The following is a 60,948-nucleotide window of genomic DNA, read 5'->3' on the forward strand; positions in this document are numbered from 1 at the left end:
AGATAGCATTGACCTGATCAAAAAATAAATATGAAGCGGTGCATTCATTGAGAAATAGTCGAGAGGAAGTGATTTTTTCGGTAGCGGTATGCACCCATGAAAATTTATTTCATGTCAATCTATATATTAAAATATATTTATTTCAGGATCATGATGTGACAACGAAAAAATCGTAGATAAAAAAAAAAGTCGCCACCATAATTTATGAAGGAAAACAATAAAAATAATTAAAAATAAATATTTGAAAAGAAATTCAAGTTCAGAAGTTGATTATGCGTTTATAAGGTGCTGATATTATATAAGGTCTGTAATAAAGACGATTACAAATTTTTAAAATTAATATTATTTTAAATTATTTATTTTATTCCTTACAAATAATCTATTATTTTATTGACAATTTTATTAAAAAAATGTAATATTTTGATAAGATCTTCATAATAATAAAGTAGGAAAAAAATCTAAATAATTATTGCTAACAACCTTATTTTATGTATATATATACTAGAATAATAATTAATAATTTATACGAGTGTTAAGATTACAAAATTTAAAATAAATTATCTATATAGATAAATATCATATTTAAATATATAAATTATATTTAAAATTTTAATAAATAAATTTTTAAATATAAAAATTATATTTTTGATTTATGATAAATAATTTATATTGTTGTACAATTTTTTTTTTGTTTATTGATAATTTATTATAAAAATACTAAAATCTAATTAGTAAATAATTATGATAAACGAAAATAAATTTTTGTATAAAGTTAAAAAAAATTAAAAACTATCTCATTCAAAAAAAGCCTTTCAAAAATATCTTCGTAAAAATAATTGTTCATATTTTATATATAAAAACTGATTGATGAGAATAAAAAAGAATATAATTCTTAAAAACAAACAATAAAAGAAATTAGAAGAGAAGAAAATATAAATGACATCATTAGGATTTGTGACATGTTAGTGGTGTTAGAATATCTTTCTGTGTCATATACATATGTAATTTATTTTTTTGCCTTTCTTTGATAATATACTAAAAAAAACACGAGTCTTACAATTGAATAGACCCATTCTGTTCCGTTTTAGTTCATGAGGTTTCATAACGGGTTGCAACTAATATACATTAATTAAATCCCTAAAATCAATTGGTGGTGTTTCTGAATTTTGATACACTAGCTGCAAAAAAAATATGAAAATATACAACACACGGAGATTCAATTCCAAAAACCATACATTTGGCTTGACTATATTGATCATGATCACAAAGAAAAAGTCAATATAGGAGGACAAAATGAATTTAAAATGATAAGAAAAGCCTTTCTTATTGAACAATTAGTTAATATATATGCAACATCTCTTATCTCTTGTATAAAATAAAATTTCAAAATCACATAACATAAATAATACATTCCTCCAAGGATACACAATATTATTGTGTTTGGTGTAAACGTGGCATCTCTTGTATGAATTCAAAACCCAAGAATTAAGGAAGAAAAATAAATGGAGACAAGGAAGTGGTGCTGTCCTTATTTATCAAGTATTATTCAACTAATTTACGAGGTTATTAGGATCCACCTTCCACCCCCAACCCCATGTTATGAAGGGCCTAAAGATGGTAATGGCCCTTTGGGGAAGAAGGTGAAGACAAGACTTTTATTCTGCTTTTGCCTGATAAGTTTTGAGCTTTCATTCAGCCCCATGCATAGTCGCCGTTGTCCTTATTATTGCAATGCAAGAACCAACAAAAAACAAGTAAACAAGGAGAATAGCCAGAAAGGCTTTGCATGACTTGGAATAATGACATTTTGGCGATGGAAGGAATAAGAGTGTTTTGCTTTAGTATGATTTTAGCTTATTATGCAAAAAGAGGTTTACAAAATATGTTATTTTCATTGCAAAAGAGCTTAGGAAGTGGTTTTTTTATATTAAGTGTGATTTGCATGAGGAACAATGACAAATGTAGGCTAGTGGTTTGTGATGAAAGATAAAAAGCCTGAACATGCAAGAAACGTGAGAAGCACGCAATAGAAACTATTAAATTTTGGACGTCAATGTTTCTTAACAAAGTCAAATATATATCTATATATATATATATATATATATATATATATATATATATATATATATATTAATTTAATATTATAAATGCTAAATTTTCTAAATATATGAATGAACAATAAGCACGCAATTCTTAAAAGCTGAATTTTGGGTCATTCTTTATCATTTGCAAATGGCGTATCATTCTAGTGTTGGTAAGTTAATAGTGAAATCTGATTGTCTGCATGTCGTGAAGTTTATTGATGATTCAAGCTCACCTCTTAATGAGTTTAATGACTTGCTTTTAGGATTTGGAGAATGCAAGGTGGCTTGCATTTGGTAGATTCTTTTGCAAAATTTGATCTATCTTTAAGTAGAAATCGTTTCTTTAATTATATTCCGTCTTTTGGTTTTCACCCCTTAGAGGGTATTAGATGTAAGGGCTTTCCAATTGGGTTTTAATTAATTGTTGGGTTTGGAGCTTTTCCCCCACCCTTTCAGCAAAAAAATATGAATAAACAAAAATCTTAAATAATAATATTAATTATATTTATTAGATACAATATAGTTATTATTGAAGCGATATCTTCTTTATATAATATTACTTAATATTTTTATTAAATATAATATAACATTTATTGAAGTCATATAATAAAATTCTTTATATATATAGTATTAATTAATGTATTTATTAGATATAAATAATTAATATTGGTAATATTAATATTAAAAATATTATAATAGTTAAATTACTAATATATATATATATATAGTTTTTTCTCATACAATATTTTTTTATTTCAATTATTAAATATAATATAGTATTTACAAAAATAAAAAAGTGATTTACTCTCTTTAATATTTAGTAATATATATATAATATTTTTTCATAAATTTTTTTATTATCAAGTTTTATGGGAGAAGGAAATTTGGAGAGAGTTAAGTTTAAAAGGTAGACATTACTTAAGCAAACCTATTTTGCGTTACTTAAGCGAGAGAATTTTTGATTATTTAACTCTTGCATAAGTGTCTATCTATCACGCATAAGTGAGAGAGGATTTTTAAGGCTACACACTTCATGTGTCATATATATATATATATATATATATATATTAGACCTACTTAAGCAAATCCAAATCTGGTCATTTACAAGTCTCACTTAAGTGATGTTATTTGTGTGTTTCTCTACTGTGATTAATTATTATTGTTCATATTTAAAGGTCTAACAAGAGAGTTATGACCTATTTTGTATCCTTTTTGGAAAAGAAACAACAATAAAGCATATTCATGGCCTTTATATCCATGTTTTTGTTGGGATACAATTAAAGTTCTACATCGTTAGATCAAGAGAAAAAATAAAAATTTATAAAATACACATAATTCATTGATGAGAAGTTTTTTGTGTGATGTTCAAAAGTAAAATCATGATAATATAAGTTCAAAGTAGACAATATCTTACTAATATAAAATTGTGTAAATAACCTGATAAAATAATGAGATATAATTAATGCTTCTCTTAATAAATATACTCTTACGAACAAATACAAAATCTTAATATAATCCTAGTAATTTTTTTCCCTACATATTTATTTTCTATTTTTTCATGTCCATGAGTAGCTAGCTACTCCTCCATGTTGGGGTTAATGTAGCTACAAACTTGGTGGTTAATATACCTTTTATGATAAAGTATATTTGAGATTTTATTTAGTTATTATTTTCTCTTACATACTTGATGGTTACTCTAGATTGATCACCCTTAATATGATTTAATGAAATTGAACCAAGTTGGAAAATATTTTCAAAACTATGAACAAAAGAGGAATCTAATAAATTTTATTACCAAGAATGGTGTAGAACTTATTAATTGTATCAACCCATCATGATTCTTACATTTAATGAAATTGACATCTAGCAGTGAAAACCCACCAATTACGTACCTAAGGTTAACATTAACCAGTTCCTAAATATGAAAAGGGATATATATATATATATATATATATATATATATATATATATATATATACATGTACACAACTGAAATAAACAAATAAATATATATGACTATATAATAATCTAAAAATTGTAAAGTGAAACCCTAAGTTTTGAGTTAAACAACACCTATATAAATAGTTACATCAGAGTAACCTAATAAGCAAAAACCACAATAAAATCATTCACTAACTATTGTTTAGAGAGGTTAGAGAGAGTATCTTTAATCATGGATTTCTCGAAGATCTCCTTCTATACTTCTACGCGAATTCCTTACTCATGAATAGTTAAATCCCATGTTGTCAAGGATTGAGATAGTTACTTGACTCTATGTAATTCTTCTTGTTATTATTCAATAAATGTATTTATTCAGTTAACTATTTTTATTCTTCTCTTAGTGCTTATTGTGGTCTGATCATTCATTGCATGACTTCATAGTTCCAATATTTGAGGTTGAGAAATTCTTTTTAAAAATACAATATGACCAAAAAACACTAATAACACTTATTAATAGTAATAAGATAAGAATTATTAGTCTACTTTTAGATCTCTAAATTGTTAATAAACTTTATCAAGGAATTGAAATTTTTATTAAAAAATCTAGAAGTATATATAGTTTAAATAAATTAGTTGATTTTTAATTAACTCTATAATTATTGAATTTGAATAAAAATTGGGAAAGATACGTATAAAATATTAGTGAAATCAATATCTAACACTTTTTGTCATATAATTTTCAATCATTTTTTAAATATATTTTCTTATTCAAAATTTCTAAGTTACTTAATTTTTGTATGAGATTTTAGCATTAAAATTGTATTAATCAATCATAGTTGTGAATTCAATATTTGAACTTCTATTATGATAAAATTAGTATATTTGTGAAAAAGGGTAATAATTAGTAGAATAAATTTTTTATGCTAATAATATATTAAAAAAAATCTATTTTTTTATTTATTAAAAACATGATATGACAATGCGGTGAATTCTTATTGAATATGTAAGATTGAGAATTAAAATGTTTTACATTGACGAAATGTAAGTTTTAGGTTTTACTACAATTAAGATACACACGCACACAAAGAGATAAAATAATACATGCCACCACATACAGACATACAGAGACAAGTCACGCGCACACACGCAGTGCAGGCACATGCTATAATCTCAAAAAGAATTATTCTCAGACACAATGTTTCTTTAATTGATCACTTCATTGTAGAGCCTTGTCGCATGTCATTGCTCATAATCATTGCAACTACTGTTCAATGGAACCATTACCTTCACTAACCACTATCTTATGAAAGAAAACAAATAAAATTAGATATATGAGTGAAAGATAAAGGTTTCTTTACGAACTGATTTTGATTAGATTAAATAAATTAGACTTATCTGCTCAAACTCACATTATAAAAGTCATGTTGAGATGTCAAAATAAAACAAACACTAACAACTAATTTTGGCTAAGCTATTGAAATTTAACTATAAATTCTTGTGGGTCGTAATTAATTGTGCTTTTTTTTATTTGTCAAAAAATAGACTAATATTATTATTCATCTAATGATATTTAAATATATTAATAATGTAATCAAATACAATAGATTTAATTTGATCAGGAATTATAGGCTTAACAAGTAACTGTATAAGAATGTGAACTTTACTCAATTTTACAACCAAGATATACACTAATAATCTTGTATTTGACATTTAAGAGGCTTACAAAAGTAAATAATAATAATAAAAACAAAAATTACATAAGGTGGTCTAATTTCTTCTATTTGGAGGGAGTGTTGGTTTTTTAATCATTGAAAAATGAATTTTATTTTCTTTGCCAATAAATTCTTAGTATGAATTCCTTACTAATTTTTCGCTCTTATTTAATTTTTAATTAATTTCATTTCAAGTAATTAAGAATGGTCAAGAAGCAGAGATATTCTTAGTAGAACTGTGGTTGAAGATTTATGTGGGAAGCAATTTAGCTAATTTAGATTTTCATGTTACGAATAAATTTGTAATTATGTTATGTGTATTTAAACTGTGTAATTCAATATTTAATTTATGAATTATTTTTAAATATTTTCTATTTTTATATGTTTATTCTTTAACTCTAATACTTAATTTCCATTATAAATATAAATAAATATATGCAATTTAAAATAATTATTTTAATTCAACAATCGAATTTGTCATCAAAATTATTAAGATATTAAAATAAATTAATTAAACACAGTTAAATTAGTGACCGAAATAGAAATCAAACTAGATAAAAACATCAAAAAGTTTTTTTTATAATTTTTTTTTTTATTTGGAGACAAATTTTGCGACCAAAGTATCAATTGCTATTTTGGTCCCTAACACTTGAAGCGACCAAAACCTCTGCAATGGATACATCATTTTCAGTGACTAAAGTTTCCGGTTGCTTTATAGCAAGCTCAGAATCTAGGATTTTCACCATTATCTATATTCGTTTTATAATTAAGTCGCTAATAAGGAATTTAGTAACTAATCTCCCTCATTTAGTGTGGCTAGGCTCCTTTGCTGGTCACAATGACGAACAATCGTTCTCTAAATTTGCACCATTGAAAATCTATAATATTGGAATGTGTGATTGGACAAAAAAAATGTAATATTCTTAATAGAAAGGGTTCACACATGCAATACATAGAATAAGTATATAATTTAAATTGATATTTTAAATACTTATAAAATGTATTTTTTTTGGCAATTTTTTTCCATTAAGAATATTCAACCAAACACCCTTCCAGAATCCACGGTTTTGTTTTAGCCATAGCTCTTCTAGTCGGTTACACTATGTGATGTAATTTTTCCCTTTTCTCAATTCATTTAATATCTTTAACCCTTTCCCACCTGCACTCGATGATCTTAGTTCAAGTCAGAACTCCATGCCATGCATGCCAGGTTGACTTTTGACACTCAAGAATATTATTCTTCTATAAAATGGCAACAAAGTTTTAACTTAACATCTTATAATCTTTTACTACTAGCTAGGTTAATCTAGTAGTAGTTCCTCAAGTATACTATATCTGGTTTTTCTCAATTGCGTACCAACCCACCAGTGCACTATTGCCACACGTATTTCAAAATCTCTGTTGTCTGTAAACGGTGCTACTTTCTTCTATTGTCCTTACTTTCATGTTTTATTCTAATACATTTAATTAAGTTTCAAATCACATTTAATCTATAGTTTTGTTCACACCAGCCTTTAAGGCTAGCTGATATTAAAGGCACAAAAGCAATTTTTTAAAAACATAATTCTTAATTTACTATATTTGATTTAATAAATGATTTGTAATAATGTAATTACTTCTAAACCAAAACATTTTTCCAGTATCACTGCTATATATCGGTAAACAATTAAAAAAAACTGAGTAATGGAGTATTTGTTTTAAATATATTATCAGTCATCAATTAATAATTATCAAAAAAATTTAACTGAATATTTTTAATAGTTTTTTTTTCTTTTCCAATTACGGTTACGTCTTTTTCATCTTTTAGACTTGATCCTGAAATGTTATTTAAGAAAACTAAATTGAGTTTTACTTGTTTCTTCAATGACTCGTTAGTTAATAGTTTAGAATATTGTTTGATTGGTTATTTAATTACTATTCAGAACCATTGAATATGTAATGGCTTGAAATAGTTTCTGGCTATGAGATAAGTAAAAAAAAAGAAAAAGTGAATTAAGTATTAGTGTCGATAGTTGAATGTAACAAGAATAAGTGGACCCCATAAAATGTTTCTTTTCTTACAAAATCATTGCACGCAAAAGATACCCACCTCGATATTTTTTCTTCTTTTCAAATAAACACCCCATAATGATGTCATAAGTGGTATAGAAAAATAGGAAATCATGGACAGCTAGCACTCAAGAATTATGAAGTGGCATGGCTTCTCAACAAAAATGCCAATAATTAATGCTATTCACTCACGAAATGTCGATCTTCTTGTTGCCAAAAATGGAATGCTGGGCAACCATTGTGTTGACATAGACGCGGTTCAACTATTTTCGTTTCTCTATCATATTGTTTTTGTGATATGATATGGTTTTTCTCTATGAATTCTACCCACATCGATTGTGCCATGCAAATGAATTAAATCACAGGTTCATCTATTCGAAAACAATTCAATTTTTTAAATTTAAATGTTTAAAATACTATTTAAATTTTTAAAAATAATAATTTTTTTAGAATATTATTAAAATTAAAATATATTATATATTTATTTTAGAGAGTTATTTTTCTTTTTAAGATTAAAATGTTAGGTCAATAAATAGTAATTTTTGAAATGAGAAAAACTACTCGACATGTAGAAAGAGTCACCACCCTAAGTGAAAAAGAGCGTCATATAAAAGGAAGTTTGTCAAATTTCACTAGAAAACTTGTAACTCAAGTTTTGGATCAAACTAATCCATTGACCTAAATAGTTCATGGGAGAAATCGAGTTATTTGGGCCTCAGATGATTGACATGATAAATTGTTAGTTTTCGAATACAAGATATCAACCCTAATCATTATGGACGCATTTGTTCAATTGAAACATCTAGAGGAAGGAATTAATGTTGGACTTATTAGATCTCTAGTAATTTATTGTTAGATATTTTGAGATATTTCAAAATATTAATTTATTTGTCAAATTATTTTAAATTTAAATTCAAAATAATTATCTATTAATTACAAGTTTTAAAACCTGACTAATATCAATTTTAATATAAGATATTATAACCTAACCGTTGTAATTTTAATTATCAAACATTTTAAAAATTAATTGGTTTTAAGTATCATGATAATTATAGCCACAACAATTAGTATCATTCTTCTATAAACCCTATTGTATGCCAAAGGACTTACGTGAGAATATGCAAATAAGTTCTTTTGGACAGTGCATTACATGCCTCGAGAATTCATATATTAGTTCGTGTATTCAACATCCACGGACAAAGATCTAAAAGACTTACAATTATCTATGTAAGTTCTTGATGAATGTGAGAGCTAAACACAAGGCTATGAAGGACAACATAAGGTGCACGTTGTTATGGTTGTCACATGTGGAGGAGAACAAGATGTCAATTGAAAAGATCAATAATTATATTTTGTTTGCATCTTGGAATCAATCAACTTTTGGAGGTGAGTTATGACTTTGATCTTGTCAAACACTGATAAGTTCTTGGATGATGAGGCATGCTTTTATTAAAAAAATAATAATTAATTTGAGTATATTGTTGGAAGGTATGTGTTGATAGCTTGAGAAGCTTAATTGTGCATTAAATTAAAAGTATTTGAGAAGAATTAAATATTTATTTATTTGTGTGAAATTTTGTGGAGAAGAGTTGAAGAGAATAATTGTGAGGTATCATTTAGATAAGAATGGTATACGCAATTAATATTATTTTTGAAAATCTCTTCGAGGGAAATTATGATTTTAATGAGATTAGACCCTCTTAAAACTAACATAGATAAATAATTATGTCGATCTTAGTGTGAATGTTTTTGTGTGACAATATTTTTTCTATAATTTTGGAGATATTAATTATATATGTTGATACCTTTGTGGTATGATGGTATTAGTGATATGAACTTTTTGAGTTTAACTCTTAAAAACTATTATATGAGAATTGAATTGTTAACAATTTTGCTAGATATCATGATATGCTAGAGAGTTGCCATGAATTATAATATTTAACATTGTAGATTTTTCATTGTATTAAAAGATACAATTAAGATTAATTGAGTCTTGGATCCATATGAGACAAAATCCACTAATATTGTGTAATTTGTTGTAGTGAAATTAATTTGAGATTAACCAAATATAATTGTTGAATAAGAGTTTATTACTCTAGAAATGGTTGGTTATGAAACTTAGTGGTTGAGAATCTCTTAGCATATATTATGTTGGGAATATAGTTAAGAAATGATGTGATACCACAATTTTTTAAAAGATCCAAAATTATTATGTGAAGCTAATAATGAATTTGGTTGATCCTTTGACTTTAACCCCTAGGGAAGATATTATTTATTAAACATCGTAAGTTATTTATAAACACTTGAGGGGAATGAGATTTTATTAAAGCCATTTGAAATAACCAATAATGGTAAGTCAACCTTTGTGATTGAAGATTCCATAAAAAAAAGGTACAATGGGAAAAACAAGTTACTTGTTAGTTCTATTAACACTAAAATTGATTTTAATTATTTTTTTTTAATTTCTTCCTATAGTGTGAGAAAGTTCTAAAACTGCATTAATGAGATAATAATATTTATAGTTAAGTTTTATGTGATTATTAGAAAGTTTGACCTCTTATATGAGTGTCAAGTGTGACCGTTTGCATGAGATCTTGGCAAGATCTCTAGAACACTGATGAATACTGGGTGCATGTATGGCATAAAAGTACAACACAACAATAACAACAAGGATTGTAGAGGAGTATTATGATTGGTTAACCTTTGATACACACCAAATGTTTAGGTTCAATAACTTGCTATACTCATGACATTGTGTGTTAAGTTTTATCAATCTATGTCTAGTTCAATAGTTTATTATACCATATTCGATGCATTACATCCTATATGAGAACTCAAAATGTCTTTCTAAACCTTTTGAAATATGCGGAGTATTGTTGTATATTTTGAGATATTTCAAAAAGTTAATTTATGTGTGAAATTGTTTTGAATTTAAATTTAAATTCAAAATAATTTTTTTACTAATTACAGATTTTGAAACTTAATCAATATCGATTTTAATGAGATATTATAACCCCACCTTTGTAGATTTAATTAATTTTAATTATTAAACATGTTAAAAATTAATTGATTATAGTTATTATGATAATTATAGTCACAACGATCATTATCCCTTCTATAATTAGTGAGAATTAGTAGGAGTCATATGTATTGAACACTGCTTTTATGTTCTCTATTCTCTCTTTTCTAGGTTAACAACTTGTTAGTTCTACATCCTCAGTCTAGTACAATAAAGATCTTGTTGTATCTTGGGGGACTTACGTGAAAATTTGTAGATAAGTCTTTTAGAACAATGCATTGCATCTTTACCAGTTTGTTATTCAACATCCATGGACAACATTCATGTGAGGATTAGTAGTTAGGGGTCTATAGAAAGTCCATTTTATAAAATCTTTGTTGTATCATAGATGACTTGCGTGAGAGTCTATAGATAAGTCATTTTAGAATAGTACATTATATGTATTAAAAATTCATATCAGTTCATGTATTTATGGACAACATTCATGTGAAAATTTGTAGTTGGAAGTTTATAGAAAGTCTATTTTATGAAATCTCTATTTCACCCATAAAACTTATAAGGAATGAGTTTTCAAGTTTCACCATAAAATTTGTGAAAAAAGAATTTTCAAGTTTCACCCACAAAATTTGAACTCAGATATACATAATATATTTTAAAATAATAAACATCTTTTTGAATGTAAGTATAAGAGACCAAATTACATTAAATAAAATTTTGTGTTATTTTCAATCTCTATATAACGATGTTCATCATTGTTAAGAAAAGAGTTTTTCTATCCACACCCCGTTTTCTACAACGCCATGCTTGCCGTACGTTTTTAATCCAAAAATTTCCTGCGCGTGAAATAAAATCTAAGATTTCTTATTGAAAGATTGGAAAGATTTTTTTAGCATATACATGCCATATATAGATCTAATTCTAATTCTGATTTTAGGCACAATTAATTTTACCAAACTCCATTAAATTGAGATTAAAATGAAAACAACCCTTCCACTTAAATACAGTGACGGTGACTGTCCTTGTTGAATTACTGGGCTTTCAAACATGTGCTCAAGTTTTCAATTTTTCACAATCACACGCTTTGGTATGTTTTATTGGGAATTCGTTCTTATTGACCAATAAATAAGACTTTCACACACTTTAAAGTAATAAATTTGGTGCCCCAAGTCCAAGCATAGCCGGCGCCAAATACTTGTACCAAAATATTCAATATTTTTTAACAAACGTTGACATCCAAATTTCAATTGTCTCTATTGCCTTCATCTCACTTTTCTTGTTCATATTTCTTACCCTTCATCACAAATCCAATAGCCTATATTTTTCATTGTTCCCCATGCAAACCGCCACATATAAAACCACTTCCTTAATTAGTTCCTCTTCACAATGAAAAATTCTCCAAAACATTTTCCTTAAACCTCTTCCTGCACAACAAGCTAAAATCCTGCTGAGGCAGAAGACCCTTATTCTGTATTCCATGGCCAATTCTCATTATTCTAAGTCATGTAAAGCCTTTTCTCTAGCTATTCTCCTTGTTTACTTGCTTCTTGCTGGTTCTTGCAATGCAATAAGGACAGGGGCAACTATGAGGCTGAATGGAAGCTCAGAACTTTTGAGGCCAAAGCATCAACAACGTTTTCCATACAAAGGCCTTGTTTTCAACTTCTTCCCCAAAGGGATGCCAATACCGCCTTCAGGCCCTTCAAGGAGGCATAACTCAGTGGTGGATTCCACACCTCAAAATTGAGTTGAATAAGATGCCCTTTTTGCATGAGTTTCTCCATTTTCTTCTCTTCTTTAATTTTTGGTTTTTGGTTTTGAATTGATAGGAGAGATCCAAGGTTTGCAATCAGATAGATATATAGCAAACACAATGATATTAGATCCTTAGAGGGTCTGAACTTTTTTGGTTATGTGATTCTAAATTTTATTGTATATAAGAGATGTGGTATATCGTAATAATATATTTACTCATTGTTCATTTTGTCCACCTATTCAATTTTGCTTGGTGATCATGATGAATAATAAAACCAAACGGTTTCTCTTGAATTGGATCTCAGTTGTTGTGTATTTTCATATTTTTTTGCAAACTAGCATATCAGAATTCAGAAACATCAGCAGTTGATTTTCATTCAAGTACTTGTTCTCTCTATCTACATGTAAAATTGACTTAAGGTGAATGTTGGTAAATAAAAAAGGCAGGTTTTGGATCTTTTCAGAGCTGTAGGACATGCAAAAGGCAAATAATAGAACGCTGAATTACAAAGTCTTCCTAGTTGCCATTTGGAAAACTCTGCATAGGAGTGTGACTTGGCCCACTCACTTGTGAAACTTCCACTCAATGAAAACTTTGCTTTCTTCCAAACTCTGTTTCTTGCTTTAAATGACCCACGCATATTTTTGCTTTGTTATTTAAGAAATTTGGCTCGTAGTACCTATTCACACCCATAGAATTAGTCCAACGGGACAAGCTATGGCTATGTCTGAGATCTTGATGTTGGGTCCATATTAGGTGAAGTCCACTTTCTTCAATGGCTGCATCTTGTGTATATATTCAATATAGCCAACTATGGTTGGAATTGTCTATGAATTTCAATGACTCTAAATCCCTCAAGGAAAGGGAATTGTTATAATAAACTCCATAATTTCGACGGCTGCACAAAAGCCAGAGATAAATCAATGCGTGCAACACTTTTTCTATAAACCAATTGAATTTCAATTTTGTCTGTTAATGTGATGCTTGGGACCCTTATCTGCATTTATTAAACAAGAATGAAATAAATGAATTAAATAGACCCTTTGATAATTTTGCATCTGAAACTTCTCAACACATTAGAAATTCCAAAGTAGTGTGTGCTCTTCCATAATTATGACAAGCTTTAAGATTGTCTTACATTAAAAACTTCTCCTTAAAACAAGATAATAAATATGGAGGTTCATAAAACGATGAACTGATCAGGAAAAAAAAATGTTGGGGGTGCTCTATTTGCATCATTTTGCCAAACAAGTCCTTAAGGTAAATGAAATTAGAGAGTAAAAGGGCACATATATTTGTTGTTACTGGTTAGGGAACTATGCCGTGATTTAATTAGATGTAGCAGAATGGTATGACAAATCTTTAGTTTGAAGATATGTTTGCAAAGTTTACGCTGACTTTAAGTGCATATGCAGCATGCACATTGCAAATTGCAAAAGATGAATCACTTGTCATTGTCAATACTTGAGAATATAATAAAGGTTTCACGTTTTCAACAATGGATACTCTCAAGACCTATTTGTACGGTCATCTTGGGGTGTTGGTGCATACATGCCATATAGCAAGAAATCCGGAAATAGGTTCCCTTTATAGCCATTTTTCTGCGAATTTCAGGCCTTGATCATCTCGTGATGAAGTACTAATTAAATTCAAAGTAATTAGCAAAGATCAAACGTTCATTTGGTTGAAAATACTCTAGTACTATGTTAAAAGTCGACTCTCATAATCTCAAATATATGAAGGAAAAAAAAATAAACTCAGTGAAGGATGACTTTAATATAAACAAATCTTAACTAGTTTTATCTTATTTAATTTTATTATCTCTAAAATATATCTTTTATTTAATTGATATTTTATTTTTAATATCGAGATCAATAAAGGGTAGTATAGGAAAAAATATTTATTTTTAAAATAAAATTAAATAACATTAATTAACTTTTTAATTAGAGTCCAAAATTAAATGTAATAGTTTGTGACATTTTGAGAGGGTAGGTAGCTGTTAATTATTTCAAAAGACTTTCTGTAGCTAATCTAATTCTTGAGAAAGCATTCAAAGATCCAACCAATAGGAGTTAGTATCACTATTTGTTTTTTATTTATTTATGAAATTGGGGTAAATGATATCAAATGGGTGCACGTGGGCCAAGGAAAATAACGCTATTTTATTTTCATTTTTTTTCAAATTATTTGTTTCAATTTCTGACTTCTATTATGAGAATTATAAAGGTGAGGATATTTATTTTTATGTTTATTAAAAGGTTATGAAAAAATATTGTTTTGATGTCTTTATTCTTAATAAGTTATATAATAAAGTAGTTCTTTTAGTTTTTTAGAAAAGAATTAAGAAATATTTAATATTTAATTCATATATATATATATATATATATATATATATATATATATATATTTAGATTAAATTACTCTCAATTTTTTTAATAAAAAATAACATTACTACTTCACTTAAATTAATCTTAATTACATATAAGAGTATAATTGAAAAAAATAGACATAAAAAATATATTAAAATTCTAAAAGAATTAAAGCTTTAAAATAAAATCGAAAGAATCAAAGTTTTAAAATTGAATGAGTACATTATTATGTATTAAATAATATTTATTTTCATAATGAGGGATGGAAAAATAAGATTTTTAAAATTGAAGAATATAGAAGTATGGATGTCAAAAAAAAAAAAAAATCAAATTGAACCCGAAATAGATTAAAAACTTTTTTTTAGAAAAAGAACTAAATCACTTTATAAAAATTGTTCGGTTAATAAAATCACTTTTATAAAGTAATATGGTATTTTTGAAAAAAAAAATGAATAATATAACATGGATAATTGAATTGAATCAAATATTTTAGAGAAAAATTCGAACCAATTTTAAAGAATCAAATCCACCTATTTTAAAATAATTAAGTTAATTTCTTTAATTTGGTTAAGTTTAGGTTTTAAAAAATCCGAATCATTATAAAACTGAGTTATGTTTCTTCTAATACTAATTTTTTTATTATTATATAATGATACACACTTTATAATAATATAATATTGGTTATTAAAAATTATTTCTATTTACACTATATATATATATACATGTAATATTTATTAATATATTATTAAAAAATATAAATATAAGTTATAATAACACATGATATATATTATTAAATTTTATTCAAATCTAACATTATAATTATATATCAAATAAATTTATATTTAATTATTTGATATCTATAATAACATTTTTATGTATTTTTTTAGTGTAATAATGTCTTCCGCACTTCTAAAAATTAAACTCCCATCAACGTGCTTAAAAAAAAAACTATATATAAACCAATTAAAAAAAGCAACTATCTACTGATTAAAACATATACGTGTTACTTAAACAATTGGCAATGAATCGCGTGGGATATATATATATTAGTGGAAAGAGAACATCAAAATACCTAATTAGAGTTTGATGTTTATTGATATATTATATTATATAGTAAGAGACGTGACCTTAATTTATTTATTTTTCACTCCACCTTGACTTGCTCGGGGATTCGATGAAAAAATATTTTTTATTTGAAAAATGGTTTTTAGTTGGATATGAAATTACAGTAAAAGTATTCGATTAAAGTGATTGAACATGTATCAATGGAATTGTATATTCTTAATGAATATGATAATATTCTTAAGTTGAGACACACACGAAACCATAACTTTCAATCATACTCCAAGTTGAAATTAACGTTGAACTGAGTTAGAAAAATATATATAGTTTCCTTTCAGTTATGTACAAACTCAAAACAAATTTATTTGATTGAAACAAATCTGGATGAAGGAAATTTTTAATTCAAGAAATGGAAGCCCAACATTCCCGTCAATAAAAGAAATTTTGGATCATGATAAAATCTAGCATGTACTATTCTAATTCTACTAAAGCCATTATTTTGGGAGGACTTGTCATAAGTTTAATGTAACTTGAGAGATTAAGCTTTCTTGAGTCGTGCCTAACTTTCTATGTATATATAATAAAATAAAAGTAATAAAGTGATTTTTCTGCTTGCAAGAGCCAATGGCCACATTTTCTGTTCTGTGGAATGGTATACAATTTTCAGTTTTCACGGAACCCACATCTCAAGAACTTCAATATAATTGGTAGAACACATGCATTGAGATGACATCGATAATTTTTTTAAAATTATTTATAATATTTATTATCTAGATTTTTTATTTTATAATTGCAATGATATGTTACTTTTTCTTTTTCATAATGACCAGCCACAACTATCAACACTTGTTTGTTATGAATAAAGTTAGACACTTTATCAGCTAGGTGAGGTCTACATAAATTTAAATAATGTTCTTTAATTTGACTCTACTCAAACACCATTTTTTTAATAAATTACCGGTAGCAATATATAAAAGGAAATAATGTTCATTTTGGTCTGTATTTTTTTTTAATCTATTTTATTAATTGTCTGCATGCACTTTATAACTGATTTTTAGAGTAAGTCACAATTTTAATTAGTTCCTAACAATGTAACAGTCATCACAACTTTTGAAAACTAATTTTTATAAAAACAAATCTTTAAAAAATTCAGTTGTTTCCTTGGAGTAGTAATTTAAAAAATCTTTAAGTTCTTAAATTTCATCATTTATTATCACTTTTCAAACTTAAACATTTCTTAACATTATCACAATGGTAAAATGGATTGGATTTTCTTAACTAGTCCAAACCCATTTGATAAGTTATTATTAAGTCATTTGGCAAATGTATTAATTGCATAATTATTATTTTTATAAAGGACTTGTGTAATATACAATAATAAATATAATTAATAACTAAATTAGATAAAAAATATTTCATAATTAGATACTGGTTTATAAAAAAAAATTATGCAAAGAGAAAATAAGATTCTTTTTTATATTTTATCAAATAGTTAAAAGATGGTTAAGATTATAGATGATATGAATATTAACGTTGAGATTAGATTTCACCCAACCTCCTCTCATACATTTAATTACTCAAATATTCTTTCGCATTTAATGTTAATTTCAACTCGCTAGTTTATTCAAATCCTAATTCCTTGGAGAAAGGAACCTAAATCCCCTTATTAAGCATCAATCCCCTGAATAATTAATAAACAAATTTGCATTAATAACAAGGGTTTAAAACAACTAATGGGTCATGTTTGATGCCAAGATATAAGTTTCATTAGGTATTTTGTTTTGGTTCTGAAATACAAAAGATATTTTTCAATACCTAGTAAATCAAATATGAAGTTATATAGATGATTAATCCACAACAAACATTAAGAATAGAAACAAAATAGGAATAGAAAGACACACACACACACACATACATAAATATATATATATATGAATAGTGCAAATTACTTGAGAGTTTAGTTGGTTACATCTAATCCTAACAAAAATGGACTTAGTTCCTCGTTATCATGAAAAACACAAAAAAGAAAATAAGATGAATCATGAAAGATGGAGAGTCAAGGGCAAGATTGAAGATCTTCAAGGGAACCCTAACAACACTCAAAGAGCTTCAATATTCGTCATAAGTGTGTTCAAGTCAAAGAATGCTCCCAATCCCTCGAAAAAAAGGGAAAAAGTGAGTAAAAAATGTCATGCCATAAAAATGGTGCCCAACGTATGCTAACCTACACCAAACACGAACACCAGAATGCAAAAGAAAAGTTCTCTACCAAGGTTGCATCGGGCATGGGTAGTGTGATAACCGATGCAAGGGTGTAAATAACTCTCTGCAAAGATGGTGCCGAGAGAGGGTAGTGTGACACCCGACGTTGAAAAGTATTGTGCTCTTTACCAAATTGACAATGGCAAGGGTAAAGTGACACTCGACGTTGCTTCTCTTCAAGAAAAAAGCTTCAAAAACTCTTCATTCATCACTTCTATGTATCCTCTCTTTCTTGTCTTGCTCCCATTGTGCTCCTTGATCAATTGTTAGACAAAAATGGGGATTAGCGGTATAATTAGATGATAATAACCCATATCTAATTAATTACAAAAAAAATCATCAAAAAGAGAATTAAATTAGTTAAAAGTTAGAAAATAACTGATTTTGTTAATATAAATGACCAATAATTATAAGTAAAAATTAAGATTATCAATTATAGAATTTGAGTTCTAAATTTCAAGGTCAAATTAAATGCGAGTTTTTTAAACCCAATTCGACAACATCTATATCATAAATGTGTTTAGGTTAGTTAGCTAATTAGGCCACATGCTGCTACTTTTTTTTTTAATTTTATATTTTACTTATTATTAAAAAATAAAAAGAGAAAAGTGAAAAGTATGTTAAAAATGATGCTTATTCAAATGTGAGCCGGTCACAATAAACACAAGATTCATGTTCATCTAGAGGATGAAAAGGAAACTCGTTGACACCATTTAACTTGTATGAAATAAGTTAATTTGATAATATTTGTACAATTGATTTCATTGTTATTATTATTTTACTAGTGAAATTGGGGCACTTTATATCTCTATATATTTTATTTAGATAAAAAGTAAAATATAAAAATAAGAGATGAGTAGTGGTTTTATTTAAAGGAGAAAGTGTAAAAAAAACACAAATTAGAGTATTGACATATATAGGAGAGTTACAATTATTAAAGAATAAATGTGTCTCAAGAGAAATGGAAGTCAAAAAATTATCGATATCAAAAAATTTGAGCTTGATATTTATTAAAAATAGGGTTTTATCTTTGTAATTTTAATATCTTAACTTATTGGAAAAGAACAAAATTGTAAATGTATCAATCTTGCAAAGATGACTTGTAATATATTATGATTTCAATAACCACTATGGTATTAGAATCCAATTTTAGCATTAACTCTCAAGTTTTGAACGAGTATAAAAATTCTTTATGAGGTAAAGCAGTTTAATAAAAACAAAATATTAATTTGTATTATATAATCATTTATCACAATACAAACATGTTAATAAAAATAATTATCATAATAATTATCAACTTTCAATTTTAAATAAAAATAAAAAAGATTAAAAAAAATAATGGACTTGTCTAAAAAAAATCCATTGCTTGCATAGGAGGACCTAAGCATTAATTTAGAATATTAAATTCAATACGAACCTTTTTTGACTTAACTCATTATAATATGTGATTTATTTTAGATCAACCTATAATGAATTAAATAATCCATTTTATCAACTCTATTTTTAGGAACTAAAATTATAATTTACTTATTATTTTATTATTCTATTCTATTATATTTTCATTTACTCTTTTACTATTTATTTTTTCTTTTAACTTCTCATTTGTTATAACTAATTACAACTAACAAGTATATCTTCTATTTAATTCTTTTGTTTAATATTCACTTTATCAATATATATATATATATATATATATATATATATATATATATATATATATATATATATATATATATATATATGTGTGTGTAAATAAAGCAATTAAAGTTTGACAAAAACTTCAAACTTTGAATATATAATAAAATATACTGGGAGAAAAATATTTATTTTATGTGTATTTATTATTTTTTAACAAAAATTAATCATTATATATATATATATATATATATATATATATTTTTTAATATCATGATTATAAAAAGAGTCTAGATAATCAATATCATAATGTAAAAACTGAATGCAGACATTTTGAAAATTTCATTTTTATGGATAATCTTAAACATTTAATGATATTATTTAAATATTTTTTGTGCGTATAATAGTCGCACCGAGACTAAAACATTTGACTTCATGCATAGTACCCAACCTACACAACTATATTACAATATTAATTCTTAATTTTTTTTATTTTATGGTTTTTCTACTTTATTAATAGCACTCTTCGGATTACTTACTTTATGATTTTTATGGCTCTTATTTATTATTGAATCAAACAAATAAGAAATTTTATCTGCTTTTTAAAAAAAATGCAATTTTTTTTCATACAAAACAATTTTTTTTTAATGAAAATACAGGGAAAAAAATGTCAACGAGGTATTTTTTTTAATAAGCTTTGTAAGGTGCTTTTCTATGCACATAATTTATCTTTGATTTCAAATGCATTATTTTGAGAAAAAAAATCTAATAATTTTTGCCTTAAAATAAAATTTTAGTAGCAACTCTACTAAAAATATATTTTTTTTATCATTTCATCATGTCATGACATGACAATTACAAATAATATTATTTACTTTTTTATTAGTACAATAAAAAAAAAAATTCTACTGGATTAGTTTTTTATGAGAAAAAAGTGATATCTCTAATTGTGATTCCATTCTCAAGTTGATAATTAAATTTTGACTTTTGATTAAAAATAATAGATACTAAACTATTTGAGTTAATAATTTTGATAAAGAATACTGCATTATTTATGTTATTATAATTTTTCTATAAAAAAAATTTTCCACTAGTTTGATAGTCGCTTTTCAATTAAGAAAACTATCTATATCTTTGTTTTACTTCACCTACTTGAATTTCATTTGTTACTTTTCTATTAATTACTTAATGTCTCCATCACTTTGTACATAGACGTAGCTAGGTACCTACATCATGCACCTTGTGGTATATTTCTATTGTGCGATCCTCAATTTTCACCTCTTTTGATGGCCAACTTTGGTTTTAATCTTTATCCTTAAATTTTGTGTAAAAAATGAAGTTTTTTTTTTGAGGGAATGTAAAAAATGAAGTTAAGTAGTGTAATACTGTAAAAGATTCTTAGTTAATATATTTACAATGTTTACATTACACGGACAGGACCATCTCCACGTGTGGAGAATGTTAAAAATGATTGTTTTTTTTTTTTTTCAATCAATAACAGCTAATACTTTTAAGAAAGAAAAATATTTGTGCGTAAATTAAAAAAATTAAAAGTTTATTTTTTATTAAAAAAATATTTCTGAAAAATTTTATTCAAACAAATATTTAATTAATTAACTCTTATTGATTATAAAAAGATATATTGGTCCCTTACAAATCAAGTCTTGGATTGGTTGTTTAATGGGCTGCTGGAAGAGACTTGGGATGTTTGTATGGACCTGGGCCCAAGATGGGCCGATATTAACTTTAGCTTCTAATTGAAAGCATTTGGCTCATGATATATAAACCTCCTTCTTTTTATAAGTATACATTCTTTTTAAAAAAAATTATAAAAAATTATAATTTTAAAAAATAATAATAATTTTACACTTTCAACTTTCAATTTGTTACTTTCTTCTTCTTATTTACACACTTTTTTTTTCTCTTTTAATTTTCACATACTACTAAAATAGGTGGGATGAAAGAAAGATAAGGGGGTGCATGTAAAAATTGAAAAAAAGAGGAAAGATATGTGAAAAAAAATACTAAATAAAATGTTGTGAATGTAAAATTAAAATTTAAAAAAAAAAATTAAAAATATTTTAAAATTTTAATTATTTTTTTTAAAAAGAGGTGTACTTATAGAAAAAAGGAGGTGTATATGTCATGAACCAAAGCATTTTGTCGTAATGTAGCTAAATGAGTGATCGAAGCTAATCCTATATCACCCATGAATTCTTAGCAAGATTTCGTTAATCACTAGTTTAGGAAAATCTTGTAATGAATGATAAATGGCCTAAAGATTATGTTAATTGGTAGCAATTTCATTATCCAAAACTAAATCTTCCAGCAGATGAGATTGTATTCTGAATACCTAACTAAGAGTCTATGCTTTTTAATAAAGGTGTCTTACAAGAGTAATCTACTGAATCCATTTTATAATAAGTGTCGTGGTAAATTAATTTATATAAATTACTAAACCCACCATATGCTTCGGCAGTTACAACTGGAGCAGAGTCATCCAATCCCTTTTGTTGAGACTTCTAACTAAACTTTTTCAGTGTTCATGTGAGGTAACACCTCTTGATTTAAACAAGTGAAAAATACCTTAAAACTCTCGTGTTTCCTGCCAAAAGGGATTTGTACGTTGGCCTCCTTCAAATTATATTTGCTAACAAATTGACCAGATTTACCAGAGCGTTTGTTTTGTACTGATGTGGCTCATAATTAAAGTATGTATTTTTTTTAATGTATAACAAAATGTTTTTTTTAATTAAAGTTTGATTGCTTGAGTGATTACTTTTCAAACTTGTTGATGTCATGTTGATAGTTGTATGATATGAGTTATGTATGAGGTGCATGTTGAGTGGTTCACATTTTATTATTGACAATATATTAGTATTTCATATATATATATATATATATATATATATATATATATATTTGTTATATGTTGATTTTTTTAAAATTTAACTTATTTTTACATGTTTTTTTTGTAATTAGACTGCGATGATCATGACTTTCATGTAAACATAACATGGTTTGCTAGAAGTGGGTTAAAGTGTTGAGAGCTTATGTTGATGGATGACTTGTCGTAGTTTCTTTTGATAGATTATTTTTATGTAATCAATTGTATAGATACTACTTAATTGACAATCTAAGATTACCCTTATAATTTTTTGAATCACTATGTATATGTGTGTCTATGCATATATATATATATATATATATATATATATATATATATATATATATATATATATATATATATATATATATATATATATATATAAAAGATTGCTGACATACACTTCTTTTTTAGTTGAAATATATTAGCACCTTAACCAAAATTTTTGGACAAATATAACACACGATTGATTGAACATATTAATTGACTACCAACTTAAAAATAATAGTGATCACCATTACTTTAGAAGTCCATAGATCCCAAAACTCGGAGGCCTAGGTTAAATGGGGTCTAAAATTTTCTAGCACATGATTAATGTATGATAAGTATCACCTTCTCATTTGTGAGAAAACAATCATCGACTCACCCCATAAAAGTCAGTTAGATAGACATTCTATAAGAGATCACGTCATACCACTTATAGCAGTGCTGTAAGGTTTATTGGGTTTGTAATTAACTTTAGGATTAGAACTCTTCAATAAATGTACTCCCTTGTAATTAGCTTTAGGATTAGAACTCTTCAACAAATGTATTCTCTAATGTGAATAGTCAATAATAAAATAAATTGATTTTCCTTTTTTACAGGAAATTGATTGATTAATAATGTTATTTTTATAATAATAATTTATATACATTTTCGATGTGAAATATTTTATATAAACATAAAATTTTAACACTTTTTTAAAGCTAGCACCAAAAATATATTTAAAACAAAAAATCCAGAAGTAAGTAAGTGAATACATGGAGTTAAAATAAATAAATAAATAATGAATTTATATGGAAGGTGTTAAACTAATTTTCAAGAATGTCATCCCAAAATGGAATCCCACTCCAAGACAAGTGTCATAATTTCTGAAAACAGAGCTATAATAGCATGCACTAACATATTTAGTGTTAGGTACAGCTGCGTACAGCTGCCACCACCTTTCGGTGGTTTTCTAATTTTATATTAGAAGCGGGTCCCACATAATAATAAAATAATATTAAAAGTTTAGGAGAAATTACGAAAATGCCATTGGGACTTTCCTATAAATAGGGAAGCTGAAAACCATAATTTTCATCCCAAATCTTCTTCTCTTCTCTCTTCCTCTCTTATACACCTTGAGATCTGTTCTCGGTAGTAGTAGTCTCCTAAGTCAAAAGGAGTAAGTTATAGAGAGAGAAGTGTTGTAATTTTCTCCCTTTCAGTAAATAATATTTTTACTGTGGTTATTTTCTCCCTTATCTCTTTTTTACTCATCTCTTGTTTTAGCTGTGAGTAACTATTAAGCCTACTCTGGACCTATCAGTGGTATCAGAGCCACTAGGTTGTTTATTATTCCGCTGTAGTGTACATTGGTATAGTATCGGAGAAAATTCTTAGTATGCTCTGTGGCTGCAGTATTGTCTGATCAGTCACATCAGAAAAGAATTATTCTTGTTACTGGATTTTATCATTGTTCCAGTAGGCGGTACTATTCTAGTGGAAGTTACTTAAGTCGGTTTAATAGAAGAAATTATGGCAGCAAAGTTTGAGATAGAGAAGTTCAACGGGAACAATTTTTCCCTGTGGAAATTGAAGATAAGAGCAATTTTGAGAAAAGACAACTGTCTTAAAGCAATTGAAGGCAGGCCATCAGATATTACTGATGAAAAGTGGAGAGAAATGGATGACAATGCTGTTGCCAATTTGCACTTAGCAATGGCTGATTCAGTTTTGTCGAGCATAGCAGAGAAGACAACTGCAAAGGAGATTTGGGACACGCTCGTAAAATTATACGAGGTCAAGTCACTTCACACCAGAATATTCTTAAAGAGGAAACTCTACACTCTTCGAATGAGTGAGTCCACAGCAGTGACGGACCACATCAACAATCTGAATACGCTATTTGCTCAGCTTTCAACAGCTGATTTCAACATAGTGGAAAATGAACGTGCGGAGCTTCTACTTCAGAGTTTACCAGATTCATATGATCAACTCATCATCAACATAACAAACAATAATGTTGTTGGTCGTCTATCCTTTGAGGATGTTGCCGGAGCTATTCTTGAAGAAGAGTCCAGGCGAAAGAATAAGGAAGACAGACTGGAAAGTTCAAAGCAAGCAGAAGCTTTGACGATGATGAGAGGAAGATCAATGGAACGTGGCTCCAGTGGGAGTCAAAATCATGGTAGATCAAAATCTCGAGGAAGGAAGAACCTCAAATGCTATAATTGTGGCATGAGAGGGCACATGAAGAAAGATTGTTGGCACAAGAAGAGTGGAGGAGGGAAGAATTCTGAAGCGTCAACCTCTCAAGGTTGTGTTGCTAGTACCCAAGAAGATGGAGAAATCTTGTACAGTGAAGCAATAAGTTCCAGAGGCGAAAAACAACTCCATGAATGTTGGATATTGGATTCAGGTGCAACCTGGCACATGACTCCAAATAGAGATTGGTTTTGCACTTATGAATCAATCTCAGGAGGATCCGTATTTATGGGAAATGATCATGCTTTGGAAATTGCTGGAGTTGGTACTATCAAATTAAAAATGTATGATGGTACTATTCGTACAATTCAAGGGGTACGACATGTGAAGGGCTTGAAAAAGAATCTATTGTCCATTGGGCAACTAGATGATCTCAAGTGCAAGATCCACGTTGAAGGTGGAATCTTGAAGGTAGTTAAAGGCAATTTGGTGGTGATGAAAGCTGAGAAGATCACATCAAATCTATACTTGCTTTTGGGAGAAACGTTGCAAGAAGCAGATGCATCAGTTGCAGCAATAAGTCAAGAAGAGGCAACGATGATGTGGCATCGTAGACTAGGACATATGTCAGAGCGAGGCCTGAAAATTCTTGCGGAACGTAATCTCTTGTCAGGGCTTAAAATGGTAACCTTACCACTTTGTGAGCACTGTGTGACAAGCAAGCAACATAGATTACAATTTGCCAAAGTAACTACAAGGAGCAAACACATACTTGACTTGATCCATTCTGATGTTTGGGAATCACCAGAAATTTCCATGGGAGGAGCAAAATATTTTGTATCATTTATTGATGATTATTCCCGGAGATTGTGGGTGTACCCAATCAAAAAGAAGTCAGATGTGTTCCCAGTATTCAAGGAATTTAAAGCACAGGTGGAACTTGATACTGGAAAAAGGATTAAGTGCTTGAGGACAGATAATGGAGGAGAATATATAGATGGTGATTTTCTGGCATTCTGCAAGCAAGAGGGTATCAAGAGGCAATTTACAGTTGCTCATACACCTCAGCAGAATGGGGTAGCAGAGCGGATGAATCGAACTCTTCTAGAAAGGACAAGAGCTATGTTGAGAACTGCAGGATTAGCCAAGTCTTTCTGGGCAGAAGCAGTCAAAACTGCTTGTTATTTGATCAATCGCTCACCATCAACAACAATTGGTTTAAAGACACCAATGGAGATGTGGAGTGGAAAACCATCTAATTATTCTTCATTACATGTGTTTGGATGTCCTGTGTACGTGATGTACAACTCCCAAGAAAGAACAAAGCTGGACCCAAAATCCAGGAAATGTATATTCTTGGGTTATGCTGACAATGTTAAGGGGTATCGCTTGTGGGATCCCACTGCCCGCAAGGTTGTTGTCAGCAGGGATGTAATCTTTGCAGAAACTGAACTGCAAAAGGAGCAGGAGAATGACAGCACTATCAAAGACACCAGTATAGTGGAGATAGGAGGAAAGTCTAAAAAGGATGACACCTCTGAAGCAGAACAAGAGCATGAGGAACAAGAACCAGATGAAGCCAATGATGAAGAAGTTCAACAAATAAGACGTGAGAGAAGGAGACCATCTTGGCATTCAGACTATGTTATGGCAAGTCATGATGCGTACTGTCTCTTAACTGAAGAAGGAGAACCATCAACCTTTCAAGAGGCGTTGAGGAGTTCTGATATTTCTCAGTGGATGGCAGCAATGCATGAAGAAATAGAGGCCTTACATAGAAATAAAACATGGGAACTTGTTGATCTTCCAAAAGGTCGAAAAGCCATTGGTTGCAAATGGGTCTATAAGATCAAACGTGATGGCAATGATCAAGTGGAGAGATATCGTGCAAGATTGGTGGTTAAGGGATATGCTCAGAAAGCGGGCATTGATTTTAACGAGATATTCTCGCCAATTGTCCGATTAACCACAATCAGAGTTGTTCTGGCTATGTGTGCTGCATTTAATTTACATCTTGAGCAACTTGATGTAAAGACTGCTTTTCTTCATGGGGAACTCCAAGAAGAAATATATATGCTCCAACCAGAAGGCTTTAAAGAACAAGGAAAAGAAAACTTGGTTTGTAGGTTGACCAAATCTCTGTACGGTTTAAAGCAGGCGCCAAGGTGTTGGTATAAGAGATTTGATTCCTTCATTATTAGCCTTGGTTACAACAGACTGAGTTCAGACCATTGTACGTACTACAATAGGTTTGATGACAATGATTTCATCATCTTGCTGTTGTATGTGGATGACATGTTGGTGGTAGGCCCCAACAAAGATCAGATCCAAGAATTGAAGGCACAATTGGCTAGGGAGTTTGATATGAAGGACTTGGGACCGACAAACAAGATTTTAGGGATGCAAATTCACCGAGACAGAAAAAACAGGAGGATTTGGCTTTCTCAGAAGAATTATTTATTGAAAGTCTTGCGGCGCTTCAACATGCAAGACTGTAAGCCAATTTCGACCCCACTTCCTGTCAATTACAAATTATCCTCAAGTATGAATCCTAGCAACGAAGCAGAGAGGATGGAAATGTCTCGAGTGCCGTATGCATCAGCGGTGGGAAGCCTTATGTATGCCATGATTTGTACGAGACCAGACATTGCACAAGCAGTGGGAGCGGTCAGTAGGTTTATGGCAGATCCTGGTAGAGAGCATTGGAGTATTGTAAAGAGGATCCTTAGATATATCAAAGGAACCTCAGATGTTGCATTATGTTTTGAAGGATCGGAGTTTGTTGTCAGAGGCTATGTTGATTCAGATTTTGCAGGAGATCTGGATAAACGAAAATCTACTACTGGTTATGTGTTTACACTTGCTGGAGGAGCAGTGAGCTGGTTGTCTAAGTTACAGACTGTTGTAGCTCTATCTACTACAGAAGCTGAATACATGGCAGCTACGCAAGCATGCAAGGAAGCAATTTGGATTCAAAGGTTACTGGAAGAACTCGGGCACAAGCAGGAGAAAATTACTGTGTATTGTGACAGTCAGAGTGCCTTGCACATTGCAAGGAATCCAGCCTTTCATTCCAGGACAAAGCACATAGGAGTTCAATATCACTTTGTTCGTGAAGTAGTAGAAGAAGGAAAAGTGGATATGCAGAAGATCCATACAAAAGACAACATAGCAGACGTAATGACAAAGCCTGTCAACACTGACAAGTTTATATGGTGTCGATCCTTATTTGGCCTATTGGAAACATAAGCAACATGAAGTATCAATAAAGAAGAAATGGTGTGAAGATATGATTAACTTAATCATAATCTTCAAGTGGGAGAAATGTTAGGTACAGCTGCGTACAGCTGCCACCACCTTTCGGTGGTTTTCTAATTTTATATTAGAAGCGGGTCCCACATAATAATAAAATAATATTAAAAGTTTAGGAGAAATTACGAAAATGCCATTGGGACTTTCCTATAAATAGGGAAGCTGAAAACCATAATTTTCATCCCAAATCTTCTTCTCTTCTCTCTTCCTCTCTTATACACCTTGAGATCTGTTCTCGGTAGTAGTAGTCTCCTAAGTCAAAAGGAGTAAGTTATAGAGAGAGAAGTGTTGTAATTTTCTCCCTTTCAGTAAATAATATTTTTACTGTGGTTATTTTCTCCCTTATCTCTTTTTTACTCATCTCTTATTTTAGCTGTGAGTAACTATTAAGCCTACTCTGGACCTAACATTTAGTTCGTTATTATCGGTAATTTGATTGTCGATAATAGTTTGGCATCATGACATACAAAAATCTTGTTATTAATGATTTTGTTTATCATTATTTTTTTAAAAAAATATATATTACTATTTAAAAAACATTTCAAATTTTTAAATTCAAATATATATGATATTATTTAAAATATATGATATTATTTAAATTTTAAATAATTTATATATATATATATATATATTTTTTTATCTCTTATTGTTATATTATTTTAGTGTTTTTGTTATGATTGTTGTGGATAAAAAGATGGAGTTTGATAGTCAAAAATCAATAATTTTCAGCTTAACATTACTCCATGATTTGACGCAAAATGACAGTAGCATTAGTGACAAACTGACAATTAGACCATTTATAATTGTAGTATACAATGTTCATCATAAATATCATCTAAAGACAATTTTAGTGGTGAAAAGATATGCAAATCTGTTGTCCTCATGCAAATTATTAGTCCCCTTCTTTATAATAGGTGTTTAAAGTTATTTTATATAAATAAAAATATATAATAATTTTTTTTATATTTTTATAGAATAATTTTGATATTTTTTATTATATATATATATATATATTATCTTTATTTCATAATAAATACATATTAATTGTCATAAATACATTAATTAAAAATTAAATAAGATGTAAAAATATAATTAATAGCTTTAAAATTTTAAAAAGACAAAATAAATAAAAATAAAAATTGACTAAAAAATCTAACGAATAAAAAAAAACGGAAAGAGTAATTTTGTTATACAAGTGTGAATATGAACAGTGATGTCATAATATTGTGTCCAAGTGTTTACCACGGAACCAATCCATGAAAATGCGTGACTCCAATAATTCATTCGAAGTTGGCAAGTAAAAAGGCACGTCAACAACAACAGATAACAGATATCTGTGACTCCTTTTGAGTGAAAGTGTGAACCTTTTCTAAAGCAAGATTTCAAGCCTCTCACGTAACTTTTATGTTATATCATCCCACAACTCCCATGCCCCTCTTTCTATTTATTTTAATATATCTTTTCATCTTCCCTAAGTAAGATATCTGCATTAAAAATGTCCCTGATAGAAAACATACCTAATTTGAAACAAAAGAAAAATCACACATTTCAGTTTTAGTTCATGTTTCTTTGGGAGAAAGAAACAATTTTAACAGCATGATCTTAGCTAAATTTTGTCTGATTTGGTGAATGGTGATTAATGGAGGGTTTGGTTTAGTGGGAGAAAATAAAATAAAATAAGACCTCTTAGATTGATGTTTAATCTGACAGAGGAGTGAGGGACAGTTACATAGAGAGCGTACAAGGTTACAATGTTTAGTCTGTTGACTTACACCGCTTGGTTCAGGCGGTGAGTGGCTGCCACATGTTTTTTGTTTCATTATAGCGACCCCACACTCGCACACTCTACTCTTAAATCATATACTACTATTGTCTTAAGTCATCACCATTCACCAAACACTCTCACTCCTTCTCCTTCTTCCATTTCCTATCTTCATTCCTCTCCATGACTGACATCACTGATGATATTGCTGAGGAAATCTCCTTCCAGAGCTTCGATGATGACTGCAGGTTGCTCGGTAATCTCCTCAATGACATTCTCCAGCGTGAGGTTGGCACCAACTTGGTTGACAAAATCGAAAGGATTCGAGTCCTTGCTCAGGTCAAACACCCCCCCATGGCCTCTCCTTCTTTTGCTTCTGTTGTGGACTCACCTTTCTCTTTTCCTCTTGCCAGAGTGGTTGTAACATGAGGCAAGCCGGTATTGTCAACATGGCAGAGCTGCTTGAGAAGCAGTTGGCTTCAGAGTTGTCAGAGATGACACTAGAAGAAGCTTTCACCCTTGGTCGTGCCTTCAGCCATTATCTTACTTTGATGGGTATAGCTGAGACCCATCATAGGTATATATCACTAACCCTTGCTCTTGCTTTTGTTGCAATACTCGAGAGTGCCACTAGGTGGGGTAGTCTTTTACAGAAATTATGTTTTTGCAGGGTTCGTAAAGGAGGGAATGTGGCACAAATTGCAAAATCTTGCGATGATATATTTAATCAGCTGGTACAGGGTGGTGTTCCCCCAGATGAACTTTATGACACAGTCTGCAAGCAGGTTTATTTTGTTCTTTGCATGTCTTTTGCATAGGTGAAACTTGAAAGTCAAAGCCACCTTGAGAACTATATTGCTTCATTGGAATTTTTAAAATTGTGGAATGCACTCTGCTGGCTAAGACTAGCAATTTTGAACCATTAATTATTCTCTTTGTGGATACTTTTTTATTTATTAATTTGGAATGTAATGTTCATATCGCTGGTGTTTCAATCAGTTTTTCAGTTCCAGTTTCTTTTCCCTTTCGAAATTGAATTTGACTTCTGTTGATACAGGAGGTTGAAATTGTTCTTACTGCTCATCCCACTCAGATTAACCGTCGAACCTTACAATTCAAACACATTAGAATTGCTGTGAGTTTGTTGACCTTGTTTGAGCATAGAATTTTTTATCTTGAAAAAGCTTAAAAATTTCAACCTCAGATATCATATAAGCATTTGTCTCTAACTACTTCCCCCTCCTCCATGTAGCATCTTTTGGATTATAATGATCGGCCTGATCTCAGCGTGGAAGATCGAGAAATGGTGATCGAAGATCTGGTACTTTTGCTGAACTATATTTTCACTCTAGAAAGCCACTGTACTGTGTGAAAATGGGAGATAATCTTATCTCACTTTAACTATTGATTTGGTAGGTGAGAGAGATTACTTCAATATGGCAGACAGATGAGCTAAGGCGACAAAAACCCACTCCAGTTGATGAAGCTAGAGCCGGTAAGCATGCTTTGGTTCACAGTGAGAAAATAATTATATTTTGGGTATAAGAACTGCTTATTCTATAAATTTCCCCAGGTTTCAATATTGTGGATCAGTCGCTTTGGAAAGCTGTCCCTCATTATTTACGTCGTGTCAGCAATGCTTTAAAGAAGGTCTACCATCTTTAGTTTATGGTCAATTGGCTTTAAATTTTTTAAGATTTGCAATACAATCTATCATCCCTTGCAGCATACAGGAAAGCCACTGCCATTGACTTGCACTCCCATAAAGTTTGGATCTTGGATGGGAGGTGATAGAGATGGAAACCCAAATGTGACAGCAAAGGTGAACATTTTTAACATCCATTCATGTTCATGCTGCCCATACTTTACTAAGTGATTTTGCTTTTTAAATAAGTGGAAGACTCTTTTCAATGGGTGAGAACTTTTCCAGTAGTGCAATCATATTTTTGTAATAAAATTTTATCGTGCTTTTGTGAAGGAAAAAATATCAATGGTTGTTGAACATGGATAAATTAATGTAGTGGGGAAGAAAATAAGCTGCCTATTGTTATGTTAAATACTTCTTTAAATCATTCCTTTATTATTTTCTTGGGGTGGGGGCAGGATGCTCTCTAATGGTTCAATTAAAGAAATCTGTTGTCTGTAATTTAAACAATATCATCAAATCACTAGAATGTTTTGACCAATCATGGTGGAGAGAACATTTATATTTTTGAGTTTGCTTTAATCCTGTAAAGCTTGACAAATTTAATAGTTCATCTCCTTTTGTTCCTCAGGTCACAAAAGACGTTTCACTTCTATCTAGATGGATGGCAATTGACCTCTATATTCGGGAGGTGGATAGCCTCAGATTTGAGCTATCCATGAACCAGTGCAGTGATAGGTTGTCAAGACTGGCACATGAAATTCTAGGTGGTTTGTCTGTTGAATTTTATATTTGGGGACTTCCTTCGAAATGCCAATGAATATTCATCATCATTTATATTATAAGATCACCAAACACTGATTGCCAAAAGCAATACAAATTCCTTGTGCACATACAGATATGAATGCTTTAAAATCATTCCAATTCAATTAATTTACTTTGATTCGTTAGATATATGAGGAGCAACCTTAATTACTCTCTTTAAAGCATAACTTTCTTAGCTTATGTCTTCTAAAATATATGCACAACATTTTGGACTTAAAGACAGGGCTCATTTACATCTAATCCATCGTTAAATCTCATCTAATTTAAGATTGAGACCAACTTCCTAGGTGTGTGGTAATACTTGAGAGCTTTGTGTGTGATTTCCTGGGAATGCTTTCTGAATATTCTACTTAGCTTAACATCAGCTGCAAATTTGATCTATTATAATCTGCATGTAATAGTTTATGATCACTTATTTCTCTACAGAAGCTAACCATGAGAAGCATCGCCGTGAGAATTGGAATCAATCTGTGAATAGAAGTCATGCACTTCCAACACAACTTCCAGCTAGAGCTCATTTACCTTCTTTTGCTGGTACACATAATGGCATTTGTAATTTTTTTTTTCTCTTTAGTTCTTTGAGCATATCATATGTGATATGTCCGTATTTTTGCTTGCTAGAACCACAGATATTTCATTTTTTCTTCCTTCCTACCTCAAATGATCATTTGATTTAAGGAATGCTACTTTATGATTACATGAAAAATAAATGTTAGGAATCCATCAAATCCTAAAATAACTTCTATTAAGTCATACGTGAGGAATGAGGTCATATTTAATATTTTAATTCATATCTTGTTTGCATATATTCTTTCACGTAGAAAAAGGTGAATCTCAGCATCCCAGACTAGACATTCCAGGACCTGATTACATGCAATCCAATCACAACAAGGTAGATCAATTCTGTGACTCTGATTTTTCTGGATTTGCCACAACATATATTAGACATTATATATTTTTTATTTGATAGGATGGTGGGGTTTCTTTAAGCTCAACTACATTAAAAAATGTCAGTCCCAACATTCGATTATCAGTGACAAATTCAGCAAATTCCAGTGCTTCTTCAACTGCAAATTCATCCTCTACTTTCAATTCTGGTCAAAAGAAATTGTATGCAGAACCCCAGACAGGAAAGTCCACTTTTCAGAAGCTTTTGGAGCCAATGCTTCCTCAACTTCCAGGAATTGCTCCTTATAGAATTGTCCTGGGGAATGTTAAGGATAAGGTATTGCTTTAAATTAATTCCAGTTATAAGTACTTTAAAAAATGACTGTATCAATGCTGCTATTTAATGTATATTGTATGTGTGAGCAAAAGAAATTATACATTCATGTTACTGGCCTCTGTGACATTATTGGCTTTATACCCTAGTACATGCTTGATGAGTTCCTGCCATTTGTTCATCTTCTGTAAAGGCTTCAAATGATTGCCAGTAGACGCTAGTTTAAAAATGGAATAGAAGATTACATAATTTTCTGATAGAGCTGAACATAAGGACTTGTTGACAATTTCTAAGTAATTTCTGTTGGAAATTTTTTTAGTAATTTAAATTGTCAATTTAATAAATGCATACATCTTTGCCATGTGTTGTTATTCAGCTTGAGAAAAGTAGAAGACGGTTAGAACTTCTTCTTGAGGATGTTGCATGTGACTATGATCCTTTGGATTACTTTGAAACATCTGATCAGCTTTTGGAACCTCTGCTCCTCTGTTATGAATCTCTGGTACTCTTCTCCTTCCTTCTTTTGCCTGAAGGGTTGTCCACAATTGGTATCTAACTCCACTTCATCCAGCAATCATGCGGATCTGGGGTGCTAGCTGATGGTCGACTTGCTGATCTGATTCGGAGAGTTGCTACCTTTGGAATGGTGTTAATGAAGCTTGACTTGCGTCAGGTCTGATTTAAATTTTATGTTTATTGTTGCTTGCATAATCAGTTTTTAATTGAAACTATCATCATGACAGGAATCTGGGAGACATGCAGAAACACTTGATGCAATCACAAGGTATTTGGATATGGGTACTTATAGTGAATGGGATGAAGAAAAGAAGTTGGACTTCTTAACAAGAGAACTAAAAGGGAAGAGGCCTCTTGTTCCTGTTAGTATAGAGGTGAGATATGGTTAGAGTTTTTAGTATACTAAGCAGTAAGCACCTTTTTGCAGGCTGTGCCTTGTGAGACAGGAAAGCTTCTGTTTGTATTTTAGTAAAAGAAAGAAGTTGATATCATAATTGATGCTAAAAAATTGAAGTTATTCTCTTTTCACTTTACTTAATGATTTAGTTCCAGAATCGACATTACGACCTTGTTAGGTAAAAGTGGAATAGGAGCTTTGGTATTATTCTCACCTCAGGACTCTGAATTTAGTTTCTTGAGAAAATTACAGTTACTGACACACTTGAGAAATTTAGTATTGAATTTTCTATAGTACTAATGAGAAGGAAAAAAAACAAAAAAGTAGACACGATATTGGTCATTGACACAATACAAGTGTCTTCAAATTTATCCTTCAATGTCAAATACACCAGAATAGTTCATCAATGTCAACTTTTGACGTCAATCCCCTATTTGATTTCTTCTTTTAGGTTCCTTCTGATGTTAAAGAAGTCCTGGACACATTCCGAATTGCCGCTGAACTGGGGAGTGACTCACTTGGAGCTTATGTGATCTCTATGGCCTCAAATGTATGATTATATACTGCTACTTTTACTAATTACGCATACAATTTGCACTCTCTCCTGGCTTGCTTGGTACTAAAATACATGCTTTAAAAATATCAAGTCATTATTATTTTTTTGTATTATTCTTAGGTTTTGACTTTGCATGAAAATGTTATTTTCCCTATATTCTGTCAAGCTGCCATTGACATTTTTCTTATTTAAACTGCTTTTAGCATTTCAACTCTGCAGCTGTGAAGGACATAGTATTGTGTTAACACTTAAAAGAAATGAAATCAGTATTCATACTGATAATAATGGGTTTTATGCTTGATTGTCAGGCAAGTGATGTCCTTGCAGTAGAGCTTTTACAGAAGGATGCACGGCTTGCTGCTATCGGAGAGTTGGGAAAAGCATGTCCTGGTGGAACGTTAGTATGGAACTTATATATCTTTATACTGATCTGATCAAAATGATGCCTGAGATGAAAAATTGTATTTGTCCATTATATCTTTATGTGATACTATTTCTTAAATAAAAATTTGAAATAAATGTTGTATCAAGTATATTACTCACTCTGATCTCTATTATGAACAAAAAGAAAAAAACTGATTTTATGCATATTAAAGAAATTAATTATCTGCATTAAATTTTACTAATTCCATACTATTTTTCCTCAATTGTGCTTGTTATAATTACTAAAAGAAGTAGTGTAACTGAAAGATCATGCACTAAAGGAGGGATTTTTTAAGAGAGTATCATTAAATAAGGTAAAAGTAGTTAAAATTTGCTTATATTTAAGAACAAAAAAGTTTATTTATTTTTTGTTTATAATAGAGAACAAAGGAAGTACATGTTAGTTATACGCATATAAATTTGATTTATGCTGACGCACTTGCCATATGCTCAAGGTTAATTTTCTGGACAAAGTGTTTGGAAATTAAGCTGTGGGGATCAAATCGACTAGCTTGATCATATATAAAAAGAATGTGAAGAACTGTATTTACTATTTTTTAATGGGAAAAAATTAAGGGTGCTGGGTAAAAGAAACTTTGTGATGCCATATGACGAGTTTGTGGTAATTTGCTGGATAATTATAATTTGTTTAAAAATCTCATTGGTAGTTAGATTGCTTAAATTGTACTGTCATGTTTACACTAGGTTGCGGGTGGTGCCTCTGTTTGAAACTGTGAAAGACCTTAGAGGAGCTGGTTCAGTTATTCGGAAACTTTTATCAATTGACTGGTACCGTGAACACATCATTAAAAACCATAATGGACATCAAGAGGTACCTTTTGAATCAAATTTTCATTTCATTTTTGTTATGGCTACTAGGTGAAATTCATCTAATAGTATTATAAAATTGTATATGCAGGTCATGGTTGGATATTCCGATTCTGGTAAAGATGCTGGCCGCTTTACTGCTGCTTGGGAACTTTACAAAGCTCAGGAGGATGTTGTTGCTGCTTGCAATGATTATGGTATAAAGGTTACACTATTCCATGGCCGTGGTGGGAGCATTGGTCGTGGTGGTGGCCCAACTTATCTGGCTATTCAGTCCCAACCCCCTGGGTCTGTGATGGTAGGTTGTGCATAATTGCATACTTTCTTAGAAAATCTGAATTTCAGTCACACTTTCCTTTAATAGTTTTGAGTAGTTGTTTTTTGTATTATTTTTAGTTTCTAAAATGTTTTTTGTTTGAAACTAGTGGCTGCAGCAATAGTTGTAAATTTCTTTCTACACACACTGTTGAGTTTAGGAGAACATTTGGTATTCTTAACAACTTTTAGGATGTTAAAGCAACTACTAGTGTTACGTGTTAAGGAATAAGTGCATGAATTTATTTTTCCATGGTGCATTGCAAGGGAACCCTTCGGTCTACTGAGCAGGGAGAGATGGTAGAGGCCAAGTTTGGATTGCCACAGATAGCTGTCAGGCAACTTGAGATATACACAACAGCAGTGCTACTTGCAACCCTTCGTCCACCTCTCCCACCACGAGAAGAAAATTGGCGTAATGTCATGGAAGAGATCTCAAACATCAGTTGCCAGAGTTACCGCAGCGTGGTGTATGAAAATCCTGAATTCCTATCCTACTTCCATGAAGCCACACCGGAGGCAGAACTTGGCTTCCTCAACATAGGTAGCCGCCCTACAAGAAGGAAGGCCAGCCGAGGAATTGGACACCTTCGTGCGATTCCTTGGTTATTTGCATGGACTCAAACAAGATTTGTTCTTCCAGCTTGGCTTGGAGTTGGAGCAGGTCTAAAAGGAGCTTGTGAGAAAGGTCACACTGAAGAGCTTAAAGCCATGTACAAAGAATGGCCTTTTTTTCAAAGTACCATAGACCTTATTGAGATGGTTTTGGGCAAAGCAGATATTCCTATAGCTAAGCACTATGATGAAGTCCTTGTGTCACAGGAGAGGCAAGAGCTTGGCCGAGAATTAAGAAGTGAGCTCATGACAGCTGAAAAGTTTGTGATGGTGATTAGTGGGCATGAGAAACTTCAGCAGAATAATAGGAGCTTGAGGAGGCTCATTGAGAATAGACTTCCCTTTCTCAATCCCTTGAACATGTTGCAAGTGGAGATACTCAAGAGGTTGAGACGTGATGATGACAACCTTAAAATCAGAGATGCTTTGCTTATCACCATAAATGGGATTGCTGCAGGGATGAAGAATACAGGTTGACCTTGCTTCTCAAGGACTACGTTGTACAAGCTTGCCACAATTCACATATGATCACCCTTGTTTTGTGATAGGTTTGCTAAGGAAAAATAATATAGCCATAATGGTGAGTGGTCTGTATTGTACTCAGAAGATATGTTGTAATATAAGAATGTTATGTAAAATTAAGTTTTTCCAGCATTTTGGTTCCTACTTCTTAATCCTGAGTTTACTGAACTTCTTGCTTAATTTGGGTGGACAATCAATTGGAAAGTGTGCCAACATCATTTAGTGACCAAGTGATGGATACATTAGTTAGTTAGGTAAGTGTTGAAGAAATGTCATGTTGGCTGTTGCCTATAAATAAGAGGGGAGGCAAGAGAGATCATCGAGTCATTTGTGATAGGATTGAGAGTTTTGGTCATTGGGAGGAGTAGACCCTCAAAATTTTGCAAGTTAGGCACTTTTCTTTTTGTTATTTTGATCCAGTTTCTATCTACTGGTTTAAGAGCATTAGAGAAGAATGGAGGAGGCACTCACATATTTGTATTAGCCTGAAAGTTAATTTGGGCTGTAGTAGTCTACGAATTTTTTTTCTCTTTCAAATGAACCGGTTTAAATTTAAAACCAAATTACACCATTTGAAAAAATTAATAATTAATTTTAAAAAATTTAAATCGCATTGTTTACATAAAATAGATTTTAAAAACCAAAAAATCAAATTGTATTAGTAATTAGGTTCAATGTATCACTGCATTATTATTTAAATAATGAAATAAAATTAAATCAAAATAATTTACTTTTGTCTTTCATATGTCATGATTTAGTTATTTATAGTATCATATAAAATTTTTTGAGTATTGTTTATGATTATTGTGCTTTTGATTTTGTTTTTAATTTTTTTTATTGTTTTTAGACTATTAAAGTAAATGAGTTATCTAATCATATTTTATAATTAATTTTTCACATGACATTTATAGTTCTTCAATGCTTTTGAGTTGGCTTCTATGAGTTTGTTTATGTAAACTTTTTTTCTTTTAAAAATGTTTTTTTAATGAAATAAATAATTTTTTTATATCTTTTATGATGTATTTATTTACTTTATTAGTCTTTGAGTTAAATGTCTAACTAGTAAAAGATTTTTAATTTGTCTCTAAAGAGTGCATTAATTATAATTTTGGGGAAAAAACTATTTTTTCTTAAAAAAATTACTTAAAACTAGTTCAATTCTTAAAATCATTTTAAAATTGGTTTGGTTCTAAAATTGGTTTTAAACCACTTTTAAACTTATTTATGAAAGTGGTTTGGTTCTAAACTATTTTATTGATGTAGTTCAAATGGTTCATAAACAAATAAAATGATACGGTGCAATTTGATTAGGAATGATTTTTTTAAGGGAGTTGCTATGGTACTCTCAAAGATTGAAGGATTTCAATACATTTTTCTATGTAAATTCATAAAAGATTTTAAAAAAATTAATTTAATAAAATGAATAATCCAAATTATACTTATAAAATAAAAAGTAAGATAAAATTATAGAAATTAAAATTATAAGATTTTAATAATATTATAAAATATTAATAAATAAAAAAATTAATAAATAGTAAAAATAAAAAATTATTAAAATTACAATATAGAAATTCAAAAATTTAAGTCAAAAAGACAAAAAATATACTTAAAAAATTATTAAAATTAAAATATAGAAATTCAAAAAATTTAAGTGAAAAGATAAAAATATACTTAAAAAATTATTAAAATTAAATTATTTAAATATATAATAATATTATTACAAATAAATTAGAATATATAAAATAAAAATAAAATGACTAAATAATTTAAAATTTGAAAGAATAAAATATCATAAATATTATTTAAATAAATTATTAAAAATATAAAATATAAAAAACTGTACCGGTACCCTCTTAAATAAGATGCGTAGTATAGAATTTCTCTTTTTTTAAAACCAGAATCATGCACGCCACTAGTGTGGGTTGGCTTGATCACCATGCTTCAATCAGTTGGACACCAGTGGGACTTTATTTCAGCAGCCAAAAGTAGTTCACCTTGAGTACAAGGTGGTGAAACTTTAGAGGAGTATTGATATGTACCAATTAGTTACTTAGTTATGTTAGTAATTAGTTTGTTAGGATAGTTAGTCGAAGAAATACAAGGGTTTATGTTAGAAAGAAGGGGAATGGACCTGCAATTGAGTAGGCCCATTAAGGGTGGGCTTATATAAATAGGAATATTTATAAACAGTTAAAAGGACTTGTGGTGATTGAGAAAACAATGTAAGGAGTGGATCCATATCTCTCGAAATTGGTTAGGGGCTTCTCCCTAACTAGTATCATTCAATAAAATCCAGCTCTTTCTCACTATTATAATTCTGGTTCAGTTCTATCATTAAGGTCTTAGATTTCAACTCTCAAGAGATTATTTCTAATTTAGTTTCTATATAATGTTTAGATTCCAAATTTTCCTGATTGTCATATCTTTTAGACACTGACAAATCAACTAATTTAGATAGTAGTTTCTTCTCAACCAATAAATTCTTCTCTAGTGTGATTGGACTGTTCTCTAGAGAGTTGATTCATATGCTGCCATACTTTTCAGTCCTCCAAATTAACTTAAAAGAAAAATTATCACATTTGATGTGTTTTCCCGTGGTCAAATATTTTGAACTAATTGGTTTCCACCTCCCTTCCTTTCTTTATTGCGGTCTCTATGCATGTAAGTGTGCTATTTTATTCACTGTCAATGATATGTTAATTGACCAGTAGCAGAGCAGTAGGAATTAGGAAATGTTATTTACTATTTTGCTTTCTTTGTTTACTTTGGTTTAACACTTTAACTTTACGCAATTCATACAATTATACAGGTTCTCTATTAGAATTTAACATTAAAAGTTAGGTGAGGGCACATGAATTTAGATAGAGCGACCAAAAGAATTAGAAATGTATGGTTTTGGATTCTCTCTATAGATAGATTTTGGAAGCAAAGGGAACATAGGATATACGTCAGCTAGTGGGTCTTTTTCCCTTCTTTTTTCTTTCTTTGTTTTTGTGCCTACTGACATCAGTCTCGCGACCATTGTTTTGGACACACTCTAGACCAAATATTTATTTCTAGATTGTTCAAATACGAGTTGAGTTGTTTATAGTTGGGATTGTTTGATTTGCTTAATTACTTGTTTGGATCATCAATAATTTTTTTTAACTCCAACTTTAGTATTTGGAAATCATTTTTGGATCTCAACTACCAAGTTCTAAGTGTTCAACTTGATTGATTTCCAACAAAATAAAAATGAATTTAGTTAAGTTTGTATAGAGGAATCTCTTTGAAATATGCTTGAAATTAAATAAAAAATTCGTATGTCTCACTTGTTAACAATGTTGATTACTCAATAAATTGTTCGCTCACACGTCAAAATCATGCATTTTCTTTTTGTTGTGTTATCACATTTTCAAAAAGTTGTTGACAAAGACCTGGACAATTTGGGGTCCAACTGCAGCAAGTTGATATTTGATATCACATCTCTTATATCATACATACGGGTTAACTGGGCCATAGAAAGAAAGTGCATGATTTGGATTTTGGAAGATGGAAATTGATTGAGTCCTCAAGTCTACCTGTATCCTATGGGTATGTTGCCTCCAATAGATTAAGTACAAGTTGGAAACTCAACTAGGCCCAATGGATACTCATCCAGCTCCAATAACTCTCTATAAGCATTTCATACCTTAGTGCAATATCATCATCACAAACTAGATGGTGATGGGTCTTGTCATCTCAAAAATGAAAATGATGACAACCTATGATCTTAGGTTTTCAGTTCTTAGCTAATCCACACTAGAAACAGATTGTGGCCCATTGTCTCCACTATATGGTTCAAGATGTGAGATAAAACAAAAGCTGCTCTACCATTTTGAAGGCTAGCTCAATTCACAGTTGCATTCACAACTTGTAACTTTTATGGTTCAAAATTTTACTTTAAAAATGGTAATAAGAAGGCATGGGGATGGGGTAGCCTTGTTGGCTACTACTTACTGCTTTCACTTTTATTTTTTCACTTAATTAATTCTTATTGTATAAGAAATTGATTTCCTCCACAGAATTGGAATCTGATCACCAATTTTACATGCTTATCTACAACTTTTTCATTTCAGTATCTTCCTTTCACATAAGCCAGAAGATGCCATATGTTGTTTAAAGGAGATACCGTGCCAGCATTCAAGGCAGTGAGGTTCAATCAAGGTGATTGCAACCAAATCCTATAATTGAAACTTGCCCCAAGCAAACACAAGATTTTGTCATAGTGCTGTCCAACCTATTTTGAATCTTCAGTACTAGCTCTAGTGCCATTTTAACAGTTGCTAATACCCAGCATTGTACTGAGAACTTTTTTTCTTCTAATCAAGTCACCTCATTTTTTATTTATTTATTTATTTTGTTGGGATTCTGACTTCCATTATCATTTAAAGAATTTGGATGAAATGCAATGTTTGGAACAATAATTTATTTTCAGGTGCCAAATGGCCTAACTCAAATATATAAAAAGCTAGGCACCACATTGCTCGGATGGAACATAATTTTTCAGATTTTGGAGTCTTTTACAAAAAAGGAATAGAATATATAGAATATGTTCATTAACAGTGTGGAACAATTTCTTATACAGGAAATCATATAATTTTCGGCCACGTAGTCCAGTCAATAGCATAATCAAGAAAACCCGGAATTGTGAGCCTCTGCTGTCGAAGCCTTCAACAATGAATGAGTTGACACGTCAGTTTCCTATTATACAAACAGTGATGAACTAATGATATTATACAGATTTTATAACCTAAAAATTGTCACATGCTCTGGGTTCTCCTTTACACACCATCAAAAAAAATATTACAATGGAAATAAGCAATTATTATCCATTATGATTTAAGTGGGAGTTTTTAAACAGTTTGTGGAAATAAGATAAGCACAAGTATCAATATTATTAAACAAATTAAAGAAACTTCAAACTACCATGGTGTTATACACATCCTCATCCGATATTAAACATTTTAGATATATTATTTCTATCAGATGACATCTTTTATCTTGATTGCTTCTATCAGATTAGACATTCATAATATATCTAAGTTCTCTCCAAAGCTATATAAGACATATGATAGGACTGCTATGGGTCCACTTTGGCATTCCCACACTTTGATGCAATACTACAGTGCCTCAGTTTTGAGCACCCCAGTTTCCATTCCTTCACTGTTAATGATGTAATTCAAAATTGACAAACTTGCTTAGAGTGCTTGAGAGTTCAAATTTATGGAAAGGATTATTTGTCTTCTTTCCATCACCACTTGAAAGTTCCAGTATAAGAAAGGAGGAGAGTGTGATGGAAGAGTCCAAAATGAGGGTAAAAAGTGGAGTTTGAATGAACACTTGTCTCCTCATTGCATAGAATTGGTGCAAATGACTAATACAGTCTCATCATGACCAAACCCACTACAAGTGTTCAATTTATATACCCTACTCAACTCAACTCATCAAAGGGCAACTTTAGTTGCTTCTCAAATTACAATTATTCAAGCCACTGGCACAGAAGCTTTGACCAATGAAGTTTTTGGACCCGGATTTTTCCTAGTTTTGCAATCACAAGAAGTATGGTTTACGGAGTTAAAGTTTCATAATAGTTTCGTGGAGAAGATTGTGGTAAACCACATGCAGCCTAAGAAGAATCCTGTATTCTTCATGTTCACGACTCAAGAGGATCATGCCATATTGATTTTGAAGTACCATCGCAAATTCGCAATGCAAGTTGCTGAAAATTAGATGAGTAGATGACAATAATGATGTAACTAGACAAGAGTATTTTGTCTCTGTCCACTTTCAAAGTTTGAAAGATTTCGATTAACTTTAATGCGACAAACATTTCTCTTAGTGACATGGCTTCAGAGTTTGTCCAAAACTCATAAAAGAGATATCACTTCAGTGAGGTTATCATGATATTTTAAGTCCAGTACTTTGTCCTATGCTCTCTCCTTCTTTTTTCTTCACAAAAAAAAGTATGAACATTTTTATAAATAAAGTCACACAAGTAGAAGATACCCAAATGAGAAACTATTTACTTACTGTATTGATTTGATAAACAGTATATCATATAAAGGTATTCCACTATATGTATAATGAATTTACCAGGTTTAACTTGGTTGGTTAAATTGTGTGAGTCATTAGACATGTAATTACGAGTTCCATTCTTTTGAATCAACAAAAAGTATATGTAATTATTATAAGATTTTTTTATATCGTCATGAAATATTTTTAACTCACTGGATTAAAGTTTAATCTCATCTAAAATGTTTTCATACACAACAGAAATTAAATATAAATTTTTTTAAGCATTATACATTATTCAACATAAGGTTAGAAAAGAAAAACATGTAATATTCACTTAGTTAACTGACTCACAACATTGTGTTTATGTTGTTATTATGATTATTATTAGTTTAATGTATAGTAAGTGAAGTTCACGTTTCTGTTTTTGCCCGAAATATTATTAATTAAAATATCGGAGCTTTTCACAACTTTTAACTACTGAACCTTCAAGAGATGCTTTTGTGGATATGTATGTGAATACTCTTATCAGAAGTTCTGGTGCTTATAAAATTCACGCATTTTATACCTGACTTGACTTTAATTCTTATGTTTTTTTTATGAAGATTACGTTACTTATTACTTTTTGGGATGATGATGATGATGTATTTGGATTCCTATTGACGGTTCAATTGAATTTTTATCATTATTCTTGACAATTTTATGAATTGACTACCCATCAATTGATTTTACGAGTTATTTGAAAAACTGTAAATTTTATGCATGACCTACGATTATTTGATAAATATCACAATCATTAATTGACTAAAATAAAGCTAGTGGCTGTATAAGGCTTTATTGTGGCACTAAAAAAATTAAAAAGTTGTTGAATTTTAAGAGGTAAGAATTGAGATCGATACGCATTAATCGGGGAAATAACTGATAGTATATTATTTCAATCATTAATCTTAATAATATTTAATCCGTTTAGGGAAAAAAATTAATGGCATTTATATCTATTAAATAATTGTACAATTTTAATTTCAAAGTTTTAATTAAATAATTTTAATCTATTAAGTATTATAAGTATACGATTTTAATTTTTTAAATTTTAATTAGATATTTTAATCTTTTGAGTTTATTAAATTATATAATTTTTAACCTATTTAAATTATACGTTATAATTTTTATTTATACTAAAATTAATAATATATATAAGTTAAATAAATTAAAAATTATATAATTGTAATACATGAGTGACTAATAATCACTTAATTGACTCCCAGAATATTAGAGAAGCTACACAAGCCTAAATAACATTAGAGATGATAAATAAACCGTACTCGTGGGTGATACCGAACCCGTCCCGACTTTGACGGGAAATACCCGGTTTAACATATCGGGGTTTACCCGTACCCGTACCCGGTCAAACCGAGTACGGGTGTGAGTATATACATACTCGTCCTGTACCCGTACTCGTCCCCGATTGAATTATGTTAAAAAAATTTAATATTTTATTATGTATAATTATTTATTATAATGTGAAAATTTTATAATTATTTAATTATTAAAAAATTTCTTAATTAAAATATGAGATAGAGAAATAATTTAATTATAATTATAATATAATGAAAAAATAATTTAAAAATATTTTGTATACCCGATACCCAACAAAGACAGAAATAGGGACGGAAATTACATACCCAATGACTACGAATACAAATATGAAAATAAGTTTGAATCGGGAGAACAGAAACGAATATCATGAAATCTGTACCCGCCTGCCCCAATACCATCCCTGATAACATGCACAAACTGCAACCTCATTAATTTTTGTTGTTGAAAAAGTGATCAAGGATTAATGAAGAAAAAAAAAAGTCATTGTAGTGAAAGGAATTTTTGAAATATATACTAATATTTGTTCAAATATCGATGTAATTGCGTTTAACTCCTTAAGATGGACCACAAACATTATAAGCATCCTGATTAATCATATCGCACCAGTCAAAGTGGGGGCAGGAAAAACAAAAAACAAAAATAGGACTCTTCCATAAGCAATTCAAATACTTGGTCCATACACGTGGCTAAAGCACTTATTACAAGACTACATTATTTTTTATTACCAATGATCATGCTGCTTTTCTGCTTTATCACTTCATTATGGAAACAAAATCATGATTAGCTACCTCCAAAATTATTGATTAACTAAAAGGAAGTCAACAAAAAAGTTAATAATTGAGCTTTATATATAACTTGGTCAACTAAGGTGCTTTCCATAGACCATAATACTATTTGCTTATGGGATATATATAATTAAACACGTGAATTTGGGTGCACTATATTATATGAGTTTGATTGAGAATTTTAGGTGAAAGCATTGTAGAAGGGATCATTGCTCAGGTCCAATGTAGTTACCATTGTGACTTGTTATCTAGCTAGCTTTGGTGGGTTATGTCGACCCTTTAATTTTACCACTAAAATATAATGAAGCTCAAAAAAATTGGTCAACCCACAAGGTGTAGTGTAATAGATTAAATTAATGTATGGTTGAAAAACAAGTGTTCTACTATTTGTGAATTCGTACTACAGTATGTGAGGTGCGAAGTTGGGTGGTCTATATCAAAATATCACCAAAGTTATTATTTGAATTAGACGTATTCGTACGCAACTCCTCCACGTGTAAAATTCTTGAAACACGAACGAAGCTGAACATGGGAACTAACTTGTTAAGGAATTTGATTTTGACTAGCATGCCATGCGCAATGTATGCAGCATTCTTAGTTTACAACCATCATTTCTCTATTAATGCAGAACTTTCCTTGTCGTTTTCATTTGTTTCAAACATTAGCGACCTATTATGGGTTGCCCTATTTCATGACTCAAGTAGGGTTCGTTTTATTTTATTTTTATAAATCACTTTTTATATAATAAAAAATAAAAGTTATGTTCAATTTAATAGAAAAGAAAAGAAGTGAGTGAATTAAAATGGTGGATCCCATGTTTTTTTCAATACCCAACCCTTTGAAGAGGGAAGATTTCAGAGGTAGTGGGTTAACGTTATCATTATACCTTGTTATATGTACCCAAGTGACCATAGTCAATGCCCTTACTTCTCTTCATTATCGACTATGGAACTTACATAATCGATTATGTAAGACAAAGTTCGAGTTTTAGTGATTATCACTTCTATGCGATGTCAATGTATGTATTTATAATCGAATATGAGATGTTTTTCATAATTATTAGGTACTTTGATTTATTGATATAATCAATTGTGTTGAGTATTATCAATTATATAAATTGAGATACACAAATTTTTAAAAATTCATATAATCGATTATGATAAGCACATAATTAATTATATGGACCTTAAATACATTTTAGTATTCTTATATAATAGTATATTTATAAATTAATTTATAATATTAATTTAACTTTTTTTTTATTTAATTTAATTTAACCTAAAAAAAATATTTCTCTAACTTTCTTCATATCAAACAATATCAATTTCTACTTTATTTTTTAATTATTTTTTACATATTCTTTTTCATTCTCCCAACTTCCACTCACTACTTAATATGACATAGAAAATTCACTCATCAAATCCAATAATACTATTGAGTGTGAGAAAATGTATTGAAATTTTTTTTTCAAATTTGATAAACCTATCTTATATCCATTAAAAAAGTTACTAATTGTTTATCCACATACTAAATTCAATAATATTGGACGAGAAAGGGTATATTAAGAAAAAAATCATCAACTAAAAATAAAATTAAGATAAAGTATACAAGCAAGAGACAAATCAAAGCTTAAAAGTTAATTTAATAAGGTTGATTTAGACATAAACTCATATTAAATCAGGACATTATTTTTTTTTTTATACTAAAAATATTATCATAAAAATATTATATTTCTTATTTCTATTTGTTTGAAAAATAAAAATAACTATAAATATTACAAAATTAAATATAAAATATTGAAAATAAAAAACGTAAAAATACATATAAGTGAAGAAATAAATTAAAGATTTAAAACTAAAATTAAGTAACAAATACCGTGTAACAACTCTTGTGAATTAATAGCTCTTGTATAGGATTTTTTTCTTTATTCTACTCTTTTTATTTTATTTTTCTATTTTCTTGATGTCTAGTTAAAACTTTCTCTTGTTGGATTTAGGGGAATTTCAATATTATTCATGAATATCTAATTTCAGTTATTATTAAAATTTTATTTTTATATTTATTGGTTGTGTTCTCTTTGCTTAATGCTCTTAAGACTTGATCAACTTTATGATGATCTTTTTTTTTTTTTAATCTATTTGGTGAATGAATTTTTGTTTATGAATGTGTTCTAAGACACAAATCTTATAATCCTTTTACTATAAAATTTAAGTGCTAAAATATATCTTAATGAATTATGATTAATTTAAATAAACCAACAAATCTGGTAGACAAAAATAGAAACCAAATTAAATTAATACTTGCATTAAAAATTCTAGAAGATATTATTTAATGAAACACAATCCCGATATTTTTCTCATTTGAATTAGAACAATTTCTTGCGTCCTTGTATTCTTGTTTTTAAAAAAGAAAAACTTAAAATAAATCTTTTTGCTTCTTAATTTTTATAATAGTTACTACTTTCTCACAACAAATCAATTCTGAATTTTTCTTTGTTGTTCACATTAATTAGAAATATTTTTGTGAACTAATTTACCCTTATTTTTAAAAATGAAACTCAAACTTAATTTATTTTATTATTACTTTTAATGAGCTAATCTACTTATCAAAATCTTGTCAAACATAATTACAATGCCTGAATTTGATCTTTGGTGAAAATAATTCTTAATTAGATTTTATTAATCTTTCGAATGAAATAAATTAATTAGTTCAAGATAAAGTTTTGGAACACTGAAATAAAAAAATAATTACAATACTTACAACAATTAAGAATAAAGTCTAATCAATCATACAAAATAAACTATAATAATATGTTTAAATTGGTGGGTAAATTAGGGCCAAAAAAATCGAAAAAAATAACAAATAAAAATTAATAATCCGTTTGTTCCAATGTTTTCATTTTGTAAGAGTTAACATTTTTGATAGAGCAAAATCTGTTCATAAACATTATTTTTTATATACGTAAAAATTACGATAGTATAAGTTAATCATAAAAATGTGTACATATTATTTCAGTTTTACACCACTAAGTCAGTCCAAGTGATTTGTTCCTTCTATGTATCAAAGTTAGTAAAATGATATATCTTGAACAAAAATAAAGTTTAATAATCTTTTTAAAAGAATGATAAACTAAAAAAAAGTTTAAAGGGGTGTTCTTCATGCTCCATGCGTCTTTAGTTTTTATTACGGGAGGTGAGGTGCTTTATTCTTTTGAACAATTAGTATCGTGTTGAGTTTTTGTTGCATTACTTAATTAGTGTTGGTGGATTCTCAATTAATTAAGCATCTATTTATATATAAATTCCTTTATCATGTAGTTACACTTAAACAAACAAAAAAACAATATTATGCAAACATATATATATATGGTGAATATATTCATATTTTTCATATATATATTTTTGGTTAATATATATTCATATTAATTATAAGCACATATATGGATTTTAAATTATGAAAATTAAAAATCAATCGTATCCATTTTGTTTAAAAAGGGAATGAGCATTAAAATTCCCACCTCACTTAAGAGGAACGGACAATGGGCCTCCAAGTGGAGGGGTGTCGACCCTAAAAGAAGATACCAAATAAGAGAATAAACTAACTATTGTTGAAATGACCAATGAAGCATAATCTTTTGTTCTCATTTTCCCTTTCTGAATTGTTGGTTACTTAATTAAGAGGAGATGAACATTGCGTACCATACTTTTTAAATATTCGTCAAATGATAGAATCAGCAACCATTTTATAATTAAATTCATAACTATCTGCTCTGCTTTTTTGACTCGCATCTTCTCATCTTTTCTGGATTCCACTGTTTCGATATTTTCATTTTTATTAGTATTTTATATAATAATATTCACACCACTTTTTCTAAACTCATTTAATTAGTAGAGCCAACTATATAACCTTGTAGCGAATAACGACTAAAATACAGTCTTAAAATTCATTACCCAAAAAAAAGAGTGTTATATACCAGCAGTTAGAGATATATATGGTTGTCTCTAATAATATGATTTTTATTTAACAAATATCAATGTATTAATATAGATAATCAAGTCTTTTTTATTTGTAAAGTTGTCTTAAGATACAAGAAACATACCTAATGTTCATAAAATTAATTTCTGTTAATATTAAAATAATATTTGACGATCAGAAGTTATAAAAAAAAATATAGGTATTATAATACTAAACATTATGCAAGTTTTCAGAAATAACATGGTTTATCACATTAGAAAAACAGTGATCATTGTTCTAAATATTCTATTAGTATATGCATCATATTGTTAGTGTTGATTCATGAGCAAAATAAACTTAAGTATGCGGTTTAAAAATAAATAATTTAGTTTTTAAAAATGCGCTAATTATGTTTCAAAATATTTAGAATGTTGTTAGCTAGCTTAAAGATAGGGATTACGTTCTCCTTTTACGCTAAACTAGTAAAAAAAGATACTTAGTATGTCTCTCATTTAAAAATAAATAAATAAATAAAAGAGATGAATTAGGGGTGTGCAAAAAATCCAAATTGATCCGAACCGATCCATAACCAATCCGATTCATATTAAAAAATCCGATCTATTTTGAAAAAAAATCCAAACCGAACCACTTTATAAAACCGGTTCAGTTATCCGATCTATTTTTACAAAGTGGATCGGTTTGGTTTTCTAAAAAAACCGATCCATATAAAAAAGTGGATAACTGCACTGCACCGAACCAATTCAATTTCAAAAAAATCGATCCATATTTTAAAAAAAACCAAACCGATCCACTTTTATAAAACAGTTCAGTTCGGTTTGGATCGATTTTTTGAAAAAACCAATCCATGAACACCCCTAAGATGAATAATTATTTAAAAGATGTAGATAATTTTTAACTTGAAACCTTTATAGAAAAATTAATGGTTTATTAAAAAAATAGTTTTAAAAGTAAAATTGAAAATAAAATACGGAAAAAAACTTATCATCATTATTCTAGTTATAGAATATATATATTTTTCACACTTGACAAATTCGAGTATACTATGTATATTTCACTTTATTTTTAAATTTTTCATTAAATTTATATCTGCTTTTCTAAAAAAAAAATACTGCTAAAATATTATTAGTTACTATGCCACAAAAGATGCAAATATATTTCACCATTTTCTCCTCTTCTATTCAAATACGCATCTTCTTCCTTGATGAGTATACAAATATATTACACTTTATTCAATTTAAAAATCATCAAAAATAATTTTATGAAAAATTAGAATATCATTTACATTTTCATATTTTGAGATATTTAAATACTACAATTTTATCTAATAACGTTTTAAAAAAATTCACTTTAATAAATTAAACAATTTTCACAATTTTTATATTTTCTACAAAGTCTAATAATTTCTATTAAAAATATTTTTTTTTTACCATAAAACCATTTGTTAATATATTTTTACATTTTTTATAAAATAAATAGATTACTGCTAAATTCTTGATTTTTGTAATTTTTTTTATCTTAATTTTTTTCTCCATTCAACATCATTTCTAGATATTTATATACTACAATTAATTAACGAGAAATTCAGTTAGATGTTTTCTGACATCTAGCATGCCTTAGTGTCCAAGTTTATATTACACCATTTTAGTAAATATCTATAACAAAAAAATATTTTTAAAAAATACAGTAGAGTTGTAATATATATGCATCTATCGATACGGAGGAGAGTACATATATACTGGCATCTTTCAGGATGGTAATGTAAATTTATTACTAACAATGGTTTATTTTATCAAAAGGTTATAGAATTCTAATAAAAAATTTAAAAATAAAATAATTGTCATATATTTAAATCTATTATAATATAACATGTTTCAAAAAAGAAAGATGGTATAATTTACTCTAATATTTTTTAGTGGTTTGAGCATTATTAGTGCCATTGCTTTTCTTTGTGCACTGAAATTCCGATATTTTCTATAGCCTCTTTGGTGACTTAGATTATATATATAGTTAACCAAGAGAAATGAGACTTTGCTAGCAGAATTAAACTGCTGAAAAGGCCATGATGGATTTTAATTGGCCTTAAGGTGCAATGAAGGGCGTACACTAGAATACATTGAAACAGACCAGCTATTTTGGCCTCTAGCATGCGTTGCCACTTGTGAGTGCGACATATTGGGTGAAGCTCACTAGAACAACCGATACATAGGCCAATCTGCACTACATGCATTGCAGACACAAAAGCCATAACACATATGGTGAACACTGAGCATGACACATTTTAGTGGATGCTTCACTTTAGTGTAACAGCAACTAATAAGTCGCAAAGTTTAAGCATTTATGTTTGCACCATTTAAAGAGGTTTCCAGTGGAACCAGGATTTTGATGGGGTGGACAAGTTTCATATGCTGTCTTTTTATGTGTCGCTCAACTATAGGGGGCTTAGTTTACACTACTCTATCCGGGTCCTTTGTGCCCTTATCACGTTCACATCTCCTTTTGTGACTTGTTAGGGGGAAAACCCCAAATATTAAGCTTAATCAGGTATACATGCAGAGATCTCATTCCCTTTACTGGATATTCTGGTCCATGACTCATGAAACCTTTGAAGATAAATATTCTTTGTTCGTTTTACACCTAAGCTTGCCCTGCTGCCACTCACTATTGCATTTTCTCATACCCTCAATTCTAACTCTCGTGTCACTCATATGTTAAGGGTTTCCACGTGAGTTCACTTTGCATAACATGTTAGGCTAGCTATGTTTAATGTTAATGAGAGAATGATACTTTACAATGAAAAGGGTACGTGCTTCCTAATTGGTTCATTAATTTCTATATCTAGAGAATGACGATGATGCGTGTTGTCCTAGTTCGGCACCCATATATGTATATATATGCTCAAATAAATAGAAATTTCATCAAATGTGTTTAGAAATTAACAAGAGTAAATTGAGATAATATATAAAAGACATTTGAGCGTTTATACCTCGATCGAGCTCTACGAGCACTATTATCACTTTTTGTCAGTGAAAAAAAAATACGATCTATATAAAAAAAAAAATTATAATCCTGATCAATTACTTTGTAGAGACATAATTATATAAATGCGAACACACTTTTTATGCATGTAAAAACTAAACACAAGATAATAAGAAAGAATATGTAATCATTAAGTATAATATATGTACAAGTTAATTTTCCTTAGTACATTTTCGCGGTAAGTATTATTTTTATTGTGGTTAATGAAAGTAATAATATATTTAAGTGAAATTCAATTCCTCTTAGTAAGATGAGTTCATTTATTATATACAAATTGATAAATTATTTTGAACATTAGATATAAGATAAGTTGGAGTCAAAATATTATATTGAGTGGAAACTTGTTAACTACACAAGTAAAAATATGTTATTCATTCTTTAAGTTAAATTCTCGGAAAGTATTTATTATTGAGAATAAATTTATGTATCGAATCATATTGGCACCTTGAATATTTTTTGTTCAAGTTCTCTCGCAGTGTGAACTGATAAAAAATTATTGATCAAATTTAGTGACGACATTTTTTTTCCTTCACTAATTTTGGAGTAAAAAATTTTGGTGACAACTTTATTTTAAAAAAAAATGTATAAATTATTTCACCACTAAAATTATTTTCTCTTGTAGTACGTAACCTCGCCTAATTTTTTTAATGCTTTAAGGGAGGGCACCTGTTGTTCTTATTCAACAACTGATTTAGATGACCAAAAATGGAACTAACTTAATAAACTAAATATTACAATTGAAATCAGATAAATACACACATGAGTTTTTGTTGAGAGGTGGGAAGAGTAGGGTTTGACCATACAATTAATTATTTAGCATTTTTGCCCTCAAATAATTGATGATTATAGGATGAAAAATTACCTTATAATACATGTACATTCCAATGATTTCATTAGGTAAGTTTTATTTTGTGTAATAATCATAATCATCAATATAATTGAATTCGAAGGTTCATATAAAGAACCGATATCTATCGAAACCAAGAACTATGCATGGAAGTTTGTTAAAGTCCCCTATAAATTATAATGCATGTAGTTGACATTCGTGGGGCACCAATGTATTGCTGAATGGTTTACAATTTCGTACACGTCTTATTGTGTATTGCATAAATATATGAAAAACTTGAGCACCATGCATAAAAAGTCATTTCTAATTAGATTTCTCTGTTTGCCTTTAGCTTGTTCGTTTATATTACAATAGATATAGATTGAGTAAACTTTTTTTTTTTTGGACAGCATAGATTGAGTAAACTATCTCTCTTAGAATTCCATTTTCGTAGATGACAAGGTTGACGGCAAAATGGTGACCCTCCTGAACGCATGCATTTATGTTCTGTGTGCGTGCGTTAATGTATACCTTTTATCTTTCATATGGATGACTCAAGATCCATTAATTAGATACTGTGGTAGCTCCTTTCGATACGTATGCTATATAACTATACACGTGTGCAGAGACAAAAAAGAAAATAAATAAATAAATAAATAAATAAATTAAAACATTTATCTCAAACACGGCTTGTATTTTTATTTTAAAATCTCATAAGTTGCGTATTTTTTTTTATATAAATACGATTTGTACATTGTTGAGTATACAAGTTAATGAAATGATAAACTAAAATATAACATATTAAATTAAATTAAATTTGTAACTTATCCTAAAAGTATTTAGGCATGTTCTCTTATCTTTCTCCTATAACTCTCCCCACATTTAGTCCAAAGGGATCGATACTGCATGGCTCTTGACGACATAAGTGATGGCCTTCAATGTCGTCTTCGAAGGAAGGAACCTTTACAATAAAAACGTGTTAAACATAAATTTCTTATCCTTGCATATCAAAAAGAAAGAAAAAAAACCAAAAAATGGAATAAAATTATTTTTATTATTTCTTACCTGGTATCCGTCGAATAATTTAATAATACTCAGGATTGTGGTCCTCTAGGGATGGGTAATAATTGCTATTGGTTATCTCTTCACTACTGTGTTGGGTATCCCCCGTGCATCCCTAACTGTGGGTCGTACCACGGGGTTGCCACATAGAGATATCTAAGGATGCCCTATAGCATGCATAGTTCTTAATAAAGTATATTAAATAAAGGATATAATGAAGGAAAAAAATAAAAAAGAATACGAGTTCTTTGTTTTAAAGAAATAATGAGATAAGGTTATGATGCATGATAACCAAACTTAGTAAGGTAAATATATAAGGTTGAAAAAAGTAAATGTCACAAGAATCTTATGGAAAAGATAAGAGCATCTCTAGTGGGGGTTGATTATAAGCAACTCCTGTGCCACATCAGTTCTTTTTTACTTTATAGGTTATTTAAATTTTAGTACTGGAGCTTTTACAAGTAACTTTGCTAAAATTTAAGCAACCCATCAAGTACAAAAGAGTTAATGTAGCATGATGTGGCACAAAGGTTGCTTATAAGCAATTCCCACTGCAAATGCTCTAAGCGGTATATATAGTTACGTGATCTTATCCCATTGTAATAAATGATACAATTTTTTAACGAAGTAAAATGATGATGTTATGTTATAAATAGGAGTTATGATTTCAAAGTCGATGCAACTCTCTTTCTCTCAAATTTTTTCCTAAAATAGTGGGATAAAAAGCTAAATAGTAAAAAAAAAAGGAATTAAAAAACAAAAGTTTGCAGCAGCTAAAGAAGAAGAAAAATAAAATAAGGAATGAAGACATTTATTATGATCTTTTAAAAATATATATAATTATAGTTATTTGATGAGGTGTCTCCAATTTTATGTTATTTATTTATTTTATGTTATTTAATTATTATTAATATATTATTTAATTATTTTTATTTTCTTAAACATTTTATATGTGTATTTGTATCTTCTTTAATTCAATTTAGTATATCTATTTTAGTTTGCAAATATTTTATTTAAATTTTGCTTCTAATTAAATAAAATAATTCCAAATTCATCTAGATTATTTTTTAAAATTTATATTATATTGGTTGTTTATTTACAAGTTAATTATGTTTTTATTTATAATTATTCTTTTATCATTTTTTACGTGACTTATACAAAAAAATAAAATGATATATATATATATATATATATATATATATATATATATATATATATATATATATGAGAAGAAAATAAATGACTTCATAAATAAAGTAGGTATTTGTAGTTAAAGTTTTTGATCTTCAAAATTTAAATGAATATATATTTGACTAAGGTCTTGGATTATTAAGATTATGATAAAATTTATTTATCTTGACTAATCATCATAAATTTATAATTAAATTTCTCCATGAAGTAGAATTAAAATCTGTAATCAATAAATAGATGGTTGCACAAATATTGATTCATTTATCAAACTCGTTCATGTTGTTTTTTCAAATTGCAATGGACCATAGATAGTCAAAATAATATTGTCACCTTTAAGAGATAAGGTTTCTTAGTAATATCATTATGAAATGAGACAATGTTAATCCATTATATAATATAATATATTTTCTTGTGAAATAAATATAAAAAAATAGAAAGAGGGTAGTAATAAAAAAAAGTATCTTTTGTACTGGCCTAGCCGAGTTGTGAACTCGTCCCTTGCCAAGTTGCTGAACTTGGTTAAAGGTTTACCAACCTGACCAAGCAGTAAACTCATCGGAATGTCACATCGGTCCAAAGAAGCCACGTCATCAAATAAATAAAAATACAATCTTGTCACCACGCCGCAATCAGGAGGTAAAACTATAAAATTGTCAATGTGCTAGTAGACAGTATAAACCCTAAAATCACCAAGGTACGTCTATTATATATACGAGACATCTACATTATCAAGTACTAACTTTAGCATCGGAGTCTCTTTTGCAGGTGTCACTCCCATCTTGGAGCGGACAACCTGCGAACCAGTGGAAACTCACCAATCTCATCGAAGAAATCGTCACCGATCCAATCTTAGGTGAAAACACCTTTCTTTCATTTTTAGGACCGTTATGATAAAAATGGTAATAATAATGACTTGTGATCAAATATATGTATAATAAATAAACTTATATTTTCTCAATTTATTTTAGTATTATAGAATGTTTAATTTAAATAATTTTTTATAATATTTTTTAATAATTAAATAAATATGTGTATATAATTACGGATGTTACAAAACTCAATTAATAATTATAATACCTAAAGTATATTAAAATAAAGATTTGATGGGCTTTTGATTGGTTTATAATCTTATGCTCTAAATAGAGATTTTTTTATTATCCATAACATGTATCGCATTTAATTGGTGAATCATATATTAATGATTGAAATAAGAAAAGATAAACACCAAATTTAAATGTAATTATCTTATCTTTGTTAAAGTTTAATCTGAGATAATTTATTTTCAATAACAAAATAATAATCTAAATGAGGAAAAAAAAGCTTAATTAACTAATGTCTTCATCAATCATATCCACTACAAGAAATCCATTATAATAATAATAATAATATATAAGAATTCTCTCAATAGTTATTAATTAATTAAGAAAGGTTGAACTACTTTTTAAACCAATCTAAAAGATCTATAAGATTTTTATGTGGAACTAGAGTATTTAATTATTTATATATACATGCATGTGTTTATTTATAATATGTTAAGGTATATATGAGTTGTGGAGTTGTCAATGTAAGAGATTTGGTAAATACTCTCAACTATGTCATCACTTTAAAACGGAATACATTTCCCTTTATCCTCTCCCTTAGCTTTTTATTTTGTAAAAAAATAAAATGCATTTTAGAAAGAGGATTGAATATTTAAAACAAAACGCTGTCAAATTGTCAACCAAGGTTCCAATTTCCAATTAAAGTTAGGGCTATTTTATTATTTTTCATGTTGGAAATTGTTGAAAGCGTCCGACACTAGATCAATGCTCGAACACTTGGCACATAGCCACTTGTGCTTAATTATTATAAAAAGGAATAACACAACAAAGTGTGCCCTACAATAAAGGAAGAAAAAAAGCAAAATGGATATACGTACGTTTCAATATTATTTATAAATATAATAAAAAAAAGTTAAAAGGAGAAAAGTACTGTAGTTAGAGAATCCTAAATGGGGGATTTTATACTTTTTGAATACACATTTTGACTCTAAAACCTTGGTATAATATTGCGTTTTCATATAGGTCATCATAGATAAATACAATTGTGTATCATAATGAAAAATAAACTTAGGCTTACATCTATGCACTATAAAAAAGAAAAAGGTGGTAATAGAAAGACGAGTTAATTCCCCTATATTGTACTTGTATATATAGGTACTCCATAACGACGCTTTACATCAAGTTCGTTTGTGAAAAACTAAAACTTTCACAAAAATAAGCAATTAATGGGAAAAAAATTAAAATTGAATGAAACAAATTAAATTGAATAGCAAAAATAATTTTCATTTTTAATTTGTATTAAAAAGCATGACAATTAAATTTAGACTAAAATATATTTGTAATTCTTATAAAATGAAATTTTTTTTATTTTGATTCATGTATTTTTTTCTCTATCTTTCATCCTTTGAAAATTTATAATTTTCTTTTATCTTTGTAAAACATTTTTTTTCTTAAAAAATTAGTAAACTTGGATTTTGGTCCCGATGAAAATATTTTTCTTTAATTTTTATCTCTCTAAAATCTAAAATCATTATTTTTAGTTTCTAACTTAATGATGATTTTAAATATATAAAGAATATTTGTTTCAAGGAACTACAAAATTTTTTTAAAGTGTTACACACTAACATAATATTAGTGATAGTTGTGAATAACACTTAAAATAACCATTTAACCTTTTTAACGAACAAATAAGTAATTAGAAATTATTACATAATAATGAAAATGAAAAATAATAATTTTATATTTTTGGAGAATAAAAAATAAATAATTTTTTTACAAAAATTAAAATTAAAATTTACTTATTTTATACGAATTAAAACATATTTAAACCTTAAATTTGTAATTAATGTTTAAGAAATTAATGATTGGCCTATAACTTTAAATGCAATCATCATAATGAAAGATGTTATTTAATTGCCACCATTAAGTTATATTTAGGTTAGAAGCTCAAGTTGAAAAATAAGAGAACATTGTAATTCAATTACAATTAAAGTGTGACAAAACGCTATTTTCACCACATAACCAATATTAATTTTGCACGAATATAATCCTTCAAAGAAAAAGGAGCTAGATTCTTATAAATCATTATCCCAATTAAGAAAAAAGCATGCATCTAATTATAAGTTGCTTGTTAACTGTTTATTTAAATTAAAATGTTTTCTATTTTTTATATTTAAAATGGTAAATAGGGAATCACATCTCTAAAACTATCACTAGGAAGCTAATGACATGTAGAATATTTTCATATGAAACTCTATTGTCTACTTAGATGTTAATAGAAACTCAATATTATTCAATCTGAATCAAATTTGCTTAGAAGAATAATTTCATCCCTAATAGCAAAAGATCTCCTTTGAATAGATATATCCACCAAAATCAAATTTTAATGATCACAAAAAGTATTAAATATATGTTATAAAAAATACAAATTCATACTTAATCTCATATTATTTGTGTCAATCCACGAAAACAGATATAATGTCTTCTATCTTTGTCTCTTACTTGTAGGCAACATTTTAATCCATTTCAACATAAAAACTTGGACACGTAGCGTCAAAATATAATCTGAATATTTGGTCGAAGGAGTTTTAGAATATTATATCTCATTTCAAATCTTCTCAAGCTAGCTTCTAGTTAGGGGTGGGCAAAAAAAACTAAACTGAGCTGAACTGAACTGAACTGGTGGTGAACTGTACTATAAAAAACTGAACTGTTTATAAAAAAATTTGAACTGAACTGTTTAAAAAAAATTGAACTGAACTGAACTGTTGTAAAGTTGAACTGTACTGAACTATAAAAACTGAACTGAATTATAAAAATTGAACTATTTTTATAAAAGAATAAAAATTAAATGTGTTTAACATGTTATGTCTTAATAGATTAGCTCGATAGTCTAATAACCAAAACTTTAGAAAAAAAGTGATTTGAAAAAAAATTATATCAATTTTGTTAAACTTAACGGATCAATTGAGCTATGTTGAACTACTTATTTTTAGGCTTAAAATTTACTGAGTTTGTTTGACTTAATTTTATATTTTTTTTCCTTTGAAAAATTTAAATAAAATGGAAAATAAAGTAAAGTTGACAAATGTGTCCTATTTTGATAGATCAATGAGTCAAAATTGTTCAATTCAAAATATCATAACAGTTTAGTGCAGTTTAAATTGCAGTTCAGTTCAAGTTTTTATAGTATAGTTCAGTTCAGTTCAATGACACAAAAGAATAGTTCAGTTCAGTTCGTCTGAACTAATATTTAGTTTAGTTCAGTTCATATGAACTACTTTTAAGTTCAGTATAGTTTTTATAAGTTCAGTTCAGTTCAGTTCGTTTTGTCCACCCCTACTTCTAGTGATCAGACACCATCTGTCAGGTGGAACATATATATGGCGAATAATGAGAATATCTTCATGTGTTTTTGAGTATATTATTCGTCCTTTCTAGTTAATTTCTACCCCTTCAATTTAAC

General features: G+C 29.0%; 1 protein-coding gene across 1 annotated transcript; it reads left to right on the forward strand.

The window, feature by feature from the left end:
* Positions 1-30,050: 30,050 nt before the first annotated feature.
* LOC109810580 (phosphoenolpyruvate carboxylase 4) lies at positions 30,051-38,289 on the forward strand. The gene is made up of 20 exons (XM_020374073.3): positions 30,051-30,632; positions 30,707-30,870; positions 30,964-31,078; positions 31,351-31,428; positions 31,546-31,614; positions 31,710-31,788; positions 31,867-31,943; positions 32,020-32,115; positions 32,570-32,705; positions 33,190-33,297; positions 33,585-33,655; positions 33,734-33,988; positions 34,362-34,487; positions 34,557-34,658; positions 34,729-34,875; positions 35,350-35,448; positions 35,763-35,851; positions 36,583-36,709; positions 36,797-37,003; positions 37,288-38,289. Exons 1-20 carry the CDS (start codon positions 30,477-30,479, stop codon positions 38,110-38,112), a joined length of 3,126 nt encoding a protein of 1,041 aa, XP_020229662.1. The 5' UTR covers positions 30,051-30,476; the 3' UTR covers positions 38,113-38,289.
* Positions 38,290-60,948: the final 22,659 nt, after the last annotated feature.

Source organism: Cajanus cajan, chromosome 7, assembly GCF_000230855.2.
Source record: "Cajanus cajan strain Asha chromosome 7, NIPB_CcT2T_4, whole genome shotgun sequence".
Taxonomy (NCBI): Eukaryota; Viridiplantae; Streptophyta; class Magnoliopsida; order Fabales; family Fabaceae; genus Cajanus; species Cajanus cajan.

What these genes read in the sequence shown, in the direction of transcription:
- LOC109810580 (XM_020374073.3), top strand. Translation starts at nt 30,477, where the DNA reads ATGACTGACATCACTGATGATATTGCTGAGGAAATCTCCTTCCAGAGC. An exon ending in TCAAACACATTAGAATTGCT is followed by an intron (nt 31,429 to 31,545) that starts GTGAGTTTGTTG and finishes TCCTCCATGTAG; the next exon opens with CATCTTTTGGATTATAATGA. An exon ending in TGGGGAATGTTAAGGATAAG is followed by an intron (nt 33,989 to 34,361) that starts GTATTGCTTTAA and finishes GTTGTTATTCAG; the next exon opens with CTTGAGAAAAGTAGAAGACG.